The sequence below is a fragment of the Pseudonaja textilis genome, chromosome 8, assembly GCF_049901715.1.
Source record: "Pseudonaja textilis isolate UNSWEBS1 chromosome 8, rPseTex1.2, whole genome shotgun sequence".
NCBI lineage: Eukaryota > Metazoa > Chordata > Lepidosauria > Squamata > Elapidae > Pseudonaja > Pseudonaja textilis.
This window is the reverse complement of record NC_141997.1, coordinates 47,403,448-47,475,536: the sequence shown is the minus strand read 5'-3', so window position 1 is coordinate 47,475,536 and position 72,089 is coordinate 47,403,448.

Genomic DNA, 72,089 nt, shown 5'->3' with positions numbered 1-72,089 from the left:
GACTAGGGGTAATATGGTGGCAGTGTTCCAATATCTCAGGGGTTGCCCCAAAGAAGAGGGAGTCAGCCTATTTTCCAAACCACCAGAAGGCAGGACAAGAAACAATGGGTGCAAACTATTCAAGGAGAGAAGCAACTCAGAACTAAGGAGAAATTTCCTGAAAGTTAGAACAATTAACCAGTTCAATGGCTTGCTTTCAAAAATTGTAGGTGCTTCATCACTGGAGGCTTTTAAGAAGAGACTGTACAGCCATTTATCTAGAATAGTATAAGGGAGTTAAACAAAACACTTCCAAGGTTCTTCCAACTCTGTTATTCTGTAACCTTCTGTAAAACTGATATGCTCATTTGGTTTCTATGCTCCAACATCTGGATGGGAAAAATGCCTTTTGCCTAGCATTTCTTAGCATGTGTTCTTGTTTGCTCTTTTTCTCAACTGCAAATATTTGCCCTGGGATATATTGTTGGATATATTCAAACAGAATGGGGTTCTGTTATCCTGTTCAGTGTGCTCTCCCTGATGAATCATTTATGTGGGCTAATCCTCGCAGAAGAAAAATAGAGAAACCAGCAGCCAGTTTTCAAGGGAAAAGAAAAAAAAACTCCACTTCCTGCCCCCAAGAGCTGTATTGTATTTGACACAATTATAATTATGTATTTGACACAATTATATATTGGACACAATTATAATTATATATTGGACACAATTACACAGCTATAATTATAATAAACTAGAGAATTATTATTTGAGAAGTGATTTTTGGTTCATCAAATATTTTATTACAGGGACGACCAAGAGAAAGTATGAAAGTACATTGTGACTATTTGCACAGCATGCTGGGATTTGCTGGTCCTAACCTTGTTTCCCTGTGTTGAACAAATCCAGCCAATGAGATTAGTTCAATGTATTGTATAAACCAGGCAATTGGCTAGCCTAGTAAATCAAGATTAATCTAAATTTAGCAAGTTGTACCAACGCCAAAGCCTTCTATTCCCTGCATTTAAACCTTGCATACTAATTAAATAGGTCAGTTCTGAATTGGGCTGTACTATATATTTCCTAATTCTGTAGAATTGGTTAATAAGTTTACTCTTTGGTAAGATTCTCTGGTGACACATTGTCCACAATGCTGTATTGAAATATCAAATTCCTGAGCCCAGGAATTTTGGAAGGTATATATTCAGTAAAGGTGATAAAATTTGAACTAATGGCATCACAGAATGCCCTCTCTGGTAATATTTAAAGCCAAGTGTAGAATTGTTAGTTCTTTTTTTTCTCCTTTAATTCTTGTTAGTGTAGAAAGTTAGCTGCCACCCCTCTCCCAAAAGAATGAAATATTTTGAGAAATAGGAAAAAGGCAGAATATTATATTTCCCTGGATGAGAAATTGAGAAACATGCTCTTGGAAAGCAGCCTCCCCCTTTCTTAACAGCCCACAGCAGATGTCAGCACTTAAGAGATTAAAAAGATAGGTAGTTCTATTCATAGGAAAAAAATTCCTTGCAGCAAGGTCTGAACATAGGTAGGATTAGCCCTCAGCCACAATAGAAATTGCCCAACATGCCCCTTCATTGCATCAGCCAAACTTCAACTAAACTTAGCTCAGACAAACTCGTAGGATTTGTACATGGCCCCATGGGAGTCTGACAACATCCAATAGAATACACGTTGTTGCACAGAAACAGGAAGCTCAAGTGCAAATAAGGTATAAAAACCCCTCACTCCCAAGTGGTCAGCTGCACCAGAATCACACATGCTTGGTGGTTCTGCTTCATTAAACCTTCTTTCCAACCAGCCTCCATGTTTCCAGTGTCTTTCTCCCAGCTTGGAACTGAACCAGATGGATATTTCTTCCAACATTACCTTCAGATATTCTAGCAAACAGGACAAAAATCAAAGCACTCCAAACAATACACACTCTTCCCAAATGTTCTAGACTCTGAACGTTCAATGCAGTTTTTTTGATGAACCTACAATATTTTAACATTAAGCATGAGAGGGGTTGTAAATTGTCTTTAGGAGATTCACTCAGTTTTAAGCTGAGCCACACCAGTTATAAGGAAGCATTTTATTTCTGCACTGTAGCATAGCCAGTGAGAACATGACTGGGCCATGCACTGAAAAGCAATCCTTTCTAAGGGATGTAGATTCAAAAATGCAAATGTTCTGGGGAAAGTCTGTTTAGCTGTGACTGATGCTTCAGTGGGGTTCTCTAATCTAAAAATATCTTGTCGAGATTGTTCTATCTATTATAATGCTGATTTCAGTGGCTTTCCTTGATGCTCAAATTGTGATCTGTGTAGTCTGCAGTCCCATGTCTCTGCGCTGAAGCAATGAGCCATTGCAAATCTATTTGCAAGGAGTTCTGTATCAGAACACTCTCTCACTTGGTTTTTTATAGTGTTGCCAAGTATTATCTAACAACTGAATGACACGGTCACATTGATGTTAATTATCCAAGCATGATCACATCTTGACTGGTCAGTGGCTGTGAGTGAATGCTATTCATTTTAATAAAGTCATGAGCAACTGGCATTTTTTTGCTTTCCTTCTGGCACTATCAAGGCAACAAGAGATCTGTGATGGATATTTTTTTGGAATCCAAAGTCTGATTCACCTGAGCAACGGTGTATGTCCAGGGGCCAGGTGTTATTCATTGTATTAACTCTCAGTTATAATCTTTAACTCTTGTCCTTTAAAAAAAAACAGGGACATAGCAGAAGTGCAAGTTATTTCGCATGTGAATGAAAGACTTACTGGATACTGACAGATCTTTTCTAAGAGCACAAATTGCTCTCATCACAGTAGACTTAAAGTTTGAGGTTGCATCAAGTGCACACTGTTGTTTTTCTATCATGTAAACGTTCTTTATGGAGATTGATCTGTTCTGGTAAAAGCTGGCTGTTCTGTCACAGGAAGGAAGGAGGAAAGGAAAGAGGGAGGGAGGGAAGGAAGGAAGTGAAGGAGGAAAGAAGGAAGGGAGGGAGGGAGGAAGGAAGGAAGGAAGGAAGGAAGGAAGGAAGGAAGGAAGGAAGGAAGGAAGGAAGGAAGGAAGGAAGGAAGGAAGGAAATGTCCTTCTGATAAGCCAGAGCACTTCCTGGAATGAATTGTAAATGTGAATTGGGAATGAATTGGGACTGTTTGGTGCATCTCTTAATTTTTAAATAGTGGTTAGTTTAAATGAGAGATTTAGGACTGTGCTCCACAATATGTGGAGGCATAAATCAAGGATATGTTTGCTATTGTTGAAAAGAGTTTGGTCTTTTTCTGGGAAAAGTGTGGCTGTCCTGTGTTTCCTGGGTTAAAAAAAAATATTTAAAGAGTTGAGGTAAAATGCTCTGTTCGCCACTCCCATTCCAGAGCAAATTCAGGATATTGTTTGGAGCTTGTTTATTTATTCATAAAAAGTCTCTTCCAAGTCAGACCATAAAATATAATCACTTTTTAAAATCAGCTACAATTAATAGGACACTATCAAAGTGATGCCATCCAAGTTACTTCCTGCAGTCCCTATTATTGTTTAGGAACCTGGAAGGCAGAATGAGCCCTGCAGGACATAAATTTCTCAGCTAGTAAGGTGGACACCTGCCCACCCCCCCACCCCCCAACAAAAGGTATTATCCCTCACTTTTCTCATTTCAGTAAATCTCAGAAGGGAGATGAGAACAAACTAGATGGCCAACTAATAGAGACCACAGTGGAAAGAAAAGGAAGATGCTGGCTTGTTTGTAGTTCACACCAGTAAAAGACACTTGACTTACTGCACTCACAACAGGAAGTAGAACATTAGATCTTGGCCAGATAGAGCAAAGACTCCTTTGGGCTTAATTCAGCACTGGGTGATTGATGCAGATGTACAAGGCTTTGGCATTCCTTAAAATCATTGCAGACACAAAGGCCAACATCTCCCAGCTGAGAAAAGGAAACCCTAAGACCTCTGCTAGAGAGCAAGGTAAATGAGATGTAGTTTCCGCATCCACTCTCTTCTATGTCTACAATTTTCCCAACATGCACCTTGGAGGAGTGCCAGAACTAGACAGAAAAATAGAAAGACATGAAATAATTCCAATCTTGGAATAAAGTGGTAAAAAACCCCATGATGATCAAATGCTGCTATTTGCTCAAATTTAACTATTTGGACATTCAAGAAAGCACATAAATTGATAAAAATGCATATATTAAGCTGAATATTATTTGTGTTAATTTACTTGCTTGGGTGACCTTTGCCTGCCATCAGAGTGAGTACAGTTACCTTTATAAGAGCCATGGTGGTGTAGTGGTAAGAATGCAATATTGTAGGCTAATCTTCATTCCCACTGCCGGGAGTTTGATCATTACAGAGATAGCAGTAAAGCTGTATATAAGTCTAAGTCTATTCTACTCTACTCTACTCTACTCTACTCTACTCTACTCTACTCTACTCTACTCTACTCTACTCTATTCTATTCTATTTTATTCTTCTTCTATTCCATTCCATTCCATTCCATTCCATTCCATTCCATTCCATTCCATTCCATTCTATTCTATTCTATTCTATTCTATTCTATTCTAAATATAGCAGAGATTTAAACCTTCTAATGCTCATTTCCCATCTTTCTAGCATCTGTAAGCACAACACCTGGTCACCTTTGGTGGGAGTATGTGTATACTGTGTGTGGGTATGATATTGGCTCCAAATCCTTGCTTCGGGCCAGCTCTCAGATCTGTAGCAGTGCCAGGGTGACAAAAATTGCTTCAAAATACTGGCAGGCAGTGTGTTTGGGATGACACTTTCCAATGTAATGTTTACCTTGAGCTCTTCCAACACACAGCTACAATAAAGTTCCACGCTACCAATTTGCTGGGGATATTTAAAAAGAAATATGGGAGGAATATAAAATATATAGTATTACATATTTTAACAGCAGCTACAATTGCCTATGACCAGTGTTGGAAGCATAAAAGTATGCCACCAGATGAACTGATTATCTAAAAAATAATGGCTTGTGCTGAGATGGATAAATTAACCTTGATGGTACAGGAGAAAGAGGAGTCTGAGTATTATAGGACTTGGAAAAAAATGGTATGATTGGATTGAGCTAAAATGGACGATGAAAGAATTCATGATGAGCAACATATAGGTTAAATGTCTACATTCGCATAAATTGTATATATTTGCAAATAATGCACAAAATAGAAGTATAAGAGATGAATGCCACAAACTGTCAATGTCAAGATATTTACACTTTTTGTTTGTTTTTAAGAGATATAAAAGATTAATAACGTTTATTTTTTAAAAAAGATCCATGCTTTCAAGTTGCCAAGGGTCACTTGACCAGTTGTTGCAGAAACTCTCAATTCGGTGTCTGGTTGGAAGCCCTTCTCCTTGGAATGACAGCTTGCATTTTCTTCCTTTGTCTGCTTGCAAGATTTAATTCTATAGTGGCATATGATAGTATCAAGCTCTGGATGCAGTGGTGAAATGGTACCGGTTTGGCCTGGTTCCAACAATCAGCTGAGAGGAGAAAGAAGAGAAAAGTGCAGGCTCGGTCCTCCCACCCACCCCTGTGCTTTTCTGTTCTTTATCCTCTCAGTTGATTGGCGCGGCAGAACCTCAGCTGGTGTTTCGAAAGCTGTGCACCCAGAGGTGGTTATTCAGCAGGTTTTGACCACTTCTGGAGAACCAGTAGTGGAAATTTTGAGTAGTTCGGAGAACCAGCAAATGCCACCTCTGACTGGCCCCGCCCCCATCTATTCTCCGCCTCCTGAGTCTCAGCTGATTAGCTGGGTCTTCTTTGGTTGCCCTGCACAGGAGAACGGAGCTGGAAAGCAGGTTAGTGAGGTAGGGAGGGAGTGGGATTTTGTAATAATCTTTCCCCAGGATGCGGTGGGAATGGAAATTTTACAGTACCCTTCCCCTGCCATGCCTACTAAGCCACGCCCACAGAACCGGTAGTAAACCTTTTTGAATCCCACCAATGTGTGCACCTTTGCATGTTAGATGTGTGCAGATGCGCACACACGAAGTGCGTGATCACTGAACCAAAAGGGAAACTGGTAGAATCCCACTACTGTCTGGATGCATCTGTTTAAATGAGTTTCAACGGCATTCTTGGATGAGTTTTAACTTAACTTAACTTCCAAGCCTATTGCTCTTCCTATTTTTCTAAGCCTTTCTTTCCTCTACACAGAAGAAATAATCACTTCGTGACATTTTCCCCTCCATGAGAAAAAATACCTCTTTCCCCCTTTCCTGTCCTATTTTATTTTCAAAAGAAGGTTGGTGAAGTGGAGATAATGGTTGACTTTTTGCTCGAGAAGAATGAAGGCCTTCTTCCCAGTAGAATTTTTACTGATTTTGTTTGTTTGTTTGTTTTTCTTCTACCTTGCTACTTTTCTTCTTAATAGCAAGTTAAAATGATGGTTTTTCATACATAGACGGAGACTCTTCCTGAAATTCTGTCACAGAGAAACTTATCTTGAAGTACCAGCCATTCTCAAATGGAAAAAATCCAAGACCTTAGGCCGACAATAGAATGTCTTTGGAAGTTGGCCTTCTACTTAGATAAACAAATCTTCATTCAGGCAGATCAGAATTGCTAAATATCAGATGACTATTACCATGTATAAAAAGATAGATAGATGATAGATAGATGATAGATAGATAGATAGATGGATAGATAAGCATAGAGATAGATAGATGCAGAGAGAGAGAGAGAGAGAGAGAGAGAGCAGGCAGGCAGATAGATAGATAGGCATATAGATAGAGATACATAGACATAGACAGACAGACAGACAGATAGATAGATAGATAGCAGACAGAGATATAAATAGATAGAGATAGATAGATAGATAGATAGATAGATAGATAGATAGATAGATAGATAGATAGATATAGATAGTGTGTGTGTGAGATAAAGATGAGAGAGAGAAAGAGAGAAGGATGATGAGGATGATGTTGGTGATGATGATGATACAGAGAGAGAAGAGGAGGAGGAAAGGGAGGAGAAGGAGAAGGATCACAGAGAGAAAAAGAGAAAGAGAGAAAAAGGAGAAATGGGGGAAAAGAAATCCAGAGACATAACTAATTTGGGCTTCCCGTGATATTTTTAAAAGACCTATGGAATTATTAACGTTAAATTAACATGTCGATGATCACCTGTTGGAGCAAACAATTGGCAGTTTCTGCACTACTTTTCTGTATTTCTTTCTTCTCCAATGGCTGCACGGTTTTTGGCCACCTACTATAGATCTGGTAGCTTTCCAAAATGGAATGCAACTCTTACTTGGGGAGCAAATCTGTTTCTGATGCTAAATGGAAATGATGAGGCAATCATGGACCAAAGTCCCTCAGACAAAAATCTGTATTAATGAATATGTCCCTGGAACCACAAATAGAAGCCAGAGCCCAAGCATAACGGCTGACTTGGAAAAGACCAATTGGCAGAGTCCCGAGCTCTGCATTCTGTTTTGGAAAAGAACCATCTAAATAAACAGATCTACAGGGAGGCAACAATTCATATGTTGAGCCTGTTTGATTTTTTTGGCTCCCCATGATGTCATTGATGTATTGGAAATTGCAAGAGGTGCCTCTTTTAGGAGAAATTAAGATATTCTACCAATGCGCTAAGCCAAATGTTTGAAAGGCCAAAATATTCAGCACAAAAGGGTGTTAATGTTTCACAAAAGTTCTTCCCCCCACATTATTCACTTTTTTTTTTACATTGTTTGTGTGTAATCCAAGTTGCCACCACTTAGAGTAAGTCTACGTGGGGTGCTTGGATAATCCAGAAGCAATTCCATAGCCCTGTGATTCCTCGCCCAATTAGGCAGCCGAACGAATCTATTTTTGGCTTAAAAATTATGCATTTGAAGCCACAGTAAAGCTGTTACTTTGGTTATTATTCCTGCAATTTGTGTGTCATCTGTTTACCAATGTTCAGGATTTCTTGCCCAGTCTGTCTTTTATCTCCATATCCTCAGTTCCCTTTATTAGAACAGTATTCCATTACTTGCTTCTTTATTTCAGAGGAAGAGAGGTTTGGTGGTTTTTCAGCTCTCTCTCTCATAGGAAATGCTAGTTTTTATAAGACATTAAAATGAGCCTTTTTATTTTAAAGAAAAGTGAAACTTCTGTGCAGAGGTGTTAGGAATATAAGTCACCTAACAGGTATTTGGGTTGGAAATATATAAACCCGGATAGACATTTTAATACTGTCTCTTTAAGAAAATCCTAAAAGTGTAATTGGGTGTGGTTTATCAAATGGCCATAAGATGGAGCCAGAAACCTGGGTTGTCTTAGTCTTAGTCTCAGAAGAGAGTGTGAGTCAGTCTGTTTCCTTCTGTTGGAAAGTATTACTGTTCCTCCATCTCTTCTATTTGACTGATATTCATGGATTTGTTGTAAGTCTAAACTGTTTTTGACACTGGACTTTGTTGTTGGATTATCCCTGGACTAAAAACTGACTGATCTTATCTGTGAATTACTTTGGACTTTGTTTGAACTTTGCTTAAACGTTTCTGGAAGTAAAAACCTACATTGACTGTACAGTGTATCTGTGTGTTGTGTGTGTATTATTCAAACACTTCTCTCAAATACGTCTCCCTGTATGTGCTCATTACCTCAACAAGAGGCTCCTTTCTTCCTCCTAGCTACTGATGCAGCCATGTGAGGTCTCATCAAAAAATAAATGGAGAATCTCTTTTAGATTTGTTAATTACTGGATATCCCAAAATGGGGAAGTTACCACTGTTCCCTTTCTTTCTTTCTTTCTTTCTTTCTTTCTTTCTTTCTTTCTTTCTTTCTTTCTTTCTTTCTTTCTTTCTTTCTTTCTTTTTTCTCTTCCTTCCTTCCTTCCTTCTTTCCTTCCTTTCTTTCAGTGGTGGGATTCAAATTATTTTACTACCAGTTCTTTGGGCGTGGCTTGGTGGGCGTGGCAGGGGAAGGATACTGTAAAATCTCCAGTCAGAGGTGGTATTTGCTGGTTCTCTGAACTACTCAAAATTTCCACTACCAGTTCTCCAGAACTGGTCAGAACCTGCTGAATACCACCTCTGCTTTCTTTCTCTCCTTCCTTCCTCTCTCTCTCTCTTCCACTTTCTCTCTCTCTCTTTCTTTTTTCTTTTTCTTTTTTCCTTCCTTCTTTCTTTCCTTCGTTTCTTTCTTTCTCTCTCTCCTTCTTCCCTCCCTCTCTCCCCTTCCCCCCTTTTCAATCTTCCTTCCTTCCTCCCTTCCTTCCTTCCTTCTTTCTCCTGGAGCATAGCCCACCCACTGGCTTTCACTCTGTCACCCAGGCCTTTGTCAAGGAAGGTATCTTTTATCTTTCTTCAATCAATCAGAATAGAGCTGGAAGGACACCCTACACAATTCCAGACAAGTGGCTGTCCAGTCTCTTCCTAAAAGCGTCCAGTGATGGAGCACCCACAACTTCTGAAGGCAAGCGGTTCCTCTCGTTAATTGTCCTCACTGTTAGGAAGTTTCTCCTTAATTCCAGATTGCTTCTCTCCTTGATTGTCCCAAAGGAGCTTTTTCAGGAGGCAACTGGACTTTCTTGTTTTTCTTTTGAAGATGTTTCGCTTCTCATCCAATAAGTTTCTTCAGCTCTGACTGGATGGTTGGAAATGGAAGGATTTATATTCCTTGCAGACATCTGGTAATCTGCATCCTTTTAGTGGGTTCGCTGAAGCACTTGGAAGTTTATCTGTGCCCTCAGAATCACCTGAGTGGTGCTCGTGGTTCCTGTAGTTAGCAACAACCATGACCTGGATGGCTAAGAATCTCTACAGTCTCTCCTTGATTATTTTCTCTCCATTGTTTCTTGTCTTGTCTTCTTTGGAAAATAAGTGGATCCCCTCTTCTTTCTGGCAGCCCCTCAGATATTAGAACACTGCTATCATGTCACCCCTAGTCCTGCTTTTCTCCAGACTAGCCGTACCCAGGTCCTGCAACCATTCTTCATATATTTTAGTCCCCAGGACTTTAATCATCCTCATTGCTCTTCTCTGCCTTTTTACAAAATCTCAACATCTTTTCTGTAATGTGATTACGAGTGCCTTGCCAGAATGCTGCCATTCTGAAGTTGGGGAGGGTAGGAGGCTTTGTGGGCTGGATGCTTTACATGCTTTCGCTTTTGTTGTAACTGCTTGGGAGTTTGAGTGGGGACGGTGGGCCATCTGCCCAAACTCCTTCTCAGATGGTTTCAGCCTGGTATTCAAGGTTGTGGCATCCCAAGAACATCCTCTTCTCACCATCCCACCTTGGAGTTTCCTTAACACCTTTGCAACATTTTATTGGCTGCAGATAGACACGGGGTATTGGGTTTGAACAGGGGAAATTAGCTTAAAGCTGTGCACGAGAATTTTCAGGCTGCCTAATTTCTCTGCAATCACAATCTCCCAGTAAAAGTTCCCTTTGAAAGGTAAGCTGGTTCAAGTCCTTTACTTTCTTGAGAAGGTAGCTGAGGCAGGCCCTTACAATGGTGACCAAAACTGTATTCCAGGTGTATTCCATGGAACCTATTGTAATCTCTGAGCTTATTTGCAAGCCATTCAGAGCGCTTGAGAGTCAAGCAGTGTGCAAATCTAATAAATTATCATCATCATCATTATCATAATAATAATAATAATTATTGTTGTTGTTGTTATTATTATTATTGTTATTATTATTATTATTATTAAACGGCAACCTCTTCATGCTCTGAGATATAATTGCATCCAGAGATTGAAGCTTTCTCCTTTCACGTTTTCTTTCTTAAGCATCTCACGCTGATGAGCTTGAAAATTTTGTTTTATGGCTGTGAATCGGCCTAATAAAGGCATTAATTTGCTATGGTTTGAGATTAATTTTCTTTATGGCTACAGCTGTTTTTGCTTCCTGTAATATTACACTATTGTTTGATTATTATTATTATTTTGCAAAGCCTGTATTACTGAATCTGTAAAAAAAATGGGACAGTAATTTAATGAAGTCTGAAAAGAAAATATGTAAGCTTTTGTTTTGCAAACAGATTTTTTTTTTTAACAAAACATCTTAAATCTTTTCTGTACCCCATGAATTCTAAACTTATTTGACACCTATAGGTCATAATAATCATGTTGAAAAAAAATATGTTTATCAATTAGAGACTTGTTGAGGGAGTTAGAATTGCTTTCTACATACAAGGTTTGTAAAATGCCTTATAATCAAATTATAACCAGCCCAGAATAACAATAGAGTCTTTAGAAATAGCTCCAGATATTGCATCTTAATTCTTCCTTTTATAACAGCCTTTTAAAATAGACTGACTTCCTCCAAATGCAGACATTCAAAAATTTAATGACCTCTAAAATAAAAGCAAGCATTTACACATATTTATTTTCAAATATATCTTTCTGTTGTAGAGTTTAGAAGGAAATATGTTAGGGCAATTTGTCATGTGAACTTGAATGAAAATACAGTCTTGTGGTCCTGTAACATCCGTATATCATGTTGTGATAGCATGTGAGAATAACCTCGGGAGACAGGAGGAAAAGCCACAGACAGAGGTGGCATTCAGCCGATATGGACCAGTTCAGGTGAACCAGTAGTTCTGGTGATTAGTCAGCCGTGCCCACCCACCCCTGCCCTAGTTTGTCCTTTATTTCCATGTTTTCAGCTCAGCTGATTCACACGGCACAGTGAAGCACACACTGACCGAACCAGTTGTTACACTGGTTGAATCCCAGCACTGGCTACCGATCAGACAGATATCAGACAGATATGAAGAACAGTTACAGGAACTGGGCATGGCTGGTCTAGTGAAGAGAAGGACCAAGGGAGACATGATAGCAGTCTTCCAATATTTGAGGGGTTGCCACAGAGAGGAAGGGGTCAATCTATTTTCCAAAGCACCTGAAGGCCAATCTAGGTATAATGGATGGAAGCTGAACAAAGAGATTTAACCTGGAAATAAGGAGAAACTTTCTGATAGGGGTGGGATTCTACCAGTTCGCACCTATTCGCTAGAGCCAATTGTTAACATTCTAAGCAGTTTGGAGAACTGGTTGTTAGAAGAAATTACTGGCCTAATCCTGTAAGAAAGGCAGGAAGGAAATATTCTGGTGTTGCTTACAGAAACTGCCTCTCCATTAACCCTTATTACATTCTTGGCAGGACTAGACTTCCTGTCTCTGGAATTTCTCTGGAGTTTTTTTCCCCTCCTTTACTGGTACTTTGCTTATGTGGAGTGACCATTCAAAGTTACAATGGCACTGAAAAAAGTGACTTATGACCAATTATCACACTTATGACTGTTGCAGCATCCCCACAGTCATGAGGGGCCAGGCAAGGAGATGCTTGCCTCGATGTGAGTGATATTGAGTTGGCCACACCCAGCCAATAACATGACCACCAAGTCATGTCCACCCAGTCACATGATCACCAAGCCATGCCCACCAACTAAGCCATGCCCACAGAACCAGTTATTAAAAATTTGAATCCCACCCCTGGTGAGAACAATCAACCAACGGGACAACTTGCCCTCGGAAGTTGTGGGAGCGCCATCAGTTGAGACTTTCAAGAAGAGATTAGACTGCCATTTGCCAGAAATGTTGTAGGGTCTCCTGCTTGGGCAGGGGATTGGACTAGATGACCTACAAGGTCCCTTCCAACTCTGATTATCTGTTATCAGCCAACTGTCCTGTAAAAGATATATGTAGTATGTATTTATACCATATTGGTAAGACCACACTTGGAATACTCCATCCATAACACAAAAAGGATGTCAAGACTCTAATAAGAGTACAGAGAAAAGCAACAAAGAGGTGATTAATCTTGGGTTTACAAAGATTGTCGGTAAAGGGTGTACCTGTTTTGTTGTTATTTGTGCTGGGTCACTCTGCAAAATGTAAAATTACCGAACCGGTAGTTACACTGGTCACATCCCACCCCTGTAAACAACTTGTGAGGACCTGCTGAACATACCTCCCTTCACGAAGTTCACGGGAATGTGGACATTGGCAAACCCGGATTTTGTGTAATGTTGTAGACATTCCTTCTTCCCCATCAAAGTTTACGCAGTGCGTTCATACAACTGGCTCAGTTTCATTAACTCATCAAGACTCTATGAATTTAATCTTACAATGTTTAATTGTAATGAGTGCTCTTTTATTGAATGCTCATCTGTTGAAAATGTTTGAGATGATTAATTAACTTATGTTATTTTTATTCTTTGTCATTGTATTCCAGGGCGAGTTACACAAACGATAGTTAAATAAAATAAATACATGTGTCAATCAATGAAGATTTTTATTTTTAGCTTCTTCCTTCTGTTTCCCTACAACATATTGAACCTAAAACAACAGTTTAAACTTTAGCAGGTTCCTTTCAAAATGTTTTTTTTTTTTAAGAGAGGACTGGCTAAATGTGTTGGAAGTTACAGTACAGGAAATCAGGAAACCGTGTGGCTTTTAATAAGTTTCTTCTTTATCCTCACCTAGCCAAGCTAATATTCTTTAGAGTAACACTGATAAATTGTCCTCAGGGCAGGAAGGACAAATCTCACCATAGCTTAGATAGTTTCCAGTGGCCACCTTGTTACTTTTTCACATTTTTCTCCTTGACCAAATATTAGATCCTTAATATATTAATAAAAAAATGGGAGACTACAGGAACCAGGAGCATTACTCAGGTGACCCTGAGGACAAAGATAAACCTCCAAGTGGCCTCAACAACTCCCTAAAAAGGATGCAAATGACCAGCTGTCTGCAAAGAATATAAATCCTTCCATTTCCCACTATCCAGTCAGAGCTGAAGAAGCTTCTTGGATGAAAAGTGAAATGTCTTCAAAGAAAAAAATCAAGAAAGTCCAGTTGCCTCCTGAAAAGGCACCTTTGGGACAACCATGACCTGGATAACGGAGAATCTCTACAGGCCATTGGATCCTTAACCTTTACAACCCCATTTTCTCCTCCTGCTCATGTAACATGATTGAGATGTTTGAACAATTTCCAGACAAAAAGAACCTAATGACCAGCAATGGACGAAGGAATGAAATCTGTAGCTAAACTGATAGAGAGGTGGGGCCTTGGAAATGTGGAAAGGAAAACACCATATTAAACCACGGGAAGGTGAACAAGAGCTGGGGAATGCCATATTACAATAGACTGAGATATTTCCAGGATGCATAAATGGATATTTCAACTAATGATAGCTTTAAAATGTATCTGTGTATCAGTATTCTGCCTCATAGTATTGGTTTTATTGATGATGACTCAGAGATAAGAGACAATACACAGGTTAATGTTTATTTATAATATAATAACTTGAAATGTTGTAGAAGCTATGGAGATAGTTGGGTCTAATTTATCTGTTGGTCTGGCTTTATAAAAGTAAGAAAGAAAAAATAAAGCAAGATGTTTTCTTGCAGTTATTTTTCTTTTCAGATTGGATTCTTGAAATCTCTCCGAACAAGAAAATTCAAGGGGTATAAATCATACAAATAAACAAAGATAGAATTCTGAGTTTGCAAATTGTGAAAAAAAGAATATCTTTAAAAAAATGTCTAAATGAACAGAAAAATGATCAGTCCGTATTCCAATACATTTATGAAAGTACATGTCCCTGGCTAAATCTGGAATGTATAATTCAATTATAATTCAACCTCTTTTGCTAATTAATGCAATAGTTATTCATTCATTGTAGTAGATCTTGGCCATTCCTCACTTAAAGAGCTTTGCGTTATTTCTGGCATGGTCTGAACAGGGAAGCCGTTAAATCATGGGTTTGGACACTAGGTCACCAGGTCAGGAGAGCTTCAAATGTCCACCCAGAGATCCTTCATAATTGTCTCATAAACTGAATCTGAAAAAGCAGTGTAAATTAGGCACAGGGAAAAATCAATCTGTTCTTTCCCTGTGCCTAATCACACCCAAGGAAAACCAATCACGTATCTGGGGAAAAGCTGGATTTGTTTGGATTGCAATCCGTTTGAGGACCTGTTGGTTCAATCCACCTTTGCTCATCCCTTGACATTTTCCAACGGGAGAGAAGGAGAGTGGAGAGGACTCCCTTGTGATTGGGCATTTGGATTTTACACACAACTAAAGATGATTGTCAACTCCCGCACTTATCAAATCCCCAATTTAATATCAAAAACAAGCTAGCTCCTACCCATCTCATTTACTGGAAAGAACTATTTACTTTCTCTCAATGTTACAGCTAGATAATAGAAAACTTCACCGGTGGGAATAAGCAATTCAACACTGTTATGAATTGTAAAAGCAGGACTACAACCACAGCTCTCTAAGCAGGTGCATAATCATGTCTCTATCATACATAAAAGTGCAACACCTCCATTTGAATATTAAGGGTGAGAGAAAGTTGTACAGTTTTGCCTGGTTTAATTGTAATAAACTTTTAAATGCCTATTTTTAGTGGCAATTCTGCAGGCATGCATTTTAAGCATGTCATTTTTATGCTCACTCTGCTTATAACTCTCACCGTTGTAACTGCCCAAGGGCATGTGATACATATTAGAAGAAGAGAATCAATTTGGCCTCAGTGACTCTCTTGTAGACCTTATAAGTTATTCACTCCTCCTGATAGAGAAGGAGAGAGAAAGAAAGAAAGAAAGAAAGAAAGAAAGAAAGAAAGAAAGAAAGAAAGAAAGAAAGAAAGAAAGAAAGAAAGAGAGAGAGAAAGAAAGGGGGGAAGGGAGAGAAGGAGGGAAGGAGGGAGAGAGGAAAGAGAAAGAAAGAGAAGAAGAGAAGGAAGGAAGAAAGGAAGGAGGGAAGGAAGGAAGGAAGGAAGGAAGGAAGGAAGGAAGGAAGGAAGGAAGGAAGGTTAATTTTCATAATGCTTTAATTATTTGGGGTAGAATTGCCAATTTATAGTCGACAGTGAATCTGCACTGCAAAGTATAATAGATTCAGTTCAAGAAAAATCCAGCAATTCGGACTGTATTTGCCTCTTAGTAGATGCACAGTGGCTAAGTTCCAAAATGGGACAATTCACCAGGGCCAACTAGCTGTGGCCAACTCATCACAGCCAAATCACCACAGCCAATTTGCCACAGGACAATTGGTGCAGGACAATTCAACAATTCAATTTAATTTAATTTTTATTTTACTTTTTGTCATTCACATTTCATTTTACCCCTCCTTTGGCATACTTTCTTTCATGATTCTATCCCACCATTTCTTCTTGTTCTTGTTCTGTGGTGAATTGTTCTGTGGTGAGTTGGCCATGGCGAGCTGGGCATGGCCAGTTGGTGGAGGCATGTTGTCCTAGACCCATAAGTTCACATTGTACAAATTCATTAGATGTTTTCTTTAATACTGGATTATGTAGAGACTAAACCATTGTTTCAAATAAACCGTGGTTCACCATTCAGTTCGATGTCAATTATTCAAGAAGCTGTGAGACACACACATACACACACACAGAGAGAGAGAGAGAGAGCACAATATCTGAATAGTCAAACAGTGCACAGCAAAGGAAATTTGAACATATAAGGAGTTGCAGAACTTGTTTAAGATAGTCCATTGTGGTTTGCTGTTCATAGAAAATACAGTAGTATATCTATTAGGTTATTTCAAAGTCTTTAGGTTAAGACAAAGTAGCTCCTGATTTAGTTCTGGTTTTATACAGATGGAGACAGCAAATCAATGAAACTTTATCTAGACTTGTCCCCATTTAATTTCAAGTTGCCTGAAAAATGAAAATGTTTGTAGCACAATATGTCCGTGCTCATTTTGCTTCAAGCATCATTGATTTCATTGGTGATCTGTCGAACACAGGTTTACTTTTCCTAACTGAAGTTAAAACTACTTTATCTGGGCTACATTGACTTTACTCAAAAGCACTGGTAGATGCATCTCCCTTCTACTCTCAAAAAGGGATCCAGGCATTGTTTGCAAGAAGTTGCAGGGATAAAGTTGAGCAGAGAGCTAAGAAGTCATTCAGTTGGCCTATGAGTTTATTGGATAATTTAAATCTACAATGCTGCAAAAATACAGACAACCACTGGAGGACAGGCAAGAATGTTACAGGAAGTTCTCAGCTTATGGTCAAAATTTCAATTGCTAAGCAAGACAGTTGAATGAATTTTCTCCCATTTTATGACTTGTTTACTCCTGATGTTAAGTGAATCACTGCAGTTAAGTTAGTAACTTGGCTGTTAAGTGAATCTTGGCTTCCCCATTGACTTTGCTTGTTAGAAGGTCACAAAAGGGGATCGTATGACCCTGGGACACTGTAACTGTCATAAATATGAACCAGTTGCAGAGCGTCTGAATTTTGATCATGTGACCCTGGGGATGCTGCAACAGACGTAAGTGAAATGATCATCAGTCAACAGGAGTGCTGATTTACACCAGTACTTAGAAGGCGAGGGCTGGGCAGCACAAGCATACTTGACAGCGAATGATTTAAAAGCCAGCCATCAACACATCCCAATCAGGGGAATTTTCCCTGAGGGTTACAATAAAGAATTGTATTCGATTATCAATGTATTAACAGCAGCTAGGATTGTATTTGCACAAAATTGGAAAAAATGAGAAAATTCCAATAGATGAGGACATAATTCAGAAAATAATGGAATGTGTAGAAATGAGTAGCTTGACAATGGCAATTAAAGAACAAGAAGAAAAAGATTATTATAAAATTTGGAATTTATTTTATGAACGGCTGGATAGAAGAGTAAGAAATTGAAATATGTAAGTACAGTATAATATACCATTACTGATAAACAGATGAGTTAGATCGAGTAAGAAAATGAATATGGAATATATCAGGGAAAATCAATAATTATAATGTTAAGGATAATATAATAAGTGATATAAACTACTGATTAGAACAATTATAAACATATATAAGTAAATATGTATGATGTTATTATGTGCTCAAAGATATATGTACCCAACTGACACACACAGTTGAACAGCCTTACACACTGTTGAACAGGAAGAAGGTTTTATTTGTTTGTTTTTGTTGTTATAAAAATAAAAAAAAATTATAAAAAAACACACACACACATCCCAATCAGCATCTAAACACCACTTGCAACAGGTGTTATAAATACTATACACAGAACAGCACACACTTAGCTAGACCAAAGTTCCCTAAAGATGGGTTCCAGCATGAATCATAAAGCTCAGAAGACAAAATCTCTGGTCCCAGTGACCGACCCAGATTGGATCCCACAACATTATCCTGGGACACGTATATTCCAGAGGTAGCATTCAGCCGGTTTGGATCGGTCCTGGTGTACCGGTAGCAGAAATTTTGAGCAGTTCAGAGAACCAACAAATACCACTTCTGGCTGGCCTGCTCACCCACCCTGTATTCCCTTGTATTTTTAGCTCAGCTGATTCGCATGGCAGAGTGGATCGCCATGCCTCAGCTGAGGTAAAAAACAGCACAGCTCACTAGCGCTGACAGAGGGCATTTTTTGATGGCTGTGAACACGTGCAGAGCACACGTTAGGTGCAGGTGTACGTGAAGCATGCAAAAAGCACACACAAAGTCCACTCTCATAGAACAGTATAGAACATGGTATAGGACAGTGGTGTCCTAACCAGTGGTGGCTAACCTTTTGGGGTTCCTGTGCCAAAAATTGTGCACGAGCTTGTGTGCGTGCACTCGCATGTCAGCACCCAGAAGGCAATGCGCATGCCCCCCATGCCCCCTGCACATGTGCGCGTAATCCCCCCATGTCCCCCACACCGCCCCCTTACTTGCACTGTACCTCCCAGCTGATTTTCGGCCCATTTGAGGCCCGTTTGAGGCCCGTTTTCGGCCTCCCAGAAGCTTGAGGAAAATTTCTGCAGCCTTTGCGGGCCCCAAAATGGGCCCATTTCGTTACTTCCAGTATTTCCGGAAATACAGGAAGTGATGAAATGGGCTATTTTTCAGCCTGCAAAGGCTTTCTTCAAGCCTCTGGGAGGCTGAAAAAGGCCTCAAACAGGCCAAAAATCAACTTTCGGCACATGCATAGTGAGGTAAGTTTGCCTGCAGCTCGCGTGCCAGTACAAATGGCTCTGCGTGTCACCTGTGGCATGCGTGCCATAGGTTTGCCATCACGGGTATAGGATCTCCTGCTTGAGCAGGAAGTTGGACTAAAAGACTTCCAGGGTCCCTTCAAGCTCTGTTCTGATTGGTTGGTTGGTTGTAATTTGAGGACTGTCTGTAGTTGTAATTAGATGTTGGCACCAGTAGACAAAATCAAACCTTCCATTTTAGCTCTTCCACAGCTTCAAAGGAGCTTAGAAAGACTAGGCCAATCAAGCTGAATGGGAATGCAAGAATGGGCATTCTGAATTATTGAAAGCCACATAATTTGTCAAGATTATGAGCTGGAGGAGGCCTGACTTGGGCACCAATGTTCCTTCAAATTGTCTCTGGTTGTCACCCTGGAGACAAGACTCTCCACTCACCAAATTGCCGCTATAAGATTTCATTAGAGAGAGCTTCTGAGATGTCACGCTCCACATTCAATTGCTTTCAAGTGAAGAGGGAATGGATCAACTGGTAAAATAGAAATACTGCTTGATGACATGTGTTCCTTCCATCTTGATAGTCTCCCTTGTCTCAACCTCTTCATCATACTTAATATGCAGCTGACATCAGCTGTTCTTCATCATATAATTTCGCCTCCAAGAAGAGATGTTAGGAGTGCCAGTAGTCATGAATTGGGAATTAAATAAGGTTTTAAAACGCACTAGATTATTATTTCTTCTCCTCCTCCTCCTCCTCCTCCTCCTTCTTCTTCTTCTTCTTCTTTTTCTTCTTCTTCTTCTTCTTCTGGTATGGTATTTTAAAATTGGTAACATTCAGCTGTTGATAGCACTGTTGATCTCAAAATATTTTTTCTACATAGCTCAAGTGTGGCATTCCCATGATATACAGGGACATTTATAATCAGTGATATATTATAATATGTTAATACGGGATATTGTTGGATCCAAACCTTCCTCTAAACAGAAAGAATCAGAATATTATTTGATATGGAACAGATTCTATGCATGGTCAAAGACAAGAGGTAGAAGTTAGAGGAAGAAAAATAATGAATGCAGGTATTAAAAGTAGAGATGGTTTATAACTTCAATCACTATAAGTACTCAAAATACAAATAAGTTAAATGTAAAAAGAAATCTGATTATTTTTTGTGATATTTTTACTATATGGGAGTTATCATAGAATTATTAGTGCTATTAATTTATGCATTATTATATTATTAGTATTATTATCAATTAATGAGTTAATATCTATTATAGTATTAGCTATGGTTTTTGTTTCTTGTAAATGATATACTCTTGACAAAATGCTGTGTTCAAAAATGTTTATGAATAAAATTATTTTTTTAAAAAATAGATGGAAATTCATTTTGGTTCTTCTCAAGGTATTTCAGTTGTTTCTCTTCTCTACAGGTTCCAAATTTGCTTCTGATTTCATTGTATAGGACAAAATGGAATTTATCTCAATTTTTCACTGAGGTTTGCCATGTACATTATTTGCTTTTCATAATTCTTTGTATAAGTATCCTGAAAATTTGCTTCAATCAATTGTTGGTTTTGGTAAAACAAGTCCATTATTTAGGTGAGTCTAGGATAGTTTGTGCTGGCTGCATTATAGCGCCTACTACTCCGTGAGTTCCCCCACTGCAGTTGACCTCCCCACTGGCATTTATGCTTGTCAGACCCTTCACTGGCACTGCTTCCCTGGCAATGGTCAGCTGGCACTTTTGTCTTGCCCCCTTCTTCCAGTCAATTCACCTTCTCCCAGTCGATTCACGCTTATCCCTGAGAGTTTTGTTAGTTGTGGGTCAGCTGCAGTGAGGGACCTGTGGAGAAGAGGGCATGAAAACGTGGCCAGTGCAAATTGTCCCATTCTGTCAGTCTTCAACTGACCTTTTAATAGTCATTTTCAGCTGATTTTGTATGATGATTGAGTATGTATTTACTCATACATAGAGGCTGAGTCAGTTTTGAGTCACATCCTTTGAAAGGGCCCTTCACAATTCCAAACAATATGCTTGTTGTGGAAAAAATAATAATGCTTTTGATGAAAATAGTTAATCTAAACATGACTTTTCATGTTAGTTGGACACAGAAAACTATGGGTTGCATGGAATTTTTGTCAACTTCTGTAACTCCAGCCCACCAAGGAAAAACTGACTTCTAAGAAACACGGGTATGACCACAATCTTCATTTTGGGGGTAGAATTAACAAATGAAGAAAGCAATAAATTGATTTCCATGTCTCTTGATTCAAGGATGGTTTGGAATTACCAGAATGCCTGCCAATAATATCACAAGGCTGGCTTAAAATGAAATGTGCAGAACAAATAATGGCAGAGACACCCAAAGTTAGGATGACAACAATGTGCAATGATATTCTAAACAAAGCATTTTTTAAAAAAACATCTAATTTTTACTGCATTTTTCTGATTCAAATCCCGTTAAATTGTAGTTTCTCAACTTTCATCTAACATTTCAGAAAATACAAGCCACTAAAGGAAGATGATTAATAATGTTCAAAAATGTATTTCACGTGTCAGATTCAAAATTGATATTATGGACAATTGCAGTAATGGTCACATTTAACAGGGAATTGTATTGTATTCCCTGTCAAATGTGACCATTACTGCAATTGTCCATAATATCAATTTTGAATCTGACACGTGAAATACATTTTTTGTTGTATTTTATACTTTTTAGAACCAGGAGGGTGAATTCATTGCCGTTTCAAGAAATGTTATCCTATAATCCTTCAAATCTAATTTTCAAAAACAATGAAAGATGGCAGAGAGCACTTGTGATGACCCGGGTCATGGCACAAAGGCAGCACAGTCAGATAATCAATAGGAGCTCCTTTATTAGCTCCAACTTTGCTCCCAATGTCCTGGTTACCTTCTGGGCTGGAGAAAAACTTTCCCAGGGACAGCCTTTGACTACAGAGAATCAAGTCCAAAACGTGGTCAACAAAAACTATAATGATAAGTCCAATCAAGGTAAAATGAGGTAATTAGTTTGGCAGGGCAGGAGCAAGAATTCCAGACATGAAGGCATGGCAAAACTCAACATGGTTGGAAATACACCAGGAATACAGATAAGCAAAGTCAACATAAGATAAACTCATATTTGCTTCCAGCAGCTGCTACACGCAGCCTGCATTTCTTTTAAACTTTCTTCTCAAGTGTGGCTAATGAAGGGAATCAGGGCCCTTTCCTCCCCCAGAAGCCATGCAACCCGCGTTGCTCTATTCTCCGTTCCTCCCTGCATGCCCTAGGATGAAGAGGGGATGGGCCTGGGTCTTCCTCTGAATGCCCTCTCCCTTGTTCTACCTCTTCCCTCCTCTGCCCAGCTGGACTTTCCTCTTCCCCAGTTTCCTCCACAGCCAACAGAGCCACACTCCCACTCCCTATCAGCTGTTCATCTTCCTCCTCGGATTCAGACTCTGACAGGGGCATGACAGCACTACATATATTTCATGTTAAATCAATGCTTTACCCTTATAAAACCTAAGAATTAAATGTATATAACAAATCAAACAAAATGACATCAGTGAGAGGTAGAGGGAGGAAAAAAAACCCCTTCCTAATGATCATGTTTTTCAGAAACGTATCTATCATAGGTGACATTTTATATCAAATCCAAAGTCAAACTTAGAGCAGTTTTGTATTCTCCCAAGAAAGTTTGTACTTATTTTCCAATAAACCTGAACAAGGAATATAATTAAAATGGCAAGGGGAGAAAAAATGTCTTGCATCATTTCTGTGTTCTACTTTCTCTCATGCATGATGTGTTCCCAATTTGTTCCATACCATTTACTCAGACCTAGTTCTTTTGGTGTGGATGTGGGAGTGTGTTTGTGTGTGAGAAAGATAGTTCGAATACCTTAGGGGAAGGCAAAAAAAAAAGTTCATTCTTGCATCTTTGGATGGTAATCTTCTGGAGAAATACAAGATAAGGGTGGACAATTAACTTGTCAAGAAGAATTTGTGACAGTCTGATCATTGGGATGCCAAATCTCCTGTCATTAAAATAGACTAGGGAATTAATTGTCTTTTAAAGCATGTCAAATCCGATGACAACATTATGGAGAAATGAGATTGTGAGTGCCTCTTTGAGGGAGCCAAAACCAAAGCACCATCTGAATCACCAGCAGCTGGGGGAATCTTCCTGATTTTGTTAGAATGACAATGGGGTGTAATGTGTTGCAGGTGGTTGGCATCGTCATACAGTTAGAAAAGAGGTGGGCCTTGCATTGCAATGCTGCAATGCTGCTTTCAGCCATTCCCCTTGCATCCCCCTACCCATCTCCACTACCATTGTCCTCCTTAATGTCAATTTATCAAAATTTAACTCAAAGCAATACAATACTACTCCTTCTTATTGGCATCATTATTATGATTACTATTACTCTGTTGATTTGCATGTAAGAGAGTTTCTGCACTGGAGACAAATTCCTTGTGTGTGTGATTACCCTTGGCCAAATAAAGTATTCTATTCTATTCTATTCTATTCTATTCTATTCTATTCTATTCTATTCTATTCTATTCTATTCTATTCTATTCTACTCTACTCTATTCTACCCTACCCTACCCTACCCTACCCTACGCTATCCTATCCTATCCTACCCTACTCTACTCTACTCTACACTACACTATACTGTTCTTTTTCTACTTTATTGCTTTTTTTATTTCATTCTATTCTATTCCTATTCTATTCCTATTCTATTCTATTCCTATTTCATTCGATTCTATTTCTATACTATACTGTTCTTTTTCTACTCTATTCTTTTTCTATTTCATTCTATTATATTCCTATTCCTATTCTATTTCTATTCTATTCTATTTTTTATTACTATACTTTACTATACTACACTATTTCTTTTTCTATTCTATTTTTTTCATTCTATTATACTCCTATTCCTGTTCTATTTTTATGTCTATTCTACTCTACTCTATAGCTTGCTAAATGAATTTTGATCCTTTCATCCTAACAAGTGCTAACAAGTATCTAGCTATTGTTGAAAAATTCAATCACTTTAAACCTAAAGTGCAACTAAACCAGATTTTGGAGCTTCGGGGCCACTGAGTGCAATCTGAATATAACTTGTGATGCTACTCTGGCACCTAATTTAATGGTAAACTGAAAACTCCTAGGGTTCTAATAGAGTCTTTGAAAACATTTTTAACTTTTTTCCACACCTTTTACAAACCACTTGAATTCAGCTCTGGCTCCTCTTTTTTGACAAAAAAATAATGGGGAATATCTCAAACATTTATATATAGATATGCAAACAAGACTGTTTGACTTGTTTGGCTTGTTAGATTTGCAGACAAGACTGTTTGACTATCTGAAAAAGGAGGAGGAAAAATGGTGCTCAATTCATGCACATAAACTTTATAACAGTTTTTTTTTTGCATTTTCAGACTCTTTTATCTAATTAAATCAACCTTTAACTATCATGAAATATAATAAGGAGCATACAGTGCCTAGAGCTGTGATGGAGAACCTATGGCATGTCTGCCAGAGGTGGCCCATGAAGCCCTCTCTGTGGGCACGCAGCTGTCACCAGCTGCTCTTTTAATTTCTGGTGCCAGCTGGTCTTCATGGGTACTGAAGCACAGGAAAACAGCCTGAAAAATGGCCCAAAAATGCCTCAGAAAATGTCCCAAAAATACCCTGAAAACAGCCAAAAAAACCAGCCCAAAATGATCCCAAAATGGTAAAAAATAGGGCGTTTGGGGGGTGATTTTCAGGCCAAAAATAGCTTGAAAATGGCCCCCAAAATGCATGCACACACCAGCCAACTGGTCTGCAGGTTTCTGACACTTTGATACATGTATGCTAGTGTATGTATGTGCATTCCAGTTTGGACACTTGGTGATGAAAAGGTTCCCTCACCATCACTGGCCTAGAGAGTGCTGTAAAGCACTATGATGTAAAGCACAGTACATAAGTCTAAGTGCTATTGCCATTACTATAGCTACAAGAAGTTAAAAAGCATAAAAATACAAAGTACAAAAATAAAAGCACATAAAAAGCTAGAAAACATAAAAACAAAAAATCAAAATGAAAAAGTCTAAAAAGAGGGCTTTGAAAAATAAACATAGAAAAGCATAATGCAGAACACTCCACAGGAATAGTCGAGTAGTTAAATTGCCCTTGTATAACTTTTCACAAGATTGATGCAAACATTTCCTTTTTTGAAGGACAAAACTTTTGCACAGTTCACATCTTAAAGCATAAATTCTCCAGCAGAAAGTGATTATATGGGATTTGGTCCTTACCCGAATCTTGACATTTCTGTCAAGCATCTAACGGACCCACATTTCAGTCCCAGGAATAGGTATTAGGGGTATCTTAGCAATTGTGAAGTTGGTGTCAGCAAATTTAAGAAAGCATCTTAAACAACATCAAAAGTACCATTGGAAAACAAAACATTGTAGCAGAATCTATTCTGCATCCTTGCATTTGTGATCTGTATTATTTCAAATGGATTTACAACCTCATTCTGGAGACCTCTAGCAAAAACCTTTGGTGGTTTGTTCCCCTGTCAAGCATGCCTCCTGTTTCCAAATTCTTGTGGTTTTTTTTTTTTAATCTAAGAGTTTGCTATGTCTATATCAGAGGTGATATTCAGCTGATTTGGACCAGTTCTGGTGTACTGGTTGTGGAAATTTTGAGTAGTTCAGGGAACTGGCAAATAGCATCTCTGGTTGGTCCCACCCACCTACCCCGCCATTACCTTTCCTATATTCCCTTGTTTTTTAGCTCAGCTGATTTGCATGGCAGAGCGGATTGCTGTGCCTCAGCTGAGCTGAAGAACAGCACAGTTCACCAGCGTTGATAAATAGGGTGGCTTTTGAGCCCTGCATGCGCAAAGCGAAGCACACGCAAAGCAAAGCAAAGCATGTTCTCAGAACTGGTAGGAAAAAAATTGGAAAGCCACCACTGGTGTGTGTGTGTGTGTGTGTGTGTGTGTGTGTGTGTGTGTGTGGTGTGTTGTGTTGTGTGTATGCATATGGCTTTCTGATATCTTGGGTTTAAATACATATGCCTAAAACATGAAAAGAATACACATTTTTTCCAAAGGCTGTAAGCCTACTGGCGGTTTGGCACCGCCTCTAATTCATTTCTGTTTGCTTGTAAATATTTCATTTCTGTTCACTTGTAAGTATTTCTTTACTCTCAAGGTGTGACTCTCTTGAAAAAAAAAGTCCTCTCCTTTTTTTCCCCCCTGTCTTAAAGTTGCTCTGAGTTGCATAACGAAAGGAGGCTGCAAGCAATTACTGGTTGGTTTGTTTTCCTGTGACTTTGCAGCCAGGATGGGGCAGAGTTGCAGATCTACTCAGCTTGTGGGGAAGAGGCAGGGATAAGCTCTGGCATTGTGTAAGCATGCTCTTTGGTTCAATGAAATCTTGCCTACTTTGTCAAGGTACACGATGCTGGGATGCGTCCTCTGAAGTACACCATGGCAGGAATAGATCTCAATAAATGTAGCACTGCAACTTGCCAGTAAGATAAATGAGACAAGAAGGAGGAGAGAAGGAGAAAGAGTGGGGGAGAGAGAGGCTGATATCCCTTTCAGTCTCTCAGCTAGAATTAATTTGCATTACTACCACGAAATATTTTAATTGTTCCTGTTGGAAGAAATATCCATCTGGTTCAGTTCCAAGCTGGGAGAAAAACACTGGAAACATGGAGCTTGATTGGAAGGATGGTTTATTGCTGAAGCAGAACCACCAAGCATATGGTTCTCAATAGCTGATCACATGGAGTTGAAAGAGAAGGATATTTATACCTTATCTTAGGTTATGCACTTGAATTTCCTGTTCCTGTGCAAGAACAGATTATCAGATTCCTATGGGGTCATGCTTGCCTGAGCTCCCAGGCTTGGTTGAAGTTTGCTGGGTGATGCAATGAAGAGGCTTGTGTTCCGAAAGGGTGTTGGCCAATTCCTATTGTGTCTTAATGGCTTTGTCCTTGTTTGGATCTTGAGTGAGGGCTAATCCCATCACCCGGAGGCTGAAGGTCTTTTATCTTGAAGATAGCATGGCCCAGTCTTTCTTAACGGGCACCAAATATCTGCTGGGGGCAGGAAGCTGGAGCTCTGAGTTTCTGTCTCCCTTAGGATTTTTATTTTTCTTCTACGGGAAATATTTTACCCTGCGCTTTTAATATTTCTCCACACATTTCATTCTTCTAGGAGAGGCGTGGGTGCTAACTTTGTACATTTCCGTGAAACACATTATCCTCCTCCTGCTCCTTCTATATTTTGTGTGTGTGTGTGTGTGTGTGTGTGTGTGTGTGTGTGTGTGTGTGATTTTGTTTGCTCTCACACTCAAGTCACAATGGGTGTTTCTGATACATCTGAACTGTTAAACTGGATTTGAGCTGTCTTGCTGAATGTTTTGTGCTGTTCCTGCCTTCTTGTTGCAATTGCTAAAGTCATTTTGTTCCCCCAACTTCACTTGAGAAGAGCCCTATTATTTAGTCTACTCTTCCATTTCATCCATTTGCTTGATCAAATCAAACATCTGAGCTTTCTGCATTGTATATTTCTCTAACTTGGTGTCTTCCAAGTAAATTGAATTAAAATACTCCAGAATCACAAACCACTAATATCCATTTCCTAAGAATCCTAGAAACTACAGTACTGAAATAACATCTGTGAAAACTGTACTATTCTTTTTCCTCTTGCAACTGTTAACCAGATTTCTATCGCACACCTAACAGGAACTGTCAAAGTAATGAATAATGCACAAATAGTACATTTGCCTTCTTAAGTTTCCCATGGCTCAATATATCAAATTTTAGTTTTCTTCTTTGAGTTTCCAGGGAATGCTAGATCAGCATTTATAAGAGATATCATTCTTGCCCTGATATTTCTCTGTTGCAAGAAGAACACTGAGAAACAAATACTAATAAGTAATAAATATTTGAACTGTGGAAATCATTCCTGATTCAATTCACATTGCCAATTTGATTCCAAACGAACTGCTCCTTGTATAGGAAATGTCAAAACAATTCCATTTGAAATGATGATTCAAACCCTGGTGTACCAATTCCATGACTTAAACCTGATTTGAAAAATCAGATTGTTGGACATATAAAAAACAAAGTATTGAGATGATGTGAATTCTGAGTTGATATTTCAAACTGGACAAGTCATTTTATTTGATTAATTGATTGGGAAATTGCCCTCAAATTGAATTTCCATTTCATCATTTTGGGCATAACCCTAAAAAATATGTATCAAGAGGTAGAAGTAATAAAGTCAAAAGTACCAAATAGGACATTTCTATTAAAAGATGTGAAACATTCCATCAATGATAAAATAAAAATAGACTGTATCCACTTCTTGGGTAATGAGATTCCTGAATCTTCAAATGTGGCTGCTTCTAACAAAGGTGCTAATAAAACTAGTACGCTGAACGGAGAAAATGCTATTATATTACAGCCACTGAAAATTATATAGTTTGAAGTATTTCTGAAGAACGTCAAGCTATCTATTGGTTGGCTTGGTGCATGACATTTCAAGAGGACGATTTTCAAGGAGATTTAGACTGAATTACTCTTTTTTTTTTTTTTTTCAAACCAAATGAAAGCAATTTGATAATTTAATAGAATTTTTGGCTTGCAAAATTTCAAACTTTCTCACAGCATTTGTTTTCCTTACGGGTAAAACTGGGGTAGGGGTGTTCAGAGATGTTTAGTGCTTTTATGATACTGACAGGCAGAGACAACTAATCATGTTTTTCACTTGCACAAACTTGGTCTATCCTTGATGGAGCACTCACAGCTATAGAAGGCAAGCTTTTCCACTGATTAACTGTTCTAACTGTCAGGAAATTTCTCCTTAAATCTAGGTTGGTTGCAGTGGTAGGATTCCATTTTTTTTTTACTATCGGTTCTGTGGGTGTGACCTGGTGAGCATGGCAGGGGAAGGATACTGTAAAATCTCCATTCCCTCCCCACCCCACTAACCCGCTTTCCAGCTCTGTTCTCCTGTGCAAGGCAACCAAAGAAGACCCAGCCAATCAGCTGGGACCTGGGAGGCAGAGAATAGATGGGGGATGGGCCAGTCAGAGGTGGCATTTGCCAGTTTTCTGAGCTATTCAAAATTTCCACTACCGGTTCTCCACAACCGATCAGAACCTGCTGAATACCACCTTGTCTAATTGATTAGTTTCCATCCATTGCTTCTTGTCCTGCCTTCAGGTGTTTTGGAGAATAAACTTGACTTCCTCTTCTTTGAGGCAACCCCTGAGATATTGGAACACTGCTATCATGTCACCCCCTAGCCTTTTTTTCATTAAACAAGACATAGCCAATTCCTACAAACATTTTTCATATGAGTAAGCAAACAAGCAGACAGATAGCGAAACAAATACGTAAATAAATCCTGAAAGAAGACAATGCAATGCTTTCATTCTGAACCCATATTCAAACAGAAAACAGAAACAAAAATCACCCGCCTTCAGGGACATAGCCCTGAGTCAAATTCAACTCAAAGAAAAAGTAAGCATCTGGATAGACATTTTGAGGAATTGTAGTTCTAACTTTTGTGATGTCTAACCTTTAACGAATGCCACTTAAATTGTAAACATTTCTGCCTCTTAAAGTTTACAGACCTGACCCACATGATCCACTGGCTTATGAATCAGATAAGTGATGCAATAGCAGTGACCCTTGAACTGCTGATTTATTGTGATGAATAAATCTTCACCCAAGTCCAACTATGAAAGAGAGAGAGAGAAAGAAAGAGAGAGAGAGGGAGAAAGAGAAAGAGAGAGAGAGAGAGAGAGAGAGAGAGAGAGAAAGAAAGAAAGAAAGAAAGAAAGAAAGAAAGAAAGAAAGAAAGAAAGAAAGAAAGAAAGAAAGAAAGAAAGAAAGAAAGAAGAGTGAACTGGATCCTAAGGGTGATAAAGCCCATTTCAGTTTAAATATATGAAAAGGATTCACGTCGCTATGCAATCACATCGATGCTTTTATTTTAAAAAATGGAAAACGCAATACGCAATCAAGCAAAGTCTACAAAATAACATTCAAGGAAACCACAGCATAAAATCCATGTGGCCAGTTTTTCAAGTGAGCATTTTATGTCCCTTCTGGATATCTGAGTTTTAACCATTGACATATTCCTTTTAAAAGTATTCTTAAACAACCTAAACAATTAATCATTTTTTAAAAATGTGAAAAAAGGATACAGTTTCAGTGTTCCTCATAGTCACTTACAAAAAAAGTTAACTATTTGTTCATGGTGGAACTACATAAAATATTTTTTCAGTGTATCTGTTCAGCTTTCTTATTTGAGATGGACAGTTAAGCATATAAAAACCCACCCAACTTTAGCAGTTAAAGGTTATAAATATCCAAAATCCAGGAATACATTCATTGTGACTCTCTACTCCTTACCCAAATTATACAACTTTTTCTCTACTTTGTCTGCAGTTTGGATCAAATCAGCTTCACGATATTTCTGATTTATAGAAATTGGATCATGAACTGGTAAGTCGCCATGATTTAAGGTTTCAATTCAGTTTAGAAGCTGAAATCAAATTGTTGAACAGGGTGAGTGAATCTGATTTTCTGAATTGGTTCAGGAAGCACACTTTTTCCCCCACCAGCCCAAGCACACAAGCAATCACATGGATCCCCAGAGAGACTGCTTCTCAAATCATTCTTGTCCTTTCAATCTTATTGCATTAAAATTTAATTTGGCATGCACCAGAATTGTACTCCAGAGGTGTTTACATCCCATGAAGGAAGGCAGGTAGGTTCTGATCCATGTATTAATAGGTTTATAAATAATCCCTGTAGATCCTGGGACAGAATGGAGAACACTGAACCATCATTCATTCAATTTATATCCCACCTTTCTCCTGAAATGGCACTCAAGGGCTTCAGGGTTTAACAGCTGTTTCCTCTCGCCAACCATGGAACCCAATGAAGTGAAACTATCAGCAGGAAAGCAAAGGGGGGATGGGAAAACAAAAGAAAGCAGAAATATTTTCCTTCACATCCAAAGTGAAAGAAAAACAGTGATTAAATTTTGCGAGATTGAAATGCCCCCAACAAACCCCAGTTAATATCCTTAAAAAGAGAGAGAGAGAGACTCAACGTTAGGTTGAATGAGAAGTACAATTAAAATGATGAGAAATATTTTTTCCCCTTCTCTAAACAATGAGAGATACAGGTTTTCTTCCAACAATGAACAGTCACTTTCATTCCCATGCTCAAAAACACAGCACAGTCATTGTCACTGAAAGGTCATCAATATCTGCATATGTGAATTGAATGGTCTGCTCTGTCATAAACCAGGGGATTATCAGGTAGAAGGTTTTCAATCAACCTGGTGGCTTTTGTTGGAATACATGTTAGAAGGCATTTTGTATCGCAACAACTACAGACTCATTCAGCCAGTAGGTAGCAGGGTTTATTTTGCATCTATGGTGAAAATCTGTGGTTACTTTATGTTCTGAGGAGAATTTCCTGTGGCAGTTGAAAAACTGTTAAGCAGTAAGGCACATGGTGACTGTACCCTGTTCATTTTATTGGATCTGTATGGCTACATGACCATCCTCTGCTACCAATCTAAATGGCTGTATGATAATCCCCTGCTACCATTTCTATATAATAAAACATATTTTCTAACAGCTTTAGTATAAATGTTGATTCTCTGTTCTAAAAGTTGTGTTCAGAACAGCATCAAGACCTCAAACCACAATGGGATCTCATTCAGAATCCTTTTATGCTACTTGCTGTTCATTTGCCATTCAAGGATGATTTAAAAAAAAAATCAAGGCCTCCTTGGGTGATGCTACTATTATAGCAACAAGAATAGACCTTTCTTTGAAGAAATTATCCTTGAAAGTAGACAGGGAAGGAGTGAGCTTTGAAGACTACTAAGCTTCGGAACTAGCTTTGTCTTCAAAGCTTTATGACTTGGAAATATTTTGAAAGTGAACAGAGGAAACTCTGAAGATGGGTTATGCTTCAGGGGAAAACTCTGACAAGATCTGGGCAGGATAGAGTAGAGAAAACATGAATCACCTGATTCCTCAATGGAATTTCTTTCTGTTTATTGTGCTTTCTTAAGAGAATGCTTCTGTTTCAGAAATCCATTATATTTAAATAAGATGGGCCTATAGGCCCAAGAGTGAATCCTATGCCACCTCCCCCATTGTCCTTTTTCTTGCAACCTTGAGCACAGCCACATCTCAACCATATTCTCCATGCCATTCAAACACATGCCATTTTCTAACACATCATAAGATACCAGTCTGCTACTGGTATTTTATGATTATATTACTTTGTTGTTTGTAGGTACACTGAGAGCTTATGCAGTGGAGACAAATTCCTTGTGTGTCCAATCACACTTGGCCAAGTGATCCATTCTGTTCTGTTCCATTCTGTTCCATTCCCTTCCCTTCCCGTTTCTGTTTCCTTACCTTTCCTTTCCTTTCCTTTCCCTTCCCTTCCCTTCCCTTCCCCGCCCCTTCCATTCCATTCCATTTTCAATCCAGGATATGAACAGAAGGCCTGATTCCAGAAAAATCCAAGTAACAAGGCAAAAAAAATAATATTGTGGTTACATAATACTTATTCTTATGCTCAATCAAATCCGAAGTGTTTTGTCCAAACAAGCATATAAGGAAAGGCAGTTCATAAAATAATATACTCTCTTCATGCTTTTAAAGGAGACAGATGATGCATCTTATTCTCAATTCTGTCTTAGTCAATGCTCCCTCTCCCTTCCAACCCTCTGTTCTCTCTCCTTCACCACCACCACACCGCTTATCAACAGTGCACAGCGTTGAAGGTTAAATGGTTGCAATAGGAACAATCATATTTTTCATTCATATCTGGCTCATTCATATTTACCACCATAAGCTATGTGCAAAAGAGAACACTGAAACACTTCTTCCAATCTTACCTCCATGTATTTTGCTAGTTACTGGCAGGTTTGACCCCAGCAAGTGAGAAAAAGACAAGCCAAACAGAAGTTTGCCTGTGTTGATTAAATAGAAGGAAGCGAGATGGGAGAAGACAAAGTTTACTTCAGTGGAAAAAAAACTAGTTTTCTTCTTTTGTTACGTGAGAATGGTACAGATGGATGAGTAAGCAAATATTGTGTGAATCCTTCCCAGGATAAGGAACAGCTTAAAGGTTCTTTTTCTTTTTCATTGGACTTGTCTAAGTCACTGAAAACATTTCTATGTGAGAGCTATATAAAAAGATGTGCATATGTTCGTTGTGCAGTGCAAATGAATGGAGTAATAAAAAAGGGATGTCATATTCTTTGTAGTGGTCAAAAAAAAAAAAACCTTTAGAAATTAGCAGCACATTTGCTATAAATCAAAATGCTTTGTTTAAATCAAAATATATTTATGTTTTTTTTATGGCATTGCCACCACAGATGTCTCAGTTCAAGACAAAACACAATAAAACACACACAGAGAGACACTACTGCAAGGTATTTGTCAGGCACAAAGAACCAAGAGTATTTGCTGGCAGGAGTGGGATTCTACTGGTTTGGACCAGTCCTATAGACCGGTTACGATTTTGCACAGTTTGGAGAACCGGCAAATCATACCACTGGCTGGCCCTGCCTCTCCCCATCTGCCCTGCCCCTCCCTGTCCAGTCACTCAATTATCTCACATGCGCACCATCCAACTTGCCTGCATTGTGCCTTCGCCTAATTTTTGGTAAGTTGCTATTTTTCATTTTTTCCCCCTGACGATCAGCTGTTCCGATTATCAGCTATGCCACATAATTTAGAATAGCTAGAAAGCAGGATATCATCAGATTAATTACTTTCTAGCTGATCTAAATCACTGTTGTACTGCTTTGCCTTCACCCAGGAGGCTTCCCTGAGGCCCGTCGGGGTAGTATAAAGGGGGTTGGAGGTGGGAGAGAAGTGGCCTGAGAACAGAGCTGAACGTTCCTTAGGACTGAAGCTTCTATTTTTCAGTACAGACTCAGGCAGCAGATTGCAGAAAGGTAGATTTGTGAGTGACTCTGTGATTCTGCAAGCAACTCAATCTGCCTGCCTGCTTTGCCTGATTTTGGATAAAAGTTGCTCTTTTTAAATAAAAAAATCCAATATTTACATATACATTTACAATATTTACATACAAGCCACACCCACCAGTCATGTGACCATCAAGCCACATCCACAAATTAGGTCACACCCACAAAACTGGTTAAGAAATTTAAATCCCACCCCTGCTTGCTGAGTTCAAAGCCCTGAAGTGTTTGAGGGATGCTTAGTAACATCCTCAGTACTCCTGCAGTGAGTTTGTGCTCATCTAAATAAAATTCTTATGCACCTTCTGCTGTGAGTGGTTGGGTTATTACTTTGGTATTGATGAGATGTTACTTAGTTGGGGTAATAAAATGTCTGCAAGAAAATAACTAAGCTTAGGGAGCACCAAGGACCCTTCATTTCATCCCTGAGCTCCAAATATTCTCCTTTATTGGTACTGAAAATTTATTGTTGCTATCTATACATAAGAATCTGGTCAACTAATGGTCAATGCTAAATGGGTGCTACATAAGAGTCAACAGAGTTCATGAGCGGGATGGACTTGAGTCTCTTGTCACTGCATATGGATTCCAAACTAATGACATGTTTAATCCCGCCTTCCAGATCAGTATGCTCTTCTCCCACAGAATTTCTAATTTATGATAGAAAGGCAAGACAGCAAGATAGAAGTAGCCCTCTCAAAATTATGTCTCTTCTTTTCAGTGTGTATCTGTTTACATTTCATAATAAAATTTAGCCCTTTGTACTTACACTGCAAGTATAAATTGATAGCAATCAGCTCCTAAAATAGGCATTATGATTCTGTAACATCAGTAGTTGGAAAAAAATAAATACTCGCTTTATACAGTATACAATCTATGGAGAAGGAGTGTAAAGCTGGAAACCTAATTAACAATGTCATTTCAGTAAGTATAATGAAACTTATTTCTGAGTTAGCAACAAAGCACAAAGCAACTTAAAGTGCAGGCCCTGAAGTTCTGTTTTACTGTTTGCTGTTAGAGTTCTTTCAAGTATAATGCTGTTATATTAATTAAATACTATTATGTTTGTCTATTTACCTGGCAGGAGACAGCTTGACCATGAATAAGAATTGGTTGTAGTTGCTTTGCTGTTGGAGATATAATTCAGGAGTTGGTGTACAGTAATATAATCTGGTCTTTTCTGATGACTATAGGTTTTTCAAGTTTTCCTACATAATTATAGGGTGATCTCTGCTTTTAAAAGATATCCACTTTGACTAGGTTCCCAATAAGATAAAGGTAAAGATTCCCCTCGCACATACTAGCTAGTCATTCTGGCTCTCGGGGACAATGCTCATCTCTGTTACAAAGCTGAAGAGCCAGGGCTGTCTGAAGACGTCTCCATGGTCATATGGCTGGCATGACTAAATGCTGAGGGTGCACGGAATGCTGTTACCTTCCCAGCAAAGGTGGTCCCTATTTTTCTACTTGCATTTTTACATGCTTTCGAACTGCTAGGTTGGCAGAAACTGGAACAAGTAATGGGAGCTCACTCGGTTATGCAGTGCTAGGGATTCAAACCGCCAACCTTCTGACCTTACTGATTGATAAGCTCAGCATCTTAGCCACTGAGTTACAGCATCCCCTAATATTCCCTATAGGCCTGTACAAATCGGTAAGATGTTCATTAGTAAGCAAAACCTCACTCTGGATTAGCTCCCAGTGCAACAAAACTTCAAACTCAGATCATCCTGTGTCTTCAATCAAATGAGCATAAAGACATTTGATTGTATTTACCATCTATTTTCATATCAGATATTCAAGCCCTAAAACATTCTGGAAATATCATTGGTCAAAATCAAGCAAAGCTTGGAAAAGTGAGGGACCACACAGGTTCAAGAAGCCCATCTTTAATCTTAATTGGGATAGGGGTCCAAAAGATAATCTTGAAAACTAAATGTAAATTCCAAGGTGGATTTGTAATAACTAATAACTCAGTATCTCTTTGAAGAACTCTTCATTTCAACTCTGAGCTACAAAAATTCTCAGGAGTGGGATTCAACCAGTGTAACAACCACTGGTTGGTGAGCGCGCATGTGCATCGTTTTCAGCTCTAAAACTTACCTTCTGCTGTAGCCCCAGTGAGTGAAACAACTGAGGCATGGCACTCTGCTGTGCTGCGTGAATCAGCTGTGCTGTAAAACACAGAAATAAAGGACAGACTAGGGCAGGGGAGGGTGGGCAGGGCCAACTAATCTCCAGAACTACTGGCTCACCCAAACCAGTCCAACCCAGCTGAATCCCACCCCCAAATATTCTCCTGCAACACTTTGCTTCTTGTCATTTAGCAATCATCTAGATTTTTTCCCCCAGTCCAGATCTCCTTCCATTCCACACTATCCTGTCAGAGCTGAAGAAGCTTCTTGGATGAGAAAAGGAAAAACAAATAAGAAAGGCCAGTTGCCTCCTTAAAAAAGCACCATTGGGACAACCATGACAGGTCTCTACAGACGTTTGCAATGTAATTTGGGATGAACATCCTTTGAATGGTGTGGGAGTAGGAATGGATTTCCAGAGAAAAATTGCAGAGTGCAGGAACCAGGAGCCCCACTCAGGTGACCCTGAGGACACAGATAAACCTCCAGGTGGCCTCAAAGACTCTCAAATTGCCGACTACGGGAACCATTTGCAGTACTCAGGAGACCTTGGGGACACAAAGAAACCTCCAGGTGGCCTCAGCGACCCTCTAAAAATATGCAAATGACCAGCTGTCTGCAAGGAATATAAATCCTTCCATTCCCCAATATCCTTTCAGAGCTGAAAAAGCTTCTTGGATGAGAAGGGAAATGTCTTCAAAAGAAAAAAAAAAACAACAAAGTCCAGTTGCCTCCTGAAAAAGCACATTTGGGACATCCAGATCTCGTAGCCCTAGGAGAAACCAAACCGAGGCAGAGATGAGCAAGCTGCAATGATCCCTTGCACAGCTTGGTGAATATATTTATCTCATCCCATGCTATATCAAAAAAAAAAATGACTTTGTCGTGATAGACATCCTTTGTTTACAGTATCTTGTTCTGTTGTGAATTTAGGACTTGGCTTAGCTACTATTTTGACAAGCAACCTTAACAGATGTGATTGGGATAATCTATTCCAATAAGGAAGGATTAATGGGACATTGAATTGAATCATAATCTTCTCAGTAGAACATTTAGCACATGTTTTTTTTTTTAATCTCCTCTTGGTTTTCAACATCTTCCCCACTGGAGACAGGTAGTCCTCAACTTATGACTACAATTGAGCCCATAGATGCGCAGAAGGCAGAGGAAAGGAGAGCAGTGGAAATCTGTGGGCTGGTCCTTGGGACAGAAGAGCCACAGCTGTTAGCGAAGCCCCACCCTAGCTCTGGGGATAAAAGGCAGGGGGCAGAGATGAATAGATGTGTCAGACAACTATTCATCCTCCAGCTGGACCGACTTGTTAGCCTGCAGTGAGAGATAAACTTTTTGCCAGGGCTGCTGGCACTAGTAATAAAGGAATCGTTGAGTTCACTTCAGAAGGTTTGTTATGTTTGGGGAGCTGAGTCAGAATAGTTACCTTTGGGGAAGTGAAAAGTGTAAATTATTAGCTGAACTTTGTACAACAAACAATGAACTCATCACAGCATCATTATTTCCACAATAAGGAAGCGTGTCTGTGCTCGATTTCTCCCTTTGTAGAAGCAATAAGAGCTTCAAGGAAATAGGTTCCCAAATAGGATCCCACAATTACTCTCAGTTCCCTGTGGCCTGATTGACTGGTGATCTTGCAAGTTGCGTAGATTTATCCTTCTAGAATCACATCACAATTGAGTTGAGCTCTACCCTGAAGGGACACTTTCATAGCTTTGGCTCTGCCTCTGTTGTCAGCCATATCAAATAATAGTTCCAATGGATGGTGGTACATTTTATTTCAATTAAATTAATTGCTTTAGAAGGCCTGATCTATAAATGACATTGCATAAAATAAGTGATTGTCTAGCATTGTGGCTAAGGCAATTTCTCAGGGCTGACTGTTGCGAACTGATTCTTTTCTCTCAGAAATATGCAATCAAATTTAGAAATCCGACTGTTTAGTCCTTTTGTTCAGTTCACACTGTTACATTACATTGGCATTCTGCCAAAAAAACAAAACAAAAAAACAAAGGCTTTTTTTGTGTCAGGATACAATTTAAAAATAGGTTTAATTTGATTGACAAAACTTTTATTTGCTCAGTGAAATTGAAAGGAATCTTTAATGTAATATTCGGTGCTATTAGCAGCAAATCTTTTGTCTTTTTTATTATTTAACTGAAATATATATATTTTTTTCCTAAAAAAACTAAAGCACAAATTCTCTGTATTAGATTTAAGGCATGGGGCGAGCTTGAAAAATTTTAGCAACTGGTTCTCCGCCCGGTTATTGGGTAGGTGTGGCCTAGTCATCCTCCTGCACCATGGTGGGGAGAGGTGTTTTTGCCTTCCCCAGGCTCCGGAGGCTTTCCTCGAGCCTCTGTGAGGGTGAAAATTGCCTCCCCCGGGCTCCGAAGGCTCTCTGGAGACCGGAAATAGGCCCATTTCTGGACTTATGGAACTTCCAGTATTTTCAACAAAAGTATACGAGTGAAGCAGAAAGATCTTTAACACTCATAATTACTTGTGGACGTTTCTGAAGCCACCTTTCTGAAATCAAAGCCTTTATCTGAGAAGGAATCGGGGAATATAATAGCCTATAACTATATTTTACTATTTGCCCCATGGCTATTCCGACTTTGTAGCCAATGTGTTGGTGGGGACAGGTGGGTAAAGTTGTGTGTTATACATTAAAATCAACACTTTCAGATTCCAGCTAAAGTGCACCATAAATCAAACATTCAAAGCAAAAGTAGTATTTAAAATAACTGAAATATTTTAGGTCTATATAGGGGTTGTTGTCAGGCCCAAAACCAAGAATGGCATGTGAGGATTCTTCCAAGCTGAGTTCTTTATTGTTTTATACCTCTAGACCAGGGGTGTCAAGCTTGATTTTATTAAGGGCCGCATTAGGGTGTGTTTGACCTTGGAGATTGGACAGCTGTTTGTGTGATGACCCGGGGTGTGGCACAAAAGCAACAAAGTCACAAAAATAGGTAAAATTCCTTTAATACCTCCAACTTGACCCCCAATGTCCAGTTATCATCGGCTGGAGAAAAAAACTCTCCCGAGAACTGGTATAAAGGGAAGAAATTCAGTCTGAACCTAAAGTACATATAAATTATAAATAAAAACCAACACAAACCATGCTGCAGTGATTAACAAGAGAGGGCAGGATAAGGAATTGCAGACTTCCAAAAGATAATGAAGCAGACACATTTGGGAGGACAGCAAAACCCAGATAAGCCTCGAGAAAGCTAATGCATGCTTTGCTTCCAGCAAGATGCTGTGTGTAAATGCCCTTCTTATATCCTGTTTCCCAGCTGGAACTAATGAAAGGGATCAGGGCCTTTTTCTTTCAAATAAGCCATGTTGCTCCCTTCTCCGTTCCTCCTTGCATGCTCTAGGATGAAGAGGGGGTGGCCCTGGGTCTTCCTCTGAATGCTCAGCCGGACTGTGCCCTTCCCCTGTTTCTTCCACAGCCTCAGGAGCCACACTCCCACTTCCAGTCAGCTGCTCAATCTCCCCTCAGAATCAGACTCCAACAAGGGCATGACACTTTGTCTGAAATATGATAGGGTTTTCTGCTGCAGCAGGGCATTGGATTAGAAGAGCTCAATGGTCCCTTTTAACTCTATTACTTTGTAGAATGGAAGCATGCTTTCAAGTGTCTCTTTATGATCCTTAAAATAGTATTCATACATTCCTCCTGTTCCTCAGAATTTTTTTCTGCCCATTACAATAGGGTGGGGCAGGTAAGGAAAAATGGCAGCTGCATGATCAAAGATGTTTGGTTTTTTTTTACAATGCTAGGTTTCTTTTGTCGTATTCTTGGGACAAGGGATAGTCAGAAATCATAGTTATGAATGGCTGTAAAAACTTCTTTTTCACCTATGTAGGCACAGAAACCCCATCAAATTAAAAATATGGCTGTTTGATTTATTTTTTAGCACACAAATGATTCCTATTGGAAACATTTGGGAAACACACCAGCTGTAGGAATTGCAAACAACCAAAGTCTATGGTTCCTGGCAGAGAGAGAGAGAAGGAGAGGGAGAGAGAGAGAGACAGAGACAGAGAGGGACAGACAGACAGACAGACAGACAGACAGACAGAGAGCATTGGACTGCACTCGGCAAGTGTAGAGAGATATTTTATAATCTCAATGCGATATCTGACATGTTCCACTTTGAATCATCACCAGCCTTCCTTAAGATATGTCACCTGGAGCAATGTCTCACTGGAGAACCTTACTTACTTTGCAAAATATGTATTCTGTTCTGCCTTTGCTGTTCATTAAAACTTTATATATAATTTTAAAGGGGGCAATGTTGATGAACATTCTGTTATTCTGGTAACTGGCACAAAAAGAACAATGCAGAAGAAATACCCTGGGTGTTCTGCGATATTTCTGTACTAGGACTAAAACTGTCTTTTGCATGTCAAGATGAGGACTATCAAGAGAACATCATATTGGCCTCTGGCTATTATTCCCAACTTTTAGAGGAATCTAATTAACTCAATAATTAAAAAGGGACTTCATAGGCATTTTAGTCCATGGTAGAGAATCACACAGCCATTTTATGGGTGACATTGTTTACGATCGTTGAGGCAAAGAAACTGAAACAACTGGGTTGCTATGACACACACACTTAATAGCTGTCATGATTTAGACTTTGTTTATCATTTCAAGGAAACAAGTTATGAGTAAAATCAAACAATTTTTAATAGTAGGGAACATCTGTTATTATTATCTTACATGTTTAACGCCAACATTTAGCTATGCCAAATTATTGTATTCTGTCACTTCTTTGTTTTTGATCCTATTAAACCAAGAACATTTCATTCACATTTCAAGCTAATAAGATAACCAAGACTTCTAGCTTTCATTCAGGCAAAGAAAATGATGGCTAATAATAATCAAACAATATGATTTTCAGAGGAGAAACCTTCAATGCATTGTAGAATAATAATCTATCATTATTCCAGAAAGTAAAAGAGCTGGCATTAATTTGTCTCAAAATGCATGCACCAGTCCATCATGTTCTTCCTATAAGGTAATTGTGAGAGATGCAATTAATGATGGTTGTTATTGTTATTGATTTATCAAATGTGCATTATGCCTGCCTTACTATCAAAGAATCAGGGTAGATAACAACCAAAATTAAAACAAACTAAATGCTAGTTTAAAAAAGGGAAGGGGGGAGTGAAGGGGAGAGAAGGAGAAGAAAGTGGAGGGGAGAAGGACAAGGAGAGGGGAGGGGAAAGAGAAGGAGAAAGGAGGAAAGGAGGTGAGTGGAGAGGGGAGGAGAAGGGAAGGAGAAGAGGAGAGGAGGAGAGATGAGAGAGAGAGGGAGAAAGAATGGATAAGAGAGGAGAGGAAGAGGGAGGGTAGAGAGAGGGAAAGGAGAGGGGAAAGAGAAGGAGAAAAGAGGAAAGGAGGGGAGAGGAGGGGAGAGGGGAGAGGAAGGGAAGGAGAAGAAAGGAGAGGATGGGAGAGGGGGAGAGGGAGAGGCAGTGTATAAGTGAGGAGAGGGAGAGGGAGGGGTAGAAAGAGAGGGAGAGGAGAGGAGAGGGGAAAGAGAAGGAGAAAAGAGGAAAGGAGGGGAGACAGGAGGTGAAGGGGAAGGGAAGGAGAAGAGGAGAGGAGGGGAGAGGAGAGGGAGAGAGGGATAAGACAGGAGAGGGAGGGTAGAGAGAGGGGGAGAGGAGAGGGGAAGGAGAAGGAGAAAAGAGGAAAGGAAGGGAGAGGAGTGGAGAGGGGAGAGGAAGGGAAGGAGAAGAAAGGAGAGTACGGGAGAGGGGGAGAGGGAAAGGCAGTGGATAAGTGAGGAGAGGGAGAGGGAGGGGTAGAAAGAGAGGGAGAGGAGAGGAGGGGGAAAGAGAAGGAGAAAAGAGGAAAGGAGGGGAGAGGAAGGGAGACAGGAGGGGATAGGGGAAGGAAAGGAGAAGAGGAGAGAAGGGGAGAGGAGAGGGAGAGAGGGATAAGAGAGGAGAGGGAGGGTAGAGAGAGAGGAGGGGGAGAGGAGAGGAGAGGAGAGGAAAAAAGAAGGAGAAAAGAGGAAAGGAGGGCAGAGGAGAAGAGAAAAGGGGAGGGGAGGGGAAAGAGAAGGAGAAGAAAGGAGAGGAGAGGAGGGGAGAGGGAAATGGAGAAACCAAGCAGGAACAAAGCAAAGCATATTGATCAGTCTTCTTTACTAAAGGCTTGGGTAATAGCTCCGGTCTTCATAGATCTTCTAAACAACAGCGCTGTGTGTGGTGGTGATGGTGGTGGAAGCCTCCAGGCTTCTTGCCAGAATTACCGAGATGTTTTACTATTTTCTTATTCACCTCTGACTTTTTCTGACCCAGGTCATACCTCCGGGTACTAATAATGAATTCTGCTTAACTTTTAGAGGTTGGTTAAGGTGAACTGCATCTAGATAATACAGAGGAAGAAAAGAACTCCTCTAAGATCTTGCCATTTTCATAGGAACAGCATGAAACTCATCCAAATGCTGACATTTTCTGGATTTTTCTTTTTCACTCATTAGTCTAGTCTTCAGACCTGGTGTCTCCTGGAGGTTTTCATCACGCTAAGAGGCTTTTCAGCCCAGACAAGATTATCCAGCTGAGACAACTTGTCCAGTGGACAAGTTATCCAGTGGAACAACTTGTCTCCAGCAGTTGTGAATGTTCCAACACTGGAACTTTTTAAGAAGAGATTGGGCAACCATTTGTCTGAAACTGACCAAGAGAGAGATTCAACATAGAAATAAGGAGAAATTTTCTGACAGCGAGAACAATCAATTAATGGAACTGAAGATGCCTTCAGAAGTTGTGGGAGACTCATCACTGGAGGCTTTCAGGAAGAGATTGGACTGCCATTTGTTGGAAATATTATAGGGCCTCCTGCTTGGGTGGGGGGTTGGAATAGATGACCTAGGGTTGGACTAGATGACCTACAAGGTCCCTTCCAACTCTGTTATTCTATTCTATTCTATTCTATTCTATTCTTTATTCCATTCCATTCCATTCTCTATTCTATTCCATTCCATTCTATCCTATTATCATATAACATATAATTTCTTAAATTCTAATCCATGGAAAACAAGTCATTCACAATAGGAAGCGGGAAAAATGAAATTATTCTATGAGCTCTACTACTACTTTCCCTTCAATCTGTCTTTGTGTAAAGAGGATTTTTATAATTAGGACCAAACAGACACTGTCAAAACAAAACTGAATTTCACACCAACTCTACGACTATTTTTAACAAATCTCACTCCAAACATTGGTGACATATGCTGTTATATCCACACTTATACATACCACAAAGATTTATAATTGAGGTATTAGATAGAAAGAAAAATACAAGATATCTTTAAAACACATATTTCTTTAAAAAAAAAAAACCACATATTTCAATATACCTCCCTACCTCCCATTCTTTTCAAAGAAAAAGTCATAGATAATTTTCATTTTTAACATATATTCTGTGGTCCTAAAACAAAAATAATTATTGCTATAAGATATCAGTATCATGCAAATACTGCTGATCAGACATGCCTGCCTTTCCATTTTTAAATGTGATAATGAAGATGATGAAGATTTTATTCATGCAAATTTATAATTTAAAAGAAAATAGTCAAGTTGACTATTAATAGCCAAAATGTATTTTCAATTTGAGATCTAATTATATTTATGTAAATCCCCAAGAGATATCCTCTCAAAAAATTGAAAAATGAAAGTAAATCAATTGAATGAATAAGTAGATAGAATACCTATTCCAAGCAACTGCTAACTAATAGAGAAAAGGTTCACGAAACTACATGACTTGCAATCATTGGGATTAAAAATGGCATTTTGTTACTGGAATCTCTATCAAAGTCCGACTTCATCTCCTCTATGTACAGTTTTTTCACAATACCCTAATTAAAAACAGAACTGAAAGCAATTGATGTATAAGATTTAACTAAGAAGATCAGCAATTTTCTTGCATAAGACAATAATTGACTTCATATAAATTGGAAGCTGACAAGTGTCAAGGAGCAATAGAAGTTATATTAAAAAGGCAGCTTAAAAAGATGAAAGCAGAACTGAAGAAGGTCCCATCTGCATATAATAGACCATAAATGAGATTTCATTGAGTTAACATTTCACTTGTGAATTTCAGGAAGGCAGCAGTTGCTAACTTGGACAAAGGAGTTAGCCACATTGATCAAATTACTGTAGAGTTTATGACAGGTGCATCAAATGAATTACACGAGCTTCTTTTGTAAGGCTTGGATCACATTTAATCACATTGCCAGGCAGCAGCAGAAGACACTTCTGAAGCAATCAGATGGTGAAGTCCAAAACTGGACAAGACCAAGGGAGAAAGGAGGACACAGAATTCACTAAGGTATCTCTTTTTGGTTGTCTGGAGTAACTATAGAATCCTGGAAACTGCAAGAAGAATTTATCAACTTAATTCCAAGTGCTTTCATTAAGGTAGAATCTCTTTGAATTTCTCATAATTGTCCCCAATGATCTGAGATGTCGTTTATGAGATAAACTGTCACTTGACTTGTACTCTATTATCTCTTTCATCTGTTTCTTTCTAGTCTCTCATATTTTGTCATAGCCAAACAGAGTTTGCCCTTCCCCAAAAAGGTAGAACAGTCCAGAAAAAAAAAGCAAAAGGACACCAATGGGCTTGTCTGAAATATAGCTATGGAATGATGTAGTCAAGTCAAATCATATCAAGTCAAGTCAACACCCAGAATTCTGTAGATCATTTATGAACAAAGAACATAGCAAGAACACTTAGACTTACATACACCCCATAGTACTTTATAGCACTCTCTGATCAGCATTTGGCCCCGACAATTTGGGTTCGCATATTATGGTCCTCAGAAGTATAGAAGATGGAGCCAATCTTGAGCCTATCAGGATTGAACTCTAGGCTGTGGGCAGAGTTAGCCTGCAATACCACATTCTAGCCACTCTTTCACTATGAAACAAAAAAACCCCACAAAGCATTTTTTTTTAGCTTTTAAGAAATTACAAGTTGTTAAATATATATATATGACTGCTTCAAGGCTCTCTCATATCAGTTACATAGTGTAGAATAAATAATTGTATTATTTTGATGTTAACCTATGGTTTATAAATAACAAGACATTTATACATCTACCTGGCTGTTGGATATTTTGTTGCTGATAACATAACTACTTTCACAAACCTACGGTGCATGCATTAAATGTTGTATCTCTAATTTCTCCATTCCTCCACTCATAATAGAGTTCCCTAGGCCTTCAGGTTCAAAATTTTGGGCCTAGACAATCTGGAACTATGCCGCCTGTGGTCTGATCTAAGTTCACAAAATTGTCTGTTACAAAGTCTTGCCTGTCAACAATTTCTTCAGCTTCAACCACAATAATACATGGACAAACAACCAATACAAACTCAAGGTAAACCACTCCAAACTCGATTGCAGAAAATATGACTTTAGCAACAGAGCGGTCAATGCCTGGAACGTTCTACCCGAATCCATTGTTATAGCCTCAAATCCTCACAGCTTCAATCTCAAACTGTCTACTGTGGACCTCACCCCATTCTTAAGAGGCCTTTAAAGGAGGCATGCATAAGCGCACCAGTGTGCCTACCATCCCTGTCTTATTGTCCCCGTTTATCTGTATTTACTCCCTTTGTTCTTGTTTATGTTCATACTTATACTTGTTATCTTGTATATGTTTGACAAACAAATACATAATTTGTTCTTTAAATAGTACACACCAAATGATGGAAAATATGGAACATATTATATCATTAACATGGATTTTTGAATGTATTCTCAGCAGGGATTAGAGAATAAAGCTTTACCAAGAGTCTCCATTGATTATCACTTATGACAAATTTAAATTTTCTGCTCTATAATATGTGAAATGGTTTCAGTCTTTGGGTGTTTGACTTGATTGGGGAACAAATAGAATTTTAAATAGGTTTTATATTAATTGTGGCTGTTTTCTCCATAAGCATGTGAAATCAACTTTCCTGTCACAAATGCAAATGAAAAAATGACGTTAATCTTTAAAATATCCTATGAGGAAGATGCATTTGAAACTTGAAATTATCATATTTAGAATGGCCACACTTGGTTTTCCTTCTGTTTTTCCTAAATAGAAAGGAACAGAAGTTTTTTTTTTCCAATTTATTTACACAGCACGAATTTCGACAGTTCAGAATGTTGTGTTTATAAACAATCTGTAGACAAGAATTAGTCACCAGTGGGATTTTTCTAATTATTTTTGATAATTAATACACTGAGAGAGATTTGCAATCTGGTGGTTCACAGGAAAGTTATTATGACAGGAAATGAAATTGTCATTTCCTCCCCCTAATAGGATGACATTAAAAAGATTATCTGCCCATTAAGAAAGAATGGAACAAACAAAGTGCAGATAATGCAAATAAAGTGTATAAGGCACAAAAGAAAGGAGAAAGAGGGTCTCCTTTCATTTTTAGAAGGCTGGAACAGTTCTGACATGCTCAGTTTTCATCAGAAGGGTGTCAATATTCTGTATGAAAGCAGAGGTCCATTTGTGAAGCCACCACAAAGGACAGGTATCAAAAGTGACTAGATGTTCACAGAATGGGGTGCTATGGCTTTCCAATGAGCACTTAAAATGTGTGGTCTACTTCGATCTCTTCTGAAATGCAACATGGAAGCAGTGCTAAACAGTGGTTGGTGCCATACCTTGGATGTACAGAACAAAAAAAGGGCCACAGGGGATTGACTTTTATAGCATGAGAATCAATGAAATGATGGGGACAATCAATATTTATTCTCTCTCTCTCCCTCTCTCCCTCCCTCTCTCTCTCTCTCTCTCTTTCCCCCACCCCCAGCTCAGGTGAACTAGCTAGCTAGCCAGACAGCCAGAAAGATAGAGAGAGTGAGGGGAGGGAGAGAGAGAGAGAAACTAAGGATAGATAGATAGATAACTAGATAGCTAGATAAAGATGATAGGTAGCTAGGTGATAAAGATAGATGATAGACATAGATAGAAGATAGATAGATAGATAGATAGATAGATAGATAGATAGATAGATAGATAGATAGATAGATAGATAGATAAAATAGGGGGAGGGAGAGGGGAAGGTGAGAGATTTTCTTCATCACCATCTGTCTCCAAGCTTGTCATCACTAAAATAAGATCCACCAACAGAGCATAGATTTTAGGTATTAATGCTTTCTGCTGAGTTCAACGCCCATTCTTCCTAGAACTAAGGAGAAATTTCCTGACAGTGGGAACAATTAATCACTGGAATGACTTTCTTTCAAAAGTTGTGGGTGCTTTTAAGAAGAGACAGTCCCTTGTCTGAAATGGCTAGCTGGGGGTTGGACTAGAAGACCTCCAGTGCAGAGGTGGTATTCAGCAGGTTCTGACCAGTTCTGGAGAACTGGTAGCGGAAATTTTGAGTAGTTCGGAGAACTGGCAAATACCACCTCTGACTGGAGATTTTACAGTATCCTTCCCCTGCCACGCCCCCCCAAGCCACACCCACAGAACTGGTAGTAAAAAAAATTGAATCCCACCACTGCCCCAATGTCTCTTCCAACTCTATTATTTTGTATTTTGTATTCTGTGTTCTTTTTCTTTTCAAGATCAAAATAGCTACTAATGCGACAATTATTGTTCTAACAGACAGATTGGCAGACAATGTTCTGCTGGCCAATCCTCAAATTTTACTGTCATATTTTGGCTGAAGGTGCCACACAAAACAGTTATATTTCAGAAGGTCTTCCTTTTGACAAGATTTGGCCAATTGGCTATTCTGCTAAAAAATACATCCTTTTCTGGCTAGCTTCTTTTGTTCCTGGCATACTAGAGTGGGAGCAACTCCAATGCTTGAGCTATGCTGATTGATGTGAATCACAAAACACGAAGTGGAATGGAGACAATTCATGCCAACTTTCAGTGAATTAACTTTTTAAGTCCTTTACCTCTTGTGTATTGATTCTATATTTTGGTGAAAAGGGTATGATGCATTATACAGAGCAAGAAGAGATGTTTAATATGGCATAGCCCAGAGAGACTCATAGATACTTTGAATACACTTGTAGCAGGAGATACACATTAAGCACATAGAGGTGAAATTACTACAGTTTATCATGTGTTTACAGTATTTTAAGTAGCTCATTCAGACCATACTTGTTATTCACCAGTAAGTACGATGCACAAATAAAGTGGGACTTATCTTTGAGTAAATATGCATAGAATTTCATTAGTAAGAAATTCTGAAACTGCGAGGAGCATTAAGCTTCCTCTGAGTATTATTTAATTCAATGCTACCTTTCTGTCTTGAGGTTGGCTGATGGATCTCGGAAGGTGATGCAAACATCACCTTCCTAATTATGAGGAATATGCAACCTGAGTTGCACATATTTCCAGATTGCTAACGAGAATCTAATGTGAACCCCAAGTTCTCTTTGGTTCTCTTTTTCTCCCAGGTTAAAACACAAAATAAAGGATTAACAGTGGGATATTTTAGCCCCACACTCTATAAAGATGCAAGTTCACACAAAGTTATTATGTGTTCCTTAAATTCTCTGCAATGCAACATGAAGTTATGTTATGAGGTATACAGATAGCACCGACAAAGAGGATCTTTTCCCTCTCCTTCATTTCTCCCTTTCTCCCATCCATCCTTCCCTTTCTACTTTCTTTCCTCCCTCCCTCCTTTTTTTCCTCTCATCCTGCTTCCCCCTCCCTTCCCTTCCCTCCCTCCATCTTTCTTCCCTCTCCTCCCTCTCTTTTCCTATTTGTCTCTCTTTCCCTATAGGTAAAAATTACAGGCATTCCCTTAAAAATAGTAGGGAAGAGAGAGAGAGAAAAAAAACAAATTCAGTCTGGCCAACAACATAATGCAATGCATACCAATACATAGCACTGGAAGGCAGGAAGGTGGCAATTCTAAATCCAACCTTCCTCCTTGAAATTAATTATCAGTGTCATTTCCTTTAATTTACCTTCCTGATTACTAGCTACTATTAGTTTACCTTTCTTCATTCTACTGTGAAATCTCTTCCCTAGACCAAAGCTCCAAGCTTAGAGTTTCTATCTCTTTTTTTTTTAATAAAGCTGGATTGTGTGTTTGTGTGTGTGTGTGTGTCAAAGGCTTCCCAGAAGAGAGGATTCTTAAAAGTAATTTAATGCAGGACACCGTTTGCTTTTCTCGTGCAGGCAAGAGGCAAAGGCCCATGGCTTCCACAGAAGATTGGCAGATTATTAACAGTGGTTTGTTTTCCCCCCACTATTGGCCAAGGGGAGGGGGGATTTTACATATCAGTTATCAAAGGAGTACATTTGATTTTTTTTTATGAAAAGGAAAGTGTACTTTTAGAGGACAGGTGGCAAGAGGAAACACAGAGAGGGTAGCAAAAATAGTTCTAAAATAATATGTCTGAAATTGTGTTTAGAATGACAGGTGTTTCTTCTTCTTAGCCTTCTATTTTTTTGTCTTGCAGAGTAAATTTACCCTACAAATTTGTCCTTTGTCACTTTCTATCTCATATACACATACACATACTTTCATTGTTTCCAGTTTTTAGCTCAATGGGCTAATATTTTTCTTCTTCTTTTCTCCAACTTGCCATTCTGTTTGGGTTAGTTTTTTAAAAAATAAAATAAAATAAATCCTTCATCCCATCTTCCTCCTAATCATATTAAAGCTGAAGATGCATGTGTGAACATTGAAAGGAAGCCATATTGGCAATAAAAGAGCAGAGGATAATAATACTAATTCCTACTTCCTGTAGCTGCCTTTATAAAGTTAGACCTGAATATCCTTTGTCTGCATTTTATAGTGCACATTTTAATAGCACCAAGAGAAATCTTAAAGTGTGTGAGCAAAATCTGGTGGTAAAACCAAGCACAGAGTTTTCCACAAAGTAAGGGATGGTTGTGCATGTATAATCTGGAAGAAAGTAAGGAAATGCAGTATTTTTTGCCAAGAGTCTTCCCAGCTGTTTTGTCCATCTCATTTGAGAAGGGAAGGAAGGGAGGGAGGGAGGGAGGGAGGAAGGAAGGAAGGAAGGAAGGAAGGAAGGAAGGAAGGAAGGAAGGAAGGAAGGAAGGAAGGAAGGAGTGAGCTGTATTTTTTGGAGATAAGGTTGTATGGTGATATTCCACTCTTCAGAAATCTTCACATTTCCTTGTAAATCTAAGAAAGCCAAAATATGGATCTACTCTAAGAACTTGCATTCCTCATGGCATTCAAACTGAGTAGCAATTAACCTTTTCATGCTATCAGTAGTCCTGAAAGTGATTTTAAAAAGGAAGTTTAAGAAGAAGAATGAAGCATCTCTTTGCTGTAGTTGACAATGCTGAAGTGATGAACTTTAATTTATCCTGGAGATTCACATTTATATTCTCAGATTGCCTATCGATGCTTGAAATCCTACATCACTCCATGATCCCTTTGTTTAATAGTGATTTATTAATGGAAGGACAATTGAAAAATTCACATCCTTACAAAACTGATAAAGACCTTCTAGGTCAATCAGCTAATGTATTTAACTGCCACTTAACAAGTCTTCTTGGATGAAGTGGGAGAAGGCCTTAGCTGTAAACATATGGAGGACAAATGAAAATTAATTTGAAGAAACTGCCCAGGATAACTACTGTGTGTTTGTATTGCCAATGTTTTTATTCACATTTTGTGCTTTTTTTTATATATTTTGGATATTTTTTAGGGAAAAACAAGAGAATTAAGTAACTTCATTTTAAAATGAAAATATGGATCTCAGACATGCAGACACCCAGATCAACCCCAAGGAAATTCAGCAGCACCTTTTAGATGTACTTATCAGAATACTGATTTTACTGCAAGCTCTTAAATGTAGATGGACTTCAGGCTTTTCTGACATTATTTGTTTCCTGCATATATCATGCCCCCCTTTCAAATAAGCACCAACCTCAAGAAGTCTTCTGTATCAAAATTATTTTCCTATCTTTAGTGTATCTTATCTATAGAGAGTCTGAGTCATTCAAGTCATGATTGTTCCAATGGTGCTTTTTCTAAAAGGCAACTAGACTTTCTTTATTTGTTCTTGAAGACCATTCACTTCTCATCCAAAAAGCTTATTCAGTTCTGATTGAATGGTGAAGAATAGAAGGATTTATATTCCTTGCAGTCATCTGGTCATTGCTACTCTTTCTGAGGGCTGTTGAGGCCACTCGGGGGTATATCTGTGCCCTCGGGGTCACCTGAATAGTGCAAATAGGTGTGGATCCTTCTTGGAACTGCTGAAAGGATTGTGTTGAAAACAGGAGATAGATGAAGTCATATCCTTCCGCCTTGTTAAGAAAGGGCTGTTCAATCTTTATGTAGATGGCCTTTTTGATCAGCAGTCCCCTCTGTCCAAAATGTAGACTTTGCTGTCTTCAAAAGAGTGGCCTGTGTCTTTTAAGTGCAGATGGACAACTGAATCTTATCCATCTTTAATGTCTCTTTCTCCACCCGTTCAGTCCAGTGGTGGTATGCTACTGATTCAGGCTGGTTCAGCCCAACCAGTAGTAAACAAAAAAGCCCCTGACAATCATCTGAGAGGAGAAAGAAGAGAAAGGTGCAGGATTGGCCCTCCCATCCACCCTTCTCTTTATCCTCTCAGCTGATTGGCACTGCAGGCCTCAGCTGGTATGTGGAAAGCTGCGCATACATTAGGTGCACATGTGTTAGGTGTGCATGCACACTCATACGATCACCAAATAGGTAGTGGAACAGGTAGAATCCCACTGCTGGTTCAGTCTACTGTGTAAAGCTATCTGCTATCCACATGACCTCTGGAATATTTTCAGATAAAGGAAGCAGAATATATTTTTGTGCTGTAGGGTGGATAAAGACAAAGAAGTTTTATCAAAGTAGATCTCCTTAAATTAGGCCCCCAAATTATTTCATGGGCTTTACACCAAAAAGCCTAAGATTGAACTGTGGGATCTATCTCATTTCCATAAAATACATGTTGCCCATCTTAATTGATGCTAATGCTAATGATTCAGAACATTACATAGGACCAGTCAGAATAGTTGATGAGAATCATTTGAGGTTCATGCTAAGCTTAAATTGGAACCACAATCAATTGTGAGCACACACACACACACACACAAAAAAAGCAAAATAAAACAGATACCATGTTGCCGAGATCTCAGCGTAGGGACACAACTTTTGAAAATGACAGTCTTCATAAATGTGAGAATGTAATATAAGATACTGAGTTAAACCAAATTGCATGAGAAGGCCAGTAATTTTGAAGCAATAGATTCTAACTGAAAAGTAACAAGATGATGAGAGGCTAAAACAGATTATTGCTAATGCGAGTAAATACTGCAGCTGAGATATAAAAATGATTGGTTACAATGAATAAGAGCGCTGAAGAATGATTTGTGAAGAAGGGGCTTGCAGCTCCATTTGTAGATGGCCTTTTACCACTTAATCAGGTGAATCCTGATTCTCTTAAAATGCGGTTTGCAGCCTTACCCTGCTATTATAGTTAATCAGGGAAAGGATATTTCAACCTTCTTAGGTCTGAATGAAATTTGTTTTTCTTCTTCTTCAGTATTTAGTTCCCCTGCAGGTAAGTTGCTTTTGTGAAAATGGTATTACTGTGACTGCGCACTGGAAAGAAAAGGAATTAGTACCTTGACTGTTAGCACTGAGACATGAAGCTCTCCTGAAAAAGGTGTGATATTACTCACGCTGATGAGAAGAATGTCCTTCCAACTATCAGTGGGATTAAGTGAGTCACCAACCACGTGAATTTGTGCATCCTGCAGAATGGTCTTGGGTCATATACAATTCCAATTCATTGTTGGGATTTGATGTGCATCGTCCAAGAAATGGTATGAAGGTTCTAGTTTATGCTGAATTTGTGAGACTTTAAAAAAAAGAACAATTCTTAGAAGATTGAGAAGAAAGTAGAATATCTGAGGATCATTCTGATAAATGTGAATTGCATGTTATTTAACACCTTAAAAAAACCATAGAACATAAAATAACAGAGTTGGAAGGGACCTTGGAGGTCTTCTAGTCTACCCCCCTGCTCGAGCAGATAACTCCTATACAATTTCAGATAAATGGTTGTCCATAGTATAGTCTCTTCTTAAAAGCCTCCAGTGATGGAGCACCCACAACTTCTGAAGGCAATCTGTTCCACTGGTTGATTGTTCTCACCATTAGGAAATTTCTTGTTAGTTCTAGGATGCTTCTCTCCTTGTTTAGTTTCCATCCATTGTTTCTTGTCTTGCCCTCTGGTGCTTTGAAAAATGGGTTAGCTGTTCTTTGTGGCAGCCCCTCAGATATAGAAACACGGCTATCATGTCTCCTCTAGTCCTTATTTTTGTTAGACTAGATTTATCCAATTCCCTGCGACCATTTTTCATATGTTTTAGTCTCCAGACCCCTAATCACCTTTGTTATTCTTTTTTGCACTCTTTCCAGAATCTCAGTATCTTTTTTTTTATATTGTAGGTTTGCATTGTATTACAAATTATTATTATCATTTCAAAAATAATTATATTCAAACATGGAATGAAGACATGTTACAACGGAGAGAAACAACAGTTGTTGATGTTACAAGATGCAGAGGAAAGGGGAGGACTGGGTTTACCTGATTTGACATTGGATTTTGCAGGAAAGCAATTTTGCATTGGCTTGAAGGAAAGAATGGGTGCTGCTGAAGATTTATGAAATGTGGAACCTGGCCATTCAATTAAATAGCAATAGTACTTAGACTTATATACTGCTTTACAGTGGTTTACAGCCCTCTCTAAGCGGTTTACAGAGTCAGCCTATTCTCCCAACAATCTGGGTCCTCATTTTATCCACCTCAGAAGGATGGAAGGCTGAGTTCAACCTTGAGCCTGATGAGAGTTGAACTGCCAAATTGGAGGCAACCAGCAATCAGCAGAAATAGCCTGCAGTACTGCACTTTAACCACTGCACCATCACGGCTCTGAAATCAGCTGCTTCTTCACTACTCATTGTTATTCATGAGTCAAGAGCATTACTTTGCAAGCTTTCCCCACACATCTCAGTCTCAGTTTCCTTTTTCCTAGTCTCTCCCCCCAGCTTCATTCTCTTGAGTTGCTAACAACTTGAAACTCTGGAAGAAAGTTTCAATGACAAGCTCAAAAAACGGATAACTCATCTAGCAATTGTGCAGTTTGATGACCATGGCAAGTCACTGTTGAAACAGCCTCAGCTCTGATCAGGAGGGAACTGCAATTAGACAAGTTATCCCAAAGCAATGTCAAAAGTGTACAAATTACTGGGGCTATAAAAACCCAATCCCAACAGATTTCTGCAAATATGTAAATCAGCGCTGCTGAAAATGCTATGTAATCAGGTCTCATTTATCATTATAATATCAACTGAGACACAATAGTGGAGGAAGTGTGTCACAGACAGTTCCCCTCGAAAGGCTAATAGTTGGCACCCAACCAATTAACCACCTTAACAAAGTCAGCTATTTAAATGAATCCCCAAAGGAGTCCACTGTGACTTATGCTTGGGGAAAAAATATTTAAATGAAAATAGGATTCCTTCCTTTTACCAAGCTGATTGTTCAGATGGTCTTATTATGTCGTATTGTTGCATGGCATAAATCTCTGCCATTGTGTGATCAGATAATATGTTCACCTTCTGTGCTCTTATCAACATTTGCTTTTCATTATGGCCTTGCTTTTAAGCGTTCCTCTGACATTCCGGTGGTGGATTCTTCTCTTTGGATATTGCCATAATGTAGCTAAGAGCCACTCTGGAAAAAATATTGGGCAGTGTTGTGAAAATATTGGACTGGTGCCTGGGATACAGCAAGAGCGGTGGTGGCACAGTGGTTAAAATGTAGTATTGCAAGATAATTCTGCTGACTTTGATTCTGATCAGCTAAGGTTGAATCAGCTTTCCATCCTTCCAAGTTTGATAAAATGAAGACTCAGAGTCTTGGTGGCAAGGTGCTGACTCTGTAAACAGCTCAGAGAGTGCTGTAGTTCTACAGAGGAATTATTGAGTCTATCATCTGCACCTCTGTAACTGTTTGGTTTGGTTCTGCAACCCAACAGGACAGACACAGACTTCAGAGAGTAATTAGGACTGCAGAAAATAGCAATTGCTACCATCCTGCCTTCAATTGAGGACCTGTGTACTGCACGAGTCAAAAAGAGAGTTCTGAAAATAGTTACAGACCCCCCACATCCCGGACATAAACTGTTTCAACTCCTTCCCTCAAAATGACACTATAGAGCACCGCACACAGAACAATTAGACACAAGAACAGTTTTTTTCCTGAAAGCCATCACTCTGCTAAACAAATAATTCCCTAAACGCTGTTCAACTATTTACAAAGTGTGCACTACTATTATTGTTAATCTTCTCATCGTTCCTATCACCCATCTCCTTCCACTTGTGACTGTATGACTGTAACTTTGTTGCTTGTATCCTTACAATTTTTATTGACTGTTTCCTAGTACGATTTGGTTGTTGATTGTACCCTATGACTATCATTAAGTGTTGTCCGTTATGATTCTTGATTCTTAACGAATGTATCTTTTCTTTATGTATACTGAGAGTATTTACACCAAAACAAATTTCTTGTGTGTCCAATCACACTTGGCCAATAAAGTATTCTATTCTATTCTATTCTATTCTATTCTATTCTGTTCTGTTCTGTTCTGTTCTGTTCTGTTCTATTCTATTCTATTCTATTCTATTCTATTCTATTCTGTAGAGCAATATGAAGTGATATATAAGTCTAAGTGAGACTGCTATTGCTATTTCTGATCCATCCACAGCCATGGAAACTCACTCCTTGATTTGGGATTACACTAAACTTCTAAATTAAGAGGTGGGGAAAGATTTTTAAAAACCCCATAGTCTCCTTGAAACAAACTTGAATTATGCCCTTTTCAGCCATTATTATTTAGCAAATGACAAGAACATGATGAAGAGAAGTAAAAATGATGAAGAGGCAAAAAAAAATCAGAAAATAAAATACAGGCTGAATAGTCAAGACCTTGTTGATGATTCAAACTCTGTCAAGGACCTTGGAGTACTCATCTCTAATGATCTAAGTGCTAAAGCCCACTGTAACTACATAGCCCAAAAAGGCATTAAGAGTTGTTAAACTAATCTTACGTAGCTTTTTCTCTGGTACTATTACACTATTAAATAGAGCATACAAAACATTTGCTAGACCAATACTCAAATACAGCTCATCAGTCTGGAACCCACATTATGTATCTGATATTAACACAGTTGAAAAAGTCCAGAAATATTTCACAAGAAGAGTTCTCCACTCCTCTACTCGTTGCAGAATAACTTATGCCACCAGACTTGAAATTCTAGACCTAGAAAACCTAGAACTACACCGCCTTCAATCCGATCTAAATATACTATATAAAATCATACATTGCAATGTCCTACCTGTCAATGAATACTTCAGCTTTAACCATAGCAATACAAGAGCAAACAATAGATACAAACTCAAGGTTAATCACATTTGATTGCAGGAAATACGACTTCAGCAACAGAGTGATCAATGTCTGGAATACTCTACCTGACTCTGTGGCTTCTTCCCCAAACCCCAAAAACTTTAACCTTAGACTTTCTACTATTGACTTCACCCCTTTCCTAAGAAGTCTGTAGGGGGTGTGCATAAGTGCACCAATCGTGCCTACCGTCCCTGTCCTATTTCGTTTATTTTTCTTATATGTATCCATGTATTCATAACTATGTTTTTATTTATACCTATTATCTTGTAAGCAATTGACAAACCAAATAAATAAATAAAATAAAATAAAATAAACATATACAGAGGTGAAGATCTGGGAACGTGTGAAGGACTCAAAGGAGAACTTTTAAAGTCCTGCCAAATACTGTTTAATCCTCCTCATCTGGTCAGGGAAAGTTGTGTAGTGATCCAGAGGGACAACTATGTGTGTCGTGTTTGAATGTGAGTCTTGTCCTGCACTTATCCTGGCTACAACTGATAGGTAAGTTCATAACCGTAAATTATCCTTTTACTTAAGCCTGCCTCCTGCTGACTTTATGTACACATCCATGTAATTTGCTTGGCAAGAATAAGGAAATCTTTCTGTTTTGAACTCACCAGGTTACCTTACAGTCCTGCTGAGTTCATGAGTTCAAGAGTGACTCTTCACCCCCTCCCCTAAAATGAATTGTGAGTTGTATTTGCATCCTTCTTCCATGATTGCCGTATCTGTTGCTCCCCGGGCTAAGTTATTTACCCACAATAACATTTTGTGCTCTTATTAGTTACTTTGACAATGCATCAGATATGAAAGCGTTTACTCTCCTGGGCAACTAAGCCCCATCTGTTTTCAGGGATTTAAAAACAATCTTTTAGAATTCAAGTAAACGCACAGCTTTGCTATTCAGAATGACTATCTGGTGATTATTGCTCTTCGGTACAATACTGAGACATTCATCAAAGCATCAGTGATATTCAACTTGGTCACCTTAGTTTATTTTCCAAGTCCTAGAATGCAGATTTTGCCATCATAGATGATAAGGTAGGACTGGGCTATTGTCCTAGGTCAGTGAATATATGTGGGATTATACTTTTATCATTTTTTATTTTTAATATAATCATTCCATCTTCAGTTCAACAATGCGTTGTCTGGGTCCAAATATTCTTGCATAACAATAATCAAAATTTACAGCATTCTTCATTACATTGGTATTAATTCTATCATATTTAGCATAACAATACTCCACATACTAATTCTACAGCATTAATATAATAATATCCCACTGTCAGTCTGTGCTCCATTCAAAATCCAAGACAGAAATACTCAGACTCCATAGATTAGAGGAAAGATATCTTTTACTGAAATTCGAAGTGGAAGCTACAGGTAGAATTCTGAATCTGAGAAATTAGGCGCGCAGATCACATATACGAAGGGATGGAATTGTTCCCACCCACCCCCAAAGTTCAAAAGATTCTTCCAATTAAAAGTTCTGAATATGATCATGTGGGCATCTTCAGGTGGTGATGAGGCCTCTGTCCGTTGACCTTGACATACTTTGATAAAGATTCGCAGTTGCGCAAAGGAAAGAAAGGTAAGCAAGGAAATAGAAACTTAAGAGCAGGAATTTATACTCCCCCCTCCACTCCTCATTTTTACAACACAAAAATGTAACACCTCCAGCTCTCTTCCCAGACACAATCTCTCCCTCCGTTACTCACGGCAGCCGAAAAATGCAAAGCAGTAGAAAAGATCTTGGAGGCTGATATTAATAATGATATTTACTTATCTCTTTTAACATATCTTCTTTATTCTCCCCCCCCCTATTTCTAAATTACATTTTTATTATTTAACCATTGATGAAACAGATCCCATACCATGTAATATTCAGATTGCTCTTTCTTCTTAATTGCCAATGTTAGTCTATTCATTTCTGATTTATGTGGGATTTTTGATAGTACCTTGTAAGTGTTTTCTCAAAGTGATAGAAACTATTGCGGTAGAGATTTGTCTGTTGAAGACATACGGTCCATAGTTAGGAGTGGGCTATCATAACCCATCTTTACACCAGAAAATTAACTGTTATGGGGAGAAGGGATAAGGGACAGGACAAAAAGCAACAGATGAGATAATAGCAATAGCATTTAGACTTATATACAGGGGTGGGCTGCTGGGAATTCTCAAGGGTTCGGGAGAGACCATAGCTAAAGATCAGAGAACCCCCAAATCCCAGTCCTGGCTGGCCCCACCTCTCCCCTTCCAAGAGCCTCCCCACTGCCCATTTTAGATGAAGGTAAATGCAGGGTGCATATGGAGGCTCAAGGAGGCAAAAAATGTGCCTCCTGAAAGTTCAGGAAGATTGGGAATGGGCCTGTTTCCAGCTTCCGGATAGCCTCCAGAGCCCGGGGAGGCCATTTTTGCTCTCCTGGAAGCTAGAAAAAAGCCTCCGGAGTTTGGGCAGGGCAACAATGCCTCCCCACCATGGTGCAGGAGGCTGACTAGGCCACGCCTACCATGGCCATGCCCACCCAGCAACCAGGCAGGGAACCCATTGCTAAAATCTTTGAAGCTCACCCCTGCTTATATGCCACTTCACAGTGTTTTTCAGCCCTCTCTAAGCCCTCTTTACAGAGTCAGTATATTGCCACCAACAATCTGGCTCTTCATTTTACCAACCTCGGAAGGATGGAAGGCTGAGTCAACCTTGAGCCTGGGGAGATTTGAACTACCAAATTGCAGGCAACCAGCAGTCGGCAGAAGTAGCTTGTAATTCCACATTCTAACCACTGAGCCACCATGACTCTTAATGATCATTTTAAAAAAAAAAAAAAAAAAGCAGGGACAAAAGTATTATTTGAAAATAAACTCATACCCTCTCTAAGTGTCTCGTAGACAACACAGCATTTGGACTTGCAAGGTTCTGCTACAATTACAATTGTTTTTCCTTAACTGGTAGCTTTTTATGATTTGATTTTTTTAAAAAAATAATCTGTATTCCAGATTATTTCTGCTGTGTCATCCCAGATTATTTCTGCTGTGTCTGCCCAGTGAATCAAATGCAGTATTGAAAACTAACTCTGCCCATTGCCAGGAGTTCAATCCTGACCAAGGTTGGTAAATGAGAACTGAGATTGTTGGGGGGAATATGCTGACTCTGTAAACCATTCAGAGAGGGATGTAAAACACTGTGAAATGGTATATAAGTCAAAGTGCTATTGCTAATTCATAAAATAATGTTTAGGTTTAATGGGTTTGTGTGTGTGTGTGTATTTATGTGTATGTATGTATGTATTATAATTATTATAATATACATTTTAATTATAATTCACATCATCAGAAACAAACATTCACTTAAGCAGATAGGTATTAAATTATTTTCTGGAAGAAGCTATGTGTGCTTTACTTTTCTTTTGTGAATTGCAGAAATAATCTGGAATACAAATTGTTTTTTCAAAGCAAAAAAGAAGAAGAAGAACCAAGAAAATAGAACTAGTTCAGGAAAAACAAGCCTTAGTAGGACCAGCTAAATTTACATGATTTATTTGTGAACAAGGGTTAGTTTTTTTCCCCAGAGAGAGTTAGGGCTGGCTTGACGTGGAATTGAAATAGGACTCACATCAAATGGGAATGGAGCCGGCTTGGTGGGGAGCATACAAATGCTTTTTTGAAAAGCTTTTTACCTGCTCTCAACCTTTCCCCAAATTTATTAACTAATTGCAGCCCTCTCGAAACACAGATCCCACTTATCCTTTAACTGGTCTTTTTGGTTTTCCTTTTAATTGTATGAACCTGTTAAATTTTACTGGAATTAAATAGCTATTTTACAAATAGGTGCTGGGTTTTAATTGCAACCCCTTGATATTCATTCGTTTTGCTTGGTTGGAAAATAAAGGTCAGATAAACTTTGTCAGCACCTGCTTAAACAGTGTATTTATTTTCACATTTTTAAAAAGACAGGATAAATGTGACCTACTGTAAACTAGAATATTTTTATCCAACATCCAATAGGATTGTCTTTACCAATTAATATGCTTGACAATGTGTTTTATCTCAGAGCAGGTCTAACAACTTCCTCTCATTTAAATGCTTCTTCTAATTATTTAACTCTAAATGACAATTTGCAGATAATTAAGAACTTTTGAAAACTCACATTTATCAGGAAACTTTGAAAGGGGAGAAGCACACAGACCCAGTTTTAAAAGGCAGATGGAAAAACACCTTTATTTCCATAAATATTTGCCTTTTTAAATTATTATCTTTGCTGATATATTACATGTTGCATTGATTACTTTGTTGAAAGAGAGGGAGAGAAATAAAGAGAGAGAGAGAGAGAGAGAGAGAGAGAGAGAGAGAGATTAGAAAAAGAATGAAGGAAGGAAAGAAGGAAGGAAGGAAGAAAAGAAAGAAAGAAAGGAAGGAAGGAAGGAAGGAAGGAAGGAAGGAAGGAAGGAAGGAAGGAAGGAAGGAAGGAAGGAAGGAAGGAAGGAAGGAAGGAAGGAACCCATTTTAATCTACATATATAATCTAAATCTAATTTAAGTTCTATTTTGTTACTTTTATTCTTGATGACAAAAGTTGTTGACACTGCTTTTATCAAGGTTGTTTTTCACTTTTCTAGTCTTTGGATTCAGCCCAGATGTGCAGCAGGTTAGAGATTCTTCTCAAACCAATAAAAGAAAATTGCCTTCATTAAATTCAGTCCTGGTTCTGGATTTGATCCAAGCTGATTGCAAATACATGGTGGACAACCAACTAAATATGAGCAAATCCTAAACGGCATTAACAGAGGGTTACTATTAAGATCAAGTGAGGCACGAATACCATTCTGTAAAGCCTTAGTAAGACCACACCTAGAATACTGTATCCAGTTTTGGTCACCACACTATAAAAAAGATGTTGAGACTCTAGAAAAAGCACAGAGAAGATCGACCAGGATGATTAGGGGACTGGAAGCTGAAGCATATGAAGAACGGTTGCAGGAACTGAGCATGGCTAGTCTAGTGGAGAGAAGGACCTGGGGAGACATGATAGCAGTCTTCTAATATTTGAGGGGCTGCCACAGAGAGGAGGGGGTCAAGCTATTTTCCAAGGCACCCGAAAGCCAGACAAGGAATAATGGATGGAAACTGATCAAGGAGAGATTCAACCTAGAAATAAGGAGAAATTTTCTAACAATCAACCAATGGAACAGAAGTTGCCTTCGGAAGTTGTGGGAGCTTCATCACTGGAGGCTTTGAAGGAGAGACTGGACTGCCATCTGTCAGACATGGTGTAGGGTCTCCTACTTGGGAGTGGGGGTTGGACTAGATGACCTAAAAGGTACCTTCCAACTCTGTTGTTCTGTTCTGAAGTTCAGACCTAGTTTTAATAAATTGGAGCAGTAGCCACGTATATGGGAGCATGGTGTGGATTATGAGTAGAACTGATTAACTTTGATTTGGGTATTATTGCACCATAATTTGGCTTGATTGCCTAATTCTGGTGGGGATAAAAATCAATAAATATGTCCCACACCAATTCCCTTCAGCAAACAGAAGACTCGAGGGATAAAAGAGCATCGCTGTCTTCATATTTATGATCATCTGAGTTAGAAGTATTGAGTACTGCAAAACAATATATCAAAGATATCAAACACAGCCTTGTATTCAGTGAGACCCAAATCCTGACCAATGCTTAGAAATATGTATCAGGGCTTATTCCTATAATTGCTAAAAACATGGAAAACTTCATGCATTGGATTTTTATAAGCAAACAATCAGAGCAGGACAGCTTGGAGCATCTACACATGAATGTTCAAGACATGATTTTCCTATCCCTTTTAACAATTCTATATTGCTTGAGTTCTCTGTTCTTTGTTCTTACATATTGCTTTCTTCTTCTGCACCTTCACTCTCTTTTCTTTTCTTCTTTTCCATGACTTTCCACGTGCCTAAAACAAATTGTAGTATGAACAATGGTTAACAACTTGATGTGTATAACCATCTATGTGATGCAACAATGTGTAGAAGAACTATGTAATCATTATACTTTTTCTGACCAATGGCAGCATCATATAGAACATTATGGTAGTCTGCATTGGTCTATATAAGATAAGAGCTGTGGTGGCATAGTGGCTAGAATGCAATACTGCAGGCTACTTCTGCCCACTGCCAGTTGCCTGTAATTTGGCAGATTGAATCTCACCAGGCTCAAGGTTGACTCAGTCTTCCATCCTTCCGAGGTCAGTAAAATGAGGGCCCAGATTGTTGAGGGCAAGATGATGACTCTGTAAACCACTTAAAGAGGGCTGTAAAAGCACTGTGAAGTGGTATATAAGTCTAAGTGCTTTTGCTATATCGATTTTTTAATCTCTTGCATAACCCTGGCTTGGTTTTAATTGGTAACGTAGGACCCTCTTTGAAATTAAGGAACAATTAAAACTAAAACAAAGGAAACAAAATCTTATAATTCAAAACTAAGGCATACTTTCAAGGGCAAAGAATGGAAATGATGTTTTGTTTAGAGAGTTCAATAGTCATTCTCTGTTTGAAGGCATCTCTTAGTAAAAATATCTGAGATACTTAAACATTTTATAACAGCTGGCTAAGAGAATTCAACCAGTGTGCAGAGTCCTGCACTGAACTCCCCATATGATATATTTTTCTCTCTCCAGAAATGACCTTCAGGTATCTAGATACACATGAAAAAAAATTATGAAGAAAGGGAAAGAGGAAACCCCCATGGTTTCAAGATGCAAAATATATGATGGTTCAGTTGTGTTAGCTATGGTTGTAATTTCCAGTGAAAAGATCTGCAGATGTCTAGGAAGAAGCAGACAGTCAAATTTCCCTTACTTTCAGCCTCCATTGATCTCCATTCAATTTTCAATGTCAGTGCATCTCTCAGTTTTAAGATTCTGATCAGTGGCAGGTTTCCAATGTTTTTCCTACCGGTTCTACGTGCGCGCCTAATGTGCACTGCACGCACAGGTACAGGGCTCAAATACAGACTTCTGTCAATGATGGAAAGCTGCCTGAACTGTTTTTTGGGTCAGCTGCGGCACGGCAATTGCACAAATCAGCTGAGCTTTACATGCGCTCCCAGGGCTCAAATAATCCCAGAGCTCTGTCAATGCTGGAAATCTGCCTGAACTGTTTTTTTTAGCTCAGCTCAGGCATGGCAATCAAATGAGCTAAAAAAAACAAGGAAATATAGAAGAAGTAATGGCGGGGCCGGGGCCAATCAGAGGCGGTATTTGCCAGTTCTCAGAACTGGTCAAAATTTCCACTACCAGTACACCAGAATCAGTCCGAACCAGCTGAATACCATCTCTGATTCTGATACTTTAGGACAGGTTGTTGAATGCAATGCCAATGTCAATCAATAATTTTGATTTTCTTTTGTTCATTTTTCTCACTTTACAAGAGGACTTTGATCCATGGTATCTGCTCACCAAAAGGCATATGAAACTGTTAAAGAATATAAAACCTTTTTATGCCAGGTGGTAATAGGAACAGTTCCCTTTCCCGTGATATTACATCTGCTACTTACAGTCACTCAGAGGCTTTCAGAAATGCAATTGGCAGAACATAAGAGAAAATAACATGCACCGCTTCCTCCATTAAGCATTAACGCACTTCCACAAAAGGTAGTTCATCTTTCACCACAAATTCACAAATTAACCCACTTCCACAAGAGGTAGTTCATCTTGCACCACAAATTCAACATCAACTTTGGAGCCACCAGGCTGCCTAACTCCCATGGCTTTGACGTTTGAAAGGTTATTTTAGTGAACTGGGAAAATAGGAATCACAAAAGCAAGTGAGCTTCATTGCATCCTTTGCAGGCTTAGAAAATATGTTAATGAGATAAGTAAAGACAGTAAGTAACCCACAGTGGTAAGGCTAGGGAAAGCGGTACAGGAGAAAGAGAGAGAAATCCTCATAAGTCATCTTCTGAGAAATTGGTACTTTATGAGCAATCAGCCCTATCTAAGATGCTCACCTGAACACCAATAAGACCAATATGATCTATTTATAAAAGCAACCACTAAAAAACTCCCTTTTTATGAACCAGTAATTCCATAATTCAGGGTAGAGTCTGGGCAACTGGATGGTGCTGAGCATTTACTGGCCGGGTGCCCTTCCTGACTCCACACAGGATTCACAGCAATATGGTTTTTTTTTTTTGCATCCTAGAAGAAAAAAATATCTACCGCTACTTAGGATTTAACTCTCAACCTTCTAAGTGGGAGGCAAGTACTTTTAACACTAGGCCACCATACTGCTCTTATGAGAGCAACCATTATATGCTATCAAAATGCCCTATGGGTTAACTAGATTTGGATCATCCTTAGATAGCCCATCTTACATGATAATTTCTTTGCAGTCTTTCAGCCCTCTCCAGGTTTCTGTAGGCTAGATAGGGTAGCTCAAATAGTATCCTAAACCTTACAGATACAATTCCAATTTCATCCAGCATCCTGGACAAGCCATATAGATTTTAGATTTTGAAGGAGCCATCAAGACAACTATGTACAATCCCTTGTTTAACGCAGGAATGAAAAGCTAAAGCCTTCACAACAGCTGGACATACAGTCTTTGTTTAAGTGTGTCCAAAAGAGGGGAACTAACGAGCTGCTTTGATCATTGTTTCAACTGTGATGACCCAGGGTGGGATACAAAATAAACACAGTGTTAGAAAATAGGTGAAGCCCCTTTTATTCCTTCACTTTGCTTCCAAGCTCCAAATATCTTTGATAGAAGACATAAATACTCCCATACAGTTACATGAAGAAGGAAAAAAGCAACACAAACCAGGCAAGATAAGGGCTGGAGGATGTCCACAGATAACACACTCTGGGAAGGATGCCAAACTCAGAGAGGAACTATAAACTAGAGATATTTACATGCTTTGTTTCCAGCATTTGCCAGTACACAGGTCCAAACTCTTTTTTAAAAAATAAAGTTTTATTTGGGTTTTCACACACAAAATACAAGTAAAACATCCTTTTTGAAAATAGCACGGTCCTGGGTTGAACTTCTTTATACAGACACAAAACTCAATTTCATGCTCCTTTTTGTATTCTATTCCATATCTTATACTATTTTACATTTTCTATATAGTTTTTCCCCTCTTTTAATTTTCTCAATTTTATTTTGATTATCTCATCTCAATTCAAATCATTATATTTATACTTTTGTCTGTTCTGTTTCAATTTCATATTATCTTTTCTCATTAAACAAATTTTCTCCTGTAGTTACTAATTGGAGTATGATACCTTTATATCATTTAATTACATCCATTCAACTCTTATTTAAACTTCAATATATACCTTAAGTTTATGACCTTCAATATAATACATAATACATAACTTCCAATCGAATTCTGCTTGGCACATTCTTATAATACACAGTATATTCTTAAAAAAAAAAGATAAATATAAATATATGTAATTATAAACCCTCATTCCATTCCAGTTCAGTTCTATCATTAATAATCATTAAAACCATAACATCTTTAGCGCTTCTTTTCAATTAAGTATCATACTTATCATACTTCCTTAAAAACACATAGAATCTCCAGAATTAATTTTTCCCTTATTTCTCTTCACATATGTTTTATAAATCATTAAATATACCTTTTGTTACATTTATTTATTGGCAAGCATTCCACTGAATTACGATAGCTATTTTATCAGACATTTTAATCATACATTGTTTTATATTTTCTAAAATTATTTCTGCTTCTAATATAACCATACTATCTTATGTACCTTTGCAGAATCCCTTTTTCCATAAAGTTTTCACCCATTATCTCTAAATAGGCCCTGTTTCTCTATATTTCACTTCTGTCCTTTAGAACTTCTTTTCCTTTCTTTCTTCCCTCTCATCTTCTTCCTCCCCTTTTTACCCTCTTGTCTCTCTAGTTCTAATTCTCTCTTCTGCATTTCTCTCTTCTGTTGCTTTCTGATTTTATACTTATTTTTCACTCTATTTTTTTTTGAGTTGTTTTTCCCAATCTTAAACTTTCTATTCTCTTTCTCCCCTTTTCTTTTCCCCCCCCATCTAAGATTACTTGTTCATTAAAGATGGCTTCTTCTTTGTCGCAATCTTCTTGTTCTGCAGGCATTTCTTGTTGTTTCTCATAATTCCAAATCTCCATTTCTAAAAACTGAAATACGAAGCCAAAAGAACCTCTCCCTTCTTGTGCATCGTCTTTGTACTTTTTAAGTTCCATTTTCAGTTCTTCTAAAAGTGGAGCCATTTTAAACAGTTTTAAACAACCAACCGATTGATTTTAGTCATTCAAAACAATAACCAAGAATCCAGAAATCATCAAGTAATCCAGATAGTCCTGAGTTATATCTTCTTATTTCTTTTTTGACTTTCTCTTACTGGGGTTTTTGTTGCGATATTTCAGTTAGAATGTATCTTTTGGAAGTCTAAGTTCTTTTTTAATTCCAGGAAGTCTCCTCCCTTCCAGATCCTGCCCTATTATTCTTCCTCTCTCCTTTCCTGTTTTCAAAAGCTTTCAATTATCCAGAAATCTTTATTATCCCTTTGACTTTTTATTTTCAGCATTAAATGCCTATTGATGTCAAAGTGGATTTTTTTCCAATTTCTTGCTTAAGTCTCTTAGCTGTCAGTATAGGAAAAGGAGAAAACCAAATCTTTTCCCTTTTCTCTCTCCTTTGCAGCTTAAAAATCTTCTTAGGGAGCAATGTTATTGTTTTTTAACAGTTTCAATACCAGGGTGCCTTATTTGTTACTTTTGCTATTTGACCCGGTCAACCAAAACTTTCTCTTCTTATCTTCCTCCTGCACATTCTTTTCCAGTCGAGTTCTTCTTTGTGGTGGCCATTTCTGACCACCGCTGCAACTGCCTTCGGGAAAGGGAGTAATGGCCAGCTGGGGAGGAGAGATGCGGCTCTCCTCAACCCTGCTGGCAGTCTCCCCCCTCTTCACCACCTCTATGGGGTGGCTTAGCCCTGAAACCAGCTGGCTCGGGGCGCTCCAGCGGCGAGCACGGATCGAAGCCTCGCAGAGATGAGATTTCGGTCTGTTGCTGAAGAAGCTCAAACCGGAAGTCCCACAGGTCCAAACTCTTATTCAGTTGTCATACCTGCAGCCCATGAAGAGAATCAAGGCCCTCTCCTCCTGAAGAGACCATGTCTGTCCCTTATCCTCTCCACCCTGTGTGCCCTAGGATGGATAGGGGATGGGCCTGGGTCCTCCTCTTACTTCTCAGCCAGCCTTTGCCCTTCCCCAGCCTCCTCCACAACCTCCGGAGACACACTTCCACTCCCTGTCAGCTGTTTCTCCTCTCCCTCAGAGTCAGTCTCCACCAAAGGCGTGACATCAACTTTCAAATTGTTTTATTCTTAAAATCCTTTTCCTAACATTCCCTGAGAACCTGTCTTCCTGGAACTTCTTTGTTCTGTGTTCTGGGAAAGAGAAAACAGACACTGGCAATCTTTTGTGTGACAATCCTCTGAAATTTTGAGGTATGATAAGCTGACCTTCACAATAGGAGGGCCACTAGTATTTGAGATTTAGGTACACCACACCGTTCCTTCTAGGTGTGATGTGTCACAAAGGTGTCCTTCTCCAAATAGCTAGGACTTTCACGAGACATTTCCATTCCTCAATCCAACTGGTTGATTTTTCAAGGGAATGGTAATAAAAATGTGCATTCTTAATTAAATGCAAACCTGTATTATGCAAATAATAATGATTTTGCCTTGAAAGAGATTCTTGCTTCCACTTGAAAATCATCTTGGGAATAAAATGTAAAGAGCAAAAAGAAAAAGAAAAGAGGCTAAGCAAGAAAAGCAGAGAGTTTCTTTTTTTTTTCCTCCTTTTTGTTAGAAATTAAATCAGTGTTGCAGAAATACTTCCTTTTGTTCTTAGCTCTTTGTCCTCATCAAAACAGTGAAGATCATCTTAAAATGAACTCAGACCTTATTGTTGCACACTTGCAGTTTACTTCACAGTTTTATGGGGGGAAAACTCTATTTCTTTCTTGGAGGGGAGAGGGGGAAGAACTTCTTTTTTTTACTTCTCAGTCTAGCCTACATCCCTGCAATTTCTTGCTGGTCTTCCTATCAAGAACTAACAAGTTGAGTCTTCTTTAGCTCCTGAGAAAAATCATGGTTGCTTGCAGAGAGAACGAAGCCAAGTTGTAACCTCCAATTATTGGAGACATTATGGATCAGATATGAGGTAGGGGACTCAAAGGAGCTTTTAATATCCTTCTATTCTACCACCCCACCCTATATTAATATTCTTAGTGTATTCTGCAAAACACACCACCATGGACAGCAAGAAACATTTTAGTAAAGGTATTCTACTATATATAGTAGATATATATGCTTTATACTGTATATATCTTTCATCCAAAACACCATGTGGGGGAAAAATTCTGTCTCTCCTATGGTTTGGTCATTCTCTCTCTTCATCCATCCTGTTTAGATGGATGGATAATGGATGGATGGATAGATGATAGAGATAGATAGATAGATAGATAGATAGATAGATAGATAGATAGATAGATAGATAGATAGATAGATGTGTGTTTGTGTGTGTGTGTGTGAGAGAGAGAGAGATCTCATATGATTCCTATGTTGACTTTGGAAAGACCAATTTAGTCAATCCCTTCTCCAGTTAGAATCTAGATGGGGTGGTTTGAAGAGAAGCAATGTTCCTGAAACTTCATGTGGATTTATTGGAGATTTTCGAATAATCAGAGCCACCATATTCCAGGTACAGAGTCCACTGCATTCTTCACAAGCCAAAGTACAAGTCAAATGTCTTTAAATTCTGTTCCCCCAAAGGATAAAGGTTTTAGAATTATTTCCTTACTAGACCAACCAGATCTGGTCTGCAGAAATCTAGATAAATGGTTGTCCAATCTCTTCTTCAAAAGGTCCAGTGTTGGAGCATTTACAAGTTCTGGAGGCAAGTTGTTTCACTGATTAATTGTTCTAATTGTCAGGAATTTTTTTCTTAGTTCTAGGTTGCTTCTCTCCTTGATTAGTTTCCACCCATCACTTCTTGTCCTGCCTTCAGGTGCTTTGGAGAATAGCTTGACTCCCTCTTTTTTGTGACAGCCTCTGAGATATTGTAGCACTGCTATCATGTCACCCCAGTCCTTATTTTCATCAGACTAGATGTACCAAACTCCAGCAACCATTCTTTATATGTTTTAGCCTCCAGTCCCCTAATCATCTTCGTTGCTCTTCTCTGCACTCTTTCTAGAGTCTCAATATCTTTCTTACATCGTGGCGATCAAAACTGGGTGCCATATTCCTAGGGTGGCCTTACCAAGGTATTATAAAGTGGTCTAAACTCTTCACTTGATCTTGATTCTATCCCTCTGTTAATGCAGCCTAGAACTGTGTTGGCTTTTTTACTGTTTACTAAGCAGAAAAGAAGAATAGGTAATATTACACCAGGCAGTGTTATTTATGCAATATTATTTCAAAGGAAGAACACAAGTACAAAAAATATGATTTTCATCTACACGAAAGCTGGGTGATATAATTTCTTTCCTTGTTCAGGATTGCACTGCTCGGTATGTCTGGTTGCTGCATCTTCAGCTCTTGTTCAGCTTCCTCCATTTTTGTAAAGTTGAGGGGGGTTAATGGCGCCAACAGGGCCACTGAAATCTTCTTGCTAGTTAGTGCCAAAATGTCAGTGCATCTTCTCTTAGGGAAATTGCAAATAATGATCCAAAGTTACTAGAAGCAAGGCCCAGAAAGCTATTTTTCCCCCCTTCATTTCAAAATAAATCAAAAAAGGGACAGACTTTGGATACCAATCTGTTGAGAGAGTGAGAGAATGAGAAAGGCAGAGATGATCCGAGACCTAGAAAATGCATTTTGAAGTGCTTCCTTTTTTCTGGAAATTGGAGGTGCTATGATATAGCTTGCCTCTGAACATGATGTGCTCTTTGCCTCCACCTACAGCATGATTAATTTGCATATTTATTACATTTCTAAAGAAGCCTGGATATTATTCAATGTCAAATGTTTTCTGTGACCTTTTTCCAAAGAAAGCTAAACCAGAGTAAGTGCAACGTACCCTTGGAATTGCTCAGCATTCCAGGTGACGTTCCAAAGAGGTGTGAGATTTTTACAGATGGATTTTCTTTCTTTCCCCAAGGAGGTCCATATTCACCCTCTCTGGGCTCCGGAGGCTTTCCTGAAGACTCCAGGAGGGCGAAAATAACCTCCCCTGGGCTCCAAAGGCCCTCTCCAAAGGCCTTCAAATATTTTTACCACCAGTTCGGTGGGCATGCTTTGATGGGCATGCTTTGCGCACATGCACACACTTTGCATGTGTGCACCAAACGCACACCTTGTGCAAGCGCGGAGGCATTCTAACTCACCTCCTGTAAGCCTGCATGATCCCAATTGCTTCAGCAGCTGCCGCGTGGCATTCCTCTGTGCCACACAAAGCAACTGTGCTTCAAATTCAGAAGATAAAAGTGAGTATGGGAGCCTGGGTGGGTAGCAGAATTGCAGAGAGAACTGGTCCAGTCTCCATTGCTCATTACTGCTACCAGCTCGGTAGAACCGGGGCAAACCGGTAGAATACCACCACTGCCTGGCATCCAAGATGAGCCCAATGGAGACTCCTGGGAGGGGTGTGAGGAGTGGGGCTGGGTGGGTGGTTCACCAGTTTGCTGAATTGGTCATTAAATTAGTTACCAGTTAGTAAGGGTTTGCCTGAACTGAAATGAACCTGTAGCAGCCCACCCCTGCCCACAATATCTGTATATCTAGTGGCATAACCAAATGGAAAAACAGGTTAAGCAAGAGATTTCAAGAGATTCTTTGGCTGTATAGTGAAGGAATACCTCCCGCTGTCTCCATAATAGGTTGAATATATCTGAAGAAGAACAGGATGCCATCACTTTGAGTTGCCAATCACTCAGTTAGAACAATAACTGACAATTAGAACAATTAATCAGTGAAACAAGTTGCCTCCGGAAGTTGTGAATGCTCCTACACTGGAAGTGTTTCAGAAGAGATTGGACAATGATTTCTCTGAAATGGTATAAGGTTTCCTGCCTGACCAGGGCTTGGAGTAAAAGACCGCCAAGGTCTCTTCCAACTCTGTTATTCTGTCATTCAATCATCCTAGAATGCTTCAAGACAGGAATGAAATTTTTAGTTGCAAAATTCCACCAAAATCAAATAATTACTAGCATTTTTTTTTCCAAATGCCCATCATAACGAAACTAATAATTATCAACAAAGTTGTTTTCCAAACTTTCAGAAAAGGAGCAAAAACCCTGTACAAGAAGCCGATAATAATCAGTTTGATGATGCAAAGTAATCACATCCTAAGCAGTTACAAGCTCAGATTAAATTATTTGTTTGTTTGATTAAGAGCCATCAAGTTGTTGCAACTCGTAATGTACTCATACATAGCTTTTCTTCACGAGAGACAGTAAATGCAATCCCTTAATTCAGAGCACTTCCG